Source organism: Gallinula chloropus (assembly GCF_964237585.1).
Source record: "Gallinula chloropus genome assembly, chromosome: 1".
Classification (NCBI taxonomy): domain Eukaryota; kingdom Metazoa; phylum Chordata; class Aves; order Gruiformes; family Rallidae; genus Gallinula; species Gallinula chloropus.
The window spans coordinates 30,995,937-31,056,884 of NC_140085.1; the positions used below are offsets into that span (position 1 = coordinate 30,995,937).

General features: G+C 44.1%; 1 protein-coding gene across 1 annotated transcript; it reads left to right on the forward strand.

The window, feature by feature from the left end:
• Positions 1-12,179: 12,179 nt before the first annotated feature.
• WIF1 (WNT inhibitory factor 1) lies at positions 12,180-56,712 on the forward strand (the record flags this gene model as incomplete). The annotated part of the gene is made up of 10 exons (XM_084273848.1): positions 12,180-12,312; positions 12,433-12,572; positions 37,942-38,050; positions 42,345-42,485; positions 46,668-46,763; positions 48,369-48,464; positions 49,804-49,899; positions 53,587-53,682; positions 54,181-54,276; positions 56,591-56,712. 10 exons carry the CDS (start codon positions 12,180-12,182, stop codon positions 56,710-56,712), a joined length of 1,125 nt encoding a protein of 374 aa, XP_084129974.1.
• Between the last annotated feature and the right edge of the window lie 4,236 nt (positions 56,713-60,948).

Consider the following 60,948-nt stretch of genomic DNA (forward strand, 5'->3'; position numbering starts at 1 on the left):
AGGCACTGTAAGACAAGAAAAAGTATAGGCCTTACTTTGTGGGTTGATAGCCAGGGATACTGATTTAACTCTTCTACAATCTTCAAAAAGTAGATGGAGAAGATAGACAAACCAAAGCTTCACATGAACCTTTTGCAATGTATTCCTTATCTCCTAAGGGTCTGAGTTCAGACGTGTGTGAGATTCTAGAAATAGTAATAATTTACAAATATAAAATAAATTACTTGGAAAACCACGTAGAGGGAAAAAATTCCAGCTAAGATCTATAATAGTGATTATTAATTACTTAAATGAAAGTTTTCAGTATCATGCATGCACATTTGCAGCCTGGTGTACACCTGTGTTGTGTTATAACCGTGTGACATTCTACAAACAGCCAATTAGCCAGCTGGACCTTATATTGACCAAGATGGTACCTTCAAATTAATGTTTAAATCTACATTTTACATATGCAACTGAATGCACATAATTTAGACATGATATTTCAGTTTTATTTATAAAACTTTTTAAACCCTCTGGTATTGAGAATATTGTGCAATCTCAGTAAAACCAATATCCAATAGGTCTTAAACATATTTTTGGTTTTGTTCATGAACAGGCAAGTTTTTGCATGCTTTTTTATCCTAAGCTCAAGGACAACTCCCTCACCATTCTTAGATACATCTGGACCTATTTTGATCGTCTGAAAGACTGGGTGAAGCTGAACTGTTACATGAAAACAGTAGTTGCATCAATTGCTTCCATACATTTTGCATGATGCTGTGACATTTATTTTGCATCACTGCCTTGTAATTTGGTTTTAGCTTTCTTTTATAACATATCTTTGCCTTCCATGGCTTTTTAACTCACTCTCTGGAGCATTTCTTATTTAAATTATCAATTGCTGAAGCCATGCTTTAGGACCTATTACTCCTTACTCCTTCCCCATGGAAACATTTTACTATGCACTGTTCAGCATTTTTTACATCATTTTACATCATTCATATTGACGTTGTGTTGGCTGTACAAGTACCCTCGTTCAGTTAACTGGAAGACTGGGCCCTTTTAAATCTATCTGCAGTTGTCATTAGTATTTTCTGAAGAGCTCATGCCAGAAAAAAGTCTCTAAATACATGTTGTAGATAATGTATGCATTTTAACACTCATTATCCATCCGTTGCTCTCGGAACTCATGTTTTGCTTCCAGCTTTTCCATAATCTCACATTATTTCTTCCCCTTTTGACATCTGGTAATGCTGTAGTGCTGTAACTTATGTCATGATTGGATTGCTGAGGATACATACAAATTCCAGATACTCCAGTACTCCCTTCACTGAATCTCTTCCTTGTATGGGTTTCTGTGCTGGATTTATTTGTCTTAGCATAGCCAGTCTGCTTTGCCTGTTTGGTATTCACTGCAGGGTACTTAGTACTACGTGAACTATATGATTCAAGAACACACTGTGTGCAGAGGAGAACATTAACCTGTTAACAAACATGCTACGAGGTTGCTGTTCTCATTCTGCTTTAGGTGCTGCCCATGCAGTTCGGAACCAGAAAGACCCTTGCTTGTTCTCTCCAGTTTGCCACTTGTATAAAAATATTTCTGGGTCCTGGCTACTGAGCAAACCTCTACCTTCAGGAATTAATATAACAAAGAGAAATGCCAATGTTGAGCTCTCTAAGCAATATAGTGCTCTTGGATGTCACTCAGACACTCACTGTCACTACCAGCCATAGACACGGACCCACAATTCCTCTGAAATGCCTACTGCTTTCAGTAAAAACATCAGCACTGGCCTTCTGCAGAGATTCAGAAGTCTTATTTTCTCAGAATACCCTATTTTAACTAGGTAATTTTCTGACAAGTCATTGAGTAAATATGGAAGACATTTCATGCAATTAAAAATGTTTAATGCCAGGCATGTCATATTCTCCTGCTGATTGGATCCTTTCATAGTTTTTGAATTTGCCAACACCCCGTCCTTTTTCATGTGTTACTCCATTTATTCTCTCAGCTTTCTTCCCTGCATGTTGAGGATTACAACCCTTGGCATTCAGTTCCTTGGTCCATTTACCCACCATTACCAAAAGGACTGAAAAGCCTTTGCTCTCAGCTCAGTTATTTTGATTCTCAGTACTCACTCCCGCGTGAAACCCACCACTTAAACTGCTCTGTGCTGAGGTAGCTGATAGTTTATGAATATTTTATGTCTTTATGTGTGAGAAATTAGTCTTAGCAGGTTTAACAAACATTACCAGCTAGAAAGCAGAAAGGGCAACTTGAATGCCCAAGAACAGAGAAATTAAAACTTTTGTAGTAGAAAATAATTGGCTGAGGAAAGGAATATTCCACAGTTAGAGAATGTAAGAGGCCCTAATTATAAATTCTTTATTCTAATTATATAGTCTTCTCTTGTTTCAGATCACTTCAATGTGTTAATTTTTCCCTCTGTCTAGCTTTATAGCTTAATACACTTATTTCTGAATGATGTTGTGTTACACAGCTTCCCTCATACTGGGGTGTCGTATACCTTTGCTTACTTTCCCTGTAAGTGGAACTGTTGCATGTCCTATCTTCTGCTAACGTGGATCTGGAACGGAGCTCCTACAAAGCACTCCTACCAGCTTTCCCACATGTGTGCTCCCAGCTCTGCAGTTGCATGGTAAAGGAAGCAGCAAAACTAAGGAGTTCAAGAGATTTTGCTCCAAGGAGAAAATTACTTGTATTTCCTTTTCTGAAAAAAAACATGGCCAGTGGGCTATGGTTTTTTAAAATAAAAAGTGACAGGAGAGGAAGAGCTGACAAATAAGCAGCTCCCCACAGCGTCATACTTCTGACACCTCCTAAAATCCACACACATGAAATGCAGGATACAGGTGAGAGAGAACTGAGTGGTACAGTGGCACGGGGAGCCTAGTGCAATGTCTCAGCAGCTGCACTGTCGTTCCAGGAAGATGGTGGCATTAAAGATACGTAACGAGACAGAAAGTCTGGCCCAGTAGGTCAACAGCAGTTTTACCACTGACTTTGTTTAGGCTAGGACGGCATTCCATGTGCCTAGCTTGTACCAAAACTCTAAACTGAGTGTCAGGATCCCTGCCCTGCCTGCCCTTGCTCTTCTGTTTCCTTGCCAGTTCCAGCATGGGGAAGGTTTGAACTGGGAGATGAATGGGGCTGTGCTCCCCTTCCTTTAACACTGCTCAGGGTATTATGTAGCTTCTCAGCACGTCTAGATCCTGCTCTGTGTAGTGTACAGCAGGAAAATGGCTGTGTTGAATGGCTGTGCTTCAAAAATGACAAAATTTTTTGGATTATTTTGTTCTCCCATGTAGTTCAATGCCAGAGCGGAACATATGGCCCAAAGTGATTTTTTCCCACTTTACAATTCACGTATTCTTTACCATATGTGAGGTGTTATTTCATGCTATGGTATCTATAATCCCTCCCCATGTCTATTCTGTACCAGGGGATGGACATCATATGTTTTGTCTTTCTGCTCCTAAGGCACTACTGCTCTGATGGTCATTTCACAGCAATAGTTTTTCCAAGAAGGTTCCTAAAAGATTTTGTTGTGCTTTTTTATTATCTCTGTGAGAAATTGTAATGACATCTTTAGTTTTAACTTTGATTCTGTAAGCACTTAAAGCTTTCTCACCAGGCAAGTCACAGACCACTTGATCTGTTATCAAAGAACCTCACATGATCCCATAGTCACAGAATTTTAATTCTTAATCTGCAGTGTATGAGATATGTATTAAAGGCTTTGTAGGCAGCCACATTCAGCAACAAATCATACAGCTCTCATACATTTCATTCCTTTTCAGTGAGCAATATTTATCAAATCTGCCAGTTATCTCCTCTGATGGATGTAAAGCCTCTGAAGCTGATGTTGCAGGCAAGTAACTTTGATAAAAGGGATTGTTTCCTTTCGTAAAATACAACACAACAATAATTTTATGAAAGATTAATTTCTGTTAGCTGTTACTCATGCTCTCTGCCATTTCTAAGGTAGAAACTTAATTGCATCCACTCTTCTCTCCTTCTTCTCTTTTAAGGTTACTTTGCTTCTAGCTTTCTTTCTAAAACCCCACTAAACCCCAGTACCTCTTCATGAGATCCAAGATTTGTCCCAAAGCAACTGAGACCATTGAGAAAGAGCTAAAAGAGACATAGTTTATGCAGAAGTGGGATAATGAACAGTAGTAGCAGTCTCAGAGGGTACTGAATGTGACACAAACAGGATTACTACAGTTTGCATCTCATGACTGGTGTTCTATCTGAGAAGGCGTAACTTCAGCTGAAGTTCCCCCTGCATTTGGGGGCATCCAGGACAAAGGAATTCTATCATATGTAATAATGCGTGAGGACAGATTGCACTTCTGTCACTGATGGGACATTTAGAGTCTCTTTTTTTTCTGTTCTACTGCTAACTGCTTGCAGTAAGACAGTCGATATGCTTTGAGACCTACACCTATCTGTCAGAATTTGTTGAAATCAACTAATCGGTGCACAGACACTTTGGACATTGTATAGGTGCTGCCTTCCCAGGGAGCCAAGTGAAAAGGTAAAACGGTGTTCTGAGGAAAAACCCGCAGTGCGGCCTTGGGAACAGCACTCGCCGACACTTCTCTGAGAGGAGTGTTGCAAAGGTAACGAACAGCCAGAGATGGGGAAGCAGAATGAACAGGAACACGGAGCAGGTGTGATACAAAGAGAAAGCGAGGATGTCTGCTGCAGAAAAGGGACAAGCAACTCTAGTCCTGATAATATTCAGAGCACCAAGTAGTGGAGAGCACAGGGGTGAGGGGCATTTGGTTTCCTTAGACTGCAAAGCGAGGGAATGCTTATGGAAAATAAAGGAAGGTAATGCAAAGCTACGAGGAGATTTCCCCTTCTTCCCCAGAACCGGCCAGTTAGACCCTGGAATCCACTGCGTCTGGGAACAGCTAAAACCAGCGCCCGAAAGAGCCTGGCAGCCTCCGGCGCTTCCCAGAGGCGGGAGTCTGAGGCGGGCCGGATCCCGGCCGCGGCCCGGCGTCCTGGCGCTCCACCTAGTGCTGCCTGTCTGCAAGGAGAGCCGAGCCCGCGCCCTCTAACCGGAGCCTCCCCTGGGCGGGCTTTGTTCTCGTCAGAGCAAGGCGAGCTGCTGCCCTTTGTATCACCCCAGAAATCCATCCTGGTAGATAGAATGACACAATTAAACGGGATTTTTACTTCCTCTGCAGAAGATCCGACATGGGCCACCAGACCCTGGACCGGCCACCTAAGGTAAGGCTGCCATCATAGAACCAAAGAATACACGGAGTTGGAAGGGACCCACAAGGATCACCAAGTCCAACTCCCGGCTCCACACTGGGCCAGCCAAGTCAGAGCATGTCACTGAGCACATCGTCCAGATGCTTCTTGAGCTCAGTCAGGCTCGGTGCTGTGACCACTTCCCTGGGGAGCCTGTTCCAGTGCCTGGCCACACTCTCAGCAAAGAACCTCTTCCTAAGATCCAACCTAAACCTCCCCTGTTGCAGCTTCATGCCGTTCCCCTGGGTTCTATCCCTGATCACCAAAGAGAGATCAGTGCCTTCCCCTTTGCATGGTCAGGAAGCCACAGACCATGATGAGGTCTCCCTTCAGCCTCCTCTTCTCCAGGCTGAACAAACGAGCAGACTTCACCAACCTTGTTACCCTCCTCTGGACACTTTCCAATATTTTTATGTCCCTCTTGTACTGTGGCACCCAAAACCACACACAGTACTTGAGGTGAGGCCACACCAGCACAGTGTAGAGCGGGACCATCACCTCCCTGGACCAGCTGGCAATGCTGTGCTTGGTGCACTCCAGGATACAGTTGGCCTGCCTGGGCACACTGCTGGCTCATGTTTAAGGAATAACAGGAAACTTGTAGGATTCATTTTATATGTATGTATTTCAATATGAAGTTTTCCTTTAATTATTTCCAAGAATACTGCACAGCTAAATACCTCAATGCAACTTAGATTTTCTTAAGTCCAATTGCAAACCTTATAAACAGGAAAAGTACAATCAATTACATTAACACCAAACATATTACTATTTAGTATGTTTTTCAGTCATTTTAAAGATATACAATTTTCATGAGATACATATTTTACGGATAATCAAGATTTGAGAAAATCAAAGCAAAATGTACTTGAGTGGAAGTGATTTATAAACATGCAATAAAAAATAAAATGTTTAGAATTACTTTTGATAGTTTTGAAAGGAGTGCTCACATTTCTCAGGCAAACACAAAATCCGTTTCAGAAGTGGAACTTGCAACTCAAGGCAAAGTTAGAAGTCATCACCAGAAGAAAGAGCTGGGAACTGATGCCTTCATCTAATAGCAATTATCAATTTTGGAATTAATGGATAAAATCATAAGTGTGCACTGTGTCTTTTCAAATTAATCCATTGAAGTCTAAATTTACTATAATCTATTACAATAATTATAATTCATGAATTATTACAATAATGAAAATGAATGGAGAATGGATTGAGAGCAGCCCTGAGGAGAAGGACTTGGAGGTGTTGATTGATATAAAGCTCAACGTGAGCTGGCAGCTCAGGTGGCCAACTGCATCCTGGGCTGCATCCGGAACAGAGTGATCAGCAGGTCAAGGGAGGTGATTCTGCTCCTCTACTCTGCTCTCATGACACCCCACCTGGAGTACTGCGTCCAGATCTGGGGTGCCCAGTACAGGAAAGACAGAGAGCTGTTGGAGTGAGTCCAGAGGAGGGCCATGAAGATGATCAGGAGGCTGGAGCATCTTCCCTACAAAGACAGGCTGAAACAGTTGGGCTTGTTCAGCCTGGAGAAGGCTCGGGGGAGACCTAATTACAGAGTACCAATACTTAAAAGGGTCCTGCAGGAAAGTGGGAGAGGGACTGTTCACCAGAGAGTATAGGACATGGGGGAATAGCTTCAAGCTGAAAGAGGGTAGGTTTAGATTAGACATTAGGCAGAAATTGTTCCCTGTGAGGGAGGTGAGGCCCTGGCACAGGCTGCCGGGAGAAGCTGTGGCTGCCCCCTCCCTGGCAGTGTTCAAGGCCAGGCTGGATGGGGCTTTGGACAACCTGGTCTAGTGGAGGGTGTCCCTGCTCATGGCAGGGGGTGGAACTAGGTGGTCTTTGAGGTCCCTTCCAACCCAAAGCATTCTATGGTTCTACGATTAAAAATGAAAATTAATTAAAGCAGTGTGTATTTGATACTGCAGTTTAGATTATTAGATCTGCACACAAGTTATTAAAGAAACCCCAACATTTTAAAAATTGCAAATTCAATTACTTAAAAACTTTTAAAACTCCTGGAACAAAAATTGTGCATGTAACGTGTTCATGCATTGTGAAATAATAACACAGCTGCAGAAAGAAAACAGTGCCTACCTGATACTTCAGTTTCTCAAAACTCTGCATCACCTGGCCCTGAGCTTCTCTGATATCCTAGCTTTTTTAAAGGCAGAATTACACATTTCTGCACCTCCTCTGGGATTCCTTGCCTGGATTCTGAGGACAAGACTGAAGATCTGAATAAAGAAATGAAGAACAAGAATTGGTGACTACCTGGGAAAAAGAACAAAGTAGCTTGCCTCTTGCCACATACAAATGTGACAGAAACAAGGACAAGGGGATCTTTCTCACTTCTTTAGCAATGTTATCATTTTTACTTATGTAAACTGCTGTCTCCTTTGCTGTTAAACTTTTCAACTTCAACAACAAATGAGGCAACAGTTCTAAACAGAATTGTTGTGTTCAGCACCAAGCCTGGTTCAAAGCCAGATCAATTCCATGCCACCCAATAGATGAGACAGGAATATTGTAGGAAAAGAAATTAAACAGATAGTGAACTGTATTATAAACAGTATCAAATAGGAGACCTTTTCCACAACTGTGTGACATTGCAACCTTTGGAGTGTTACTGTAATGTAGTTTTTTAACACTAAAATACAGACCATGTTCTTAAATTAATAATTGGAGTGTTTTATTCAAATAATTGAAGGTGAGTCTTTGAATTCCCATTTGAAATTTCAGAAACTTCAACATATTCCAGTTCCAGAAAAACTGTTTTTTCTAATTAAAATAGTTCTGTGATTTTTTTTTCCTGCCTGCTCTTAAAGCCGCTTGTTTTGGCCCAACCAGCAAGAATTTAAGAGCACCTAATTCCCAACTTTGTTTCTGCTGAAACTGGCAGGAATTTTATGATTTACTTGAGTGAATAAACCCAGTGAAGGCTGTGCACTTCTGAAAACCCCACTGCAACTTGGCATCTCCTTCCTTATTTAAAGTGTGGGTGTTAATTGTCTACTTCTGTTCACCACAAAGAAACAAACAAATTTATATTTACTATTTCTGTACACCTGAGGTGAAGCAGCACGTAGAACCCAAATATAGGCCATATTTATGCCTGTTGCTGGTATTTATAATGCCTTTTTCTCCCTCTTTTATATTACTCATAACTGATGATCAAAGGACATCAGGCACTGACTTCCATATCCCTCCACAGATATATCATCATTCAAACCATCCATTCATTAATTCATCCAAGGCTGTCATCAGGGGGATGCTGTCAGTTGCAATGAACATCAGAACAGGCCACAAACCCACCATAGACACATTCCTATGAAAGCCGGTGGGTCTTGCAGCCGCATTCAGGACGCAGTTCTGTTTTCCTCTCTGTTTTCCATTTCATTAAACACAGCACCACAAAATGCTTGCTTTTCCAAGTATATTTCAATTCACTCTCCACAGCACTCTCAATTCACTTCACAAATGGCTGTTAGTCCCTGAAACAGGAAAAAGAAACTTTTAAATAAGGGACCAAGAAGAAATATAACAATCTGTTATCCAGATCTTCATGCTGAATGCAAGCAGGCAGTACAAACAGAAGCTTTGCAACCCGTATCTTCCATGAATGCCCTCATGGTACGCTGCTACAGTAGAGAACACACCCCAGGGTACAACAGGACAACCTCAGCACCAGCGCAGGGCTCACCGGAGCCTTGCTGGGCATTGCTGGAGAAGAAGTGCAAACATACAGAGGGGTGGGCTAGGATGGTGTGTACAGACAAACACACACCTGCTGAAGGGCAGTATGTCAGTTGCCGCTTACCACTCAGGTCTGCAGAAAGCCAGCTGATCACTACTGCAGTTTGTTTTACTCAGTGGTGTTTATATTGTATGACTACAGCTTCAGAACTGATTTTGTTCCAGAGATATTACTTGACAATTAAATTCCCTTCCTTCACTAGGTCTTAGCAAAGGCCCTTTAAATGATAAATAACACTGTGAATAATTGTACTTCCACCTACATTAAGATCCCATTTCAGCTTCTTTGTGAAAGCTTTGCAGCTCAGATATTCTTTTTCCCTGCTACATTTCCCTTTAAGGTTAGAATCATAGAATCACAGAATGTGTTAGGTTGGAAAGGACATTTAGAGGTCACCTAGTCCAACCCCCCTGCAGTAAGCAGGGACATCTTCACTAGATCAGGTCACTCAAAGGCCCATCAAGCCTGACCTTGAATATCTCCAGGGATGGGGCCTCCACCACTTCTCTGGACAACCTGTTCCAGTGATCCACCACCCTCATTTTGAAGAATTTTTTTCCTAATATCCTACCTAAATCTCCCCTTTTTGAGTTTAAAACCATTACCCCTTGTCCTATTGCTACATGCCCTCATGAACAGTCCTTCCCCAGCTTTCCTATAGACCCCTTCAGGTACTGGAAGGCTGCTACGAGGTCCCCCCGGAGCCTCCTCTTCTTCAAGCTGAACAAGCCTGTGTATTTTTCAGCGAAAAAAAAATAATCAAATTTCATTCTTAAAATATTTTCCCCACGTGTGGGTGCAGCCCTCCTACTCTGGGCACAGGGAAGGGAAGGGAAGGGAAGGGAAGGGAAGGGAAGGGAAGGGAAGGGAAGGGAAGGGAAGGGAAGGGAAGGGAAGGGAAGGGAAGGGAAGGGAAGGGAAGGGAAGGGAAGGGAAGGGAAGGGAAGGGAAGGGAAGGGAAGGGAAGGGAAGGGAAGGGAAGGGAAGGGAAGGGAAGGGAAGGGAAGGGAAGGGAAGGGAAGGGAAGGGAAGGGAAGGGAAGGGAAGGGAAGGGAAGGGAAGGGAAGGGAAGGGAAGGGAAGGGAAGGGAAGGGAAGGGAAGGGAAGGAAGGCGGTGTTGCAGCCTCCCCCCGGCAGAGGGCGCCATCGCACCGGCAGTCTCCCGGGGACCCCCGGTTCCGCCCCCGGCCCGGGAGAGCCGCGGGACGAGGCGTGGGCAGCGGCGGGGCGCGCTGAGCAGGCGGGCAGCGAGAACTGCGGAGCAGCCGCGGCCGCTCCTCCGGGCCGCCGGCAGCCACTTGGCGGGAGGCGCGGGGAGCGTCTGCGGTAACACACGCTTAACGCCAAATAAACAATAATAGTTAATAGCCAATAATCACCCGTATCCAATAAGCATCTACAGGCGGGGCGTTTCCCTTCGAGCACCACACGCTGACTCCAGCTTTTGGAGCCTAAGCTGTTCCGGCTGGGCACGGGAGGATTCGGGAGAGCTGTGTCCCAGCCTAGGTGTGCCCGCACATGTGCTCCGCGGGGAGCGGCTCCCTGCCCCCGTGTCCCAGCTCCCCACCCCTAAAAGGCCGGGGAGCCGGCAGGAGGAGTGTTTGAACGTGCTGGGATGTGCGCAGGTGCCTCGCGTGCATACGGCAGATGTGGGGATGTCACTGTAGCGTTGTGCTTCGTAACCGCAGGGTATTTATGAATGTGCAAGAGGGCAGAAGCGAGGGAGAGGTACCTGCTGCAGGGCAGGAACAGCCATACGGGATTAATGATGGGATCCATCGACAGCAGCAGATTTCTCAGAAGGTGGTGCAGGAGCCCTCCCCGCACAGCGTGTCACTGGGAAGGCAGGGGCATTTCATGTGTTGAACCACAAACTTTCTGCATCATAAAAAATGACTCTCACCAATTTGGCGATGCTCTTTGTACAGGCAAATGACAGATAATGACATGGCTCAGTATCTTTTCCAGGTGTGTGAACCGACACAGCAAACTCTGCTCAAATAGATGTGTCTGGAGGAACAAGACCAACTACACGTTGTTTCCCATGACCTGAATTCCATTTCAGGCACTTAAGTGAGAGGTAGCTGTTACAATCCCACAAATGGGATGGAGCGCAGCAGCATCCAAGGAAACATTCAGAGGCAGAAAATACCCTCTGCCTTCTTCCAGAGCATTACAGACAGAAACCTTGGAGTTTTACTCAATCTTCAGCTATCCTGGCTAGTTTCAGCTTTTTTAAGCGCCTTCTTTCTCCTCATGAGACAATCCAGAAAATTTATATCCTTTTTAAAAGGCATGATTCTCTTTAAACAACTTTTTGAATGGAAAGATCTTTCATCTTTTCTGAGTTTCTGTATTGAGTCAGCTCTAGTTTCTGTGTAATGACAACGCTTTGGTGTCTGCCAGCCTCTGCTGTTCTTGGGGCCAACACAAGCCTTTCCTCTCCTCAGCACAGTCACACGCACCTCACGGTTCCCTGGAGCTGGGAAGAGCCACGGCTCTGCTCGGTCTGTGGCCTGACCAAAGCCTTGCCCGGCTTTGCTGGATCCCACTGGGAACCCCCAAACAACTGCACCCACGCGCCCTTTCGGGCACGCTTCCCCGACCCCTGACACGGCATACACCGGGAAACTGCTACTTGTGGACTTGGTTCCTTCCAGCAGACACCAGTTTCCCCGGCGATGCTTTTGCAGCCGCGGCGGTGCCATCCCGACTGCCAGGGGTGGCCACCGGGGGAGGGGTGGGGCAAGGCGGCACCTCGTGCGCGGCACGCGCCACGCACGGCGGCCCCACCGCACGTCTCTTGTGACAGAGGAGGTGCGGGTCACGCACCCCGGCCCGGCGCTCGGCTGCGCCGGTGCACGAGCGGGCGGGGAGCGGCCGCCTGACCGCCCCGTCGTGCAGCCGACCCTCCGCAGCGAGGGAAGGGGGTCGCCTGAAGCCGTTCGCAAGCGCCAAGCCCCTGGCCGCCCGCAGTCCGCCGTGCGTGGCTGCGACGCGCCCGCCGCCCTCCCCGTGCCCGCCCCGCCCCGCGCCCCCCTCCCGCCGCCGGGGCCGCGCCGCGCCTGTGGGCGCGCAGCGGCAGAGGGCAGGCGCGGCCGGAGCGACAGCGGCAGCCGGCGGGCGGGCGGTGCGCGGAGCATGGCCCCGGCGGGGCGGCTGTGCGCCCTGCTGCTCTGCGGCGCCCTCAGCCTCTGCAGCCTGCGGGCCGCGCCGCGGCAGCCCGACACGCTCTACATGTGGATCGACGCCCAGCAAGCGCGGGTCCTCATCGGTAAGCGGGCTGCCGCGGCGGGGGCGGCCGAGCAGCGGGCGGGAGCCCTGCGCGGAGCGCAGCCCGGCCCGGCGGGGCTCGGCGGGGCTGCCGCCCATCGCGCCCCTTTGCCTTTCGCAGGCTTCGAGGAGGACATTCTGATCGTGTCCGAGGGGAAGATGGCCCCGTTCACCCACGACTTCAGGAAAGCCCAGCAGAGGATGCCCGCCATCCCCGTCGGCATCCACGCCATGAACTTCACCTGGCAGGCAACGGGACGGGTAGGTGCACACGGGGCGAGGGCGGGGGGCGGCTCTTCAAAACCCGGGCGGGCGTTTCGGGTTTGGAATGGTTGAGGAGCCCCTCTCCGAGGCGTGCCGCGCGGGGGTCGCACGCCCTCGTGCCCCTCGCCGGACGCGCGCGGGCAGCGCCGCAAGCCCCAGCGCCCCGCGGGGTCCCGGGCAGCGGGGACGCAAAGGGGAGGGGTGTGTGTGTGTGTGGTGTGTGTGTGTGTGGGTGCGGGAAGCGCAGACAGATCCCTGCGAAAGGGTGTTGGATGGACGGTGGGGCCGTGGAGGGCACGGGAGAGCCGGGTGTCTCGGGCGCTGCAGACCGCGGAGGCAGGCGCGGCGTGCGCAGGCAGCCGGCGCTCACCGGGGCGGCACCGGTCGCCTTCCCCCGTAATAAACTTTTTACCTGGCAGTAGCGACGCGGATGCGGTTTTCTTCCACCGTTCTGCAGCTTCCCGACGTAGGCTCCAGGTCACTGCCTGGTCTCCGTGTACTAAGCGTGCCCGCTTCATGGGGAGCCCCGGCGAATGGTAATTCCCCACGGTTTTACCAAGCTGAATTCCAAACCCCTGTAAACCCGCGGCGCGTTGAACACACACACACACACACACACACACACACCCGGCTTCTCTTGTTGAAAAGATAAGAATGCGTGACATATTTTCATGCAGGAACGTGTGCCCAGTTTGACACACTGACAACATATGTTAAGCTTGCCTTGAGCTGAGCCGCGTTAGCGTACGTTAGCGCGGCTACAGGGAGCAACATCCTTGTAACCTAAGAGTGGGGAATTACATGAATTTGTTTTCACGACACTGAATGCTGCCTCTATACCATGAAAAGCTCGGGAAAGATGAAACAATACTTACCTGCACGCGGTAAGTTGTGTAACTCGGCTAATTGCCGCTTCACAAGTTTGGTTGTCGTTTTGGGTGTTTGAAATTGCTCTTCATAACAACAGGACTTGTTTGGCTTTGAGGTGTTGTCTGAGGCCCCTGTAATTTTTGCTATCATTACAAAGCCTTTGAGTTTAGAAAACGCTTTGCCTCCTCTTTTAGAGAGGGAGGGGGTGTGTGGAGAGACAAAACTTAGTCACAAAGTCTAAGTGACTTACTTGCTCAAGGTCTTTGGCATTCCAGTCCAGCTTTACAGAGAAGACAGCTTTGTACACCAAGGCTTGGCATTTAAGGAACTAGAAACGATTACTGTGTCTGGGGACTATTATTTCCTGCTCCGTTTCTCTTCCAGCTTCAATTGCTGTCTGTGATAAAACTACCTGGTTTTGGAAAGGAAGATTGAGATACTAGGCTGAACCCTGCCCCCCTAGTCCTTCTTTCTTCTCCCTCTCTTCTCCCTCCTTTGCTGGCTACAGGTAGCTTATTAGGAGAAGATGGCAAGATGAGTCACAGACTTAGAGAAAGCTTGGGCAAGCAATTGATACAATTTCCCCTCAATACAATTCCCTGGATAAAATCCCTTCTGAGCAGTGTCAAAGCTGTTTAACCCATTATTGCTCCTCCTCTTTGCTGAATTTACTGAATTCCTTGTTAGACAAAACATAACTAGTAAGTGAAACACCTGAGGGATTAAAGTAGCATCATAGCGCTACTGAACAGTGTGTTAGCAGCTCTCAGTTATTAACAAGTGCTAAATGGAGTGCTCAAGCAGAGATACTCTGCATTTGGGGACTCTGCAGTCCCGTCCAGCTACTCCTTACACGTTTGTCTGTGTGCACAGTCAGTTCAAGCATGGACACTCCAGTCTTATGGCTTTAGGCGTTTAAATACTTACGCAGGTCTGCAGATGATGAGCAGGATTTCAAACAGCAGCCTCAGCTAAGGAAGGAGTTTCAAGCCTCAGGTGTTTTAGGAATGGGGGACAAAATGGGCATACTTTGCATCCTAGAGAAAAATGTCCAATTTTTAGTAGCCTAAACCCTCCGGTTGGTTCTCTTAGAGGTGTTTTAGAGTACAGCTGCCTGTTAGCTACAGTTCTTGTCATCCTCTATGAAAACCAGGGCACTTACTGTACCAATGCCACCCAGACCTTCTGGTGGGATGGGACAGGAGAAAACCTGAGTTTTTCTTCGGTAGCCCATAGGGCAACAACATCATTGGCATACATTTTTATACACACCTTAACTGAACAGTGCCCACAGGCGTGTTGCAAGTAGGATAACAGTTAAATGTGGCAAAAGAACACACTTTCCTTTTCCAGAATTTCCAATATTTTATGAGGGGAAGAAATGAGTAAATTTTTGGAGGTTTTTTTTCAGTGTTCTGTTTTGGGTTTAAGTATACAGGTTCTTAGAAGTTTCCACTGACAAGTCCAGGAACATACTAAATACTTGCTACCTTTATTCCAGCAGAAAGCTTTTGTCTGGGAATTTCCTGAGTCAAAGAAGAGGAAGTAGGAAGGGGAAGGAGAAGGAAAGGAAAAAGAGAGGGAGAGGAAGGGAGAAGGAGAGGGAAGGGGGGACAAGACACAAGGGGAGAAAGGAAGAAGGAAAAGATAAAAATACTGGTATTCTGAAAAAAAGAAAGGCATGCAAGATACTGAAGTACTAGACTGCTTTCTGAAGAACAACTGTTAACCAGCATACAGATGTCTCTTGTTTGGTAAAACTCAAATAATTTCTTTTGTGAGTCTTGTGTCTTGTAGACCTGTTACCCGTGTGTCCCACCTGAGGTCTGAAGATGTTTCTGTAGGGCTCCAAGGTTCCGGGTGCTGCCAGTTGTATATACCACAGTCTCTAGCAGTAGGTGGACCCCTTCTGGGTCTGTTGATCTAAGACTTCTGCAGGAGATATTGTCTGAGTTATTACATGGGCCCTAGCACCCATAGCAACAAGAGGGGGAAATGAGAGAGCAGCTGGGTTGGTGCCTGGCAGCCAGCCAGGGTCAATCAGCCACACTTGGGATCTCCAACAGGGTAGGGCTATGTCTCTCCTGACATACATCTCATATCCCTGTTTACACCTCTGGAACATGGGTATAAATATCCTGTGGGCAGATTCCATCTACCTGCTCCTGGGATAAATAAGGATCCAGGTTGTAGGTGAGTAAATAATCCAACCCAGGGACTGGCAAGACTCCTCAGTCCTGTGCTGCAGCTTATGTCCGAGGTCTAGTTCAAAAACGTCTGTTGATAGGAACATTTTAAGGACTAGATGATACCTGTATTCTGTGCAAACTGAGGTGGTAAAACCCTGCTACATTTAGCCCTGATGTTTCTCATGCAGTGGCCTTTGTGCCCTGGATCCATTTTATGTGGGAAAGTTTTTGTATGATACACTAACAAGTAGAGCTGTCAACTTGTAGAGCTAGAAAGTAGAGCTGTAGTTACAGAGATGGCTCCTTGATTTGGAGAGATTTAAAAAGCAAACCCCAGTGGTAATAAATAGCATACAGTAAGCATGATCTGTGTGACCGCTGGAGCTCACTGCTGTGCTTCTCATTCTTTGTATGGTTTTTTGCAGGAGAAAGAATAATGACTTTTGGGGCTCTTGTCCCCAGAGACAGTTGAGAGCCTTAAAGCTCTTCCTAATGAGGAAATAGACCCTATTATGGTAACTGATGTTGTGGCTTGTTCCGCTAAGTCCGCCAGCGGATGGTACCAAGGATTGGAGGGATAACCTCATCTCCATGGCATTCAGGAACTTATGGCAGGTATTTAAGTTCCAAGTCCCCAAACACCAATATGTATGCTGAACTTTCAGTGGGACTTCCGCACCAATGTGCAGAAGAACTTTTTCACAGTGAGGGTGACAGAGCCCTGGGACAGGCTGCCCAGGGGGTTGTGGAGTCTCCTTCTCTGGAGATATTCAAGACCTGTCTGGATGTCTATCTGTGCAATATGAGCTAGGGAGCTGCTTTGGCAGGGGGGTTGGACCTGATGATCTCTTAAGGTCCCTTCCAACCCCTATGATTCTATGAATAAAATTAAGTTCACATGTGAGTATCGGTGGGAGAGAACCTGATCCAAAAAACCCCCCCAAAAAATTGATGGGTACACAGGAAGCAAGTGCTCAGTGCCAGAGCATCAGGCGGGTTGTTTTAATAGGCAGGGGAAGAAGAAAGAAACCAAAAAGCAAGTTGGAATTTCTGTTCTGTCTGCTCTGACCCACAGAGTTTCCCAGATCCACAGGGAAACAATCACCCTGGGCCACAACCTGCCCTGGCTGCTTTCTTCCTTCCACGTACGGGAGAAGTATTTGGAGTCAGATGAATTATTGTAGCAGCTTGCTTCCTCTCCCAACTCACCAGTACCCCACAGCTCCTCTCCTGTTGCATGGTGGAATGCTTGCTCACAATGTGACGCCCAAACACTCCATCCCATGCTGATGCGTGAATGGGATGTGGCCCATGGGACTGTAGGATGTGCATCCATATCTCACGGTGCAGAGATATCCCATGGATGTTACATGCTAAAGATATAGCCAGTCTCGTGCTGCTGGCTGCATGTCTTCTTGTGATACAGCAAGAGTGGTCCTGCCCTGTGACACGAGATGTGCATGCATGCACAGGGGGATTGAGTGCTGGGGAAAGGTCTTTTGGTGTGGGAGTGCTTCTGGTCAGAGGAGCACAAGTGTCAGGAGATAAGGGGCCATCCCCGTATCCTTTTAAAAGAGGCAGTTGGACCTGTCCCTACTGGAAAGGGTGGCTTACTTGTGATCAAAGAGTTATTGATAACCTTGACTACAGCAAAAAATGCACAGCTCTTTGGAGGGGTATTTGCCATCAGTACATTTTCTAGCATCATTTCTGTACTGTAAAGTGGAGCTTAGGAGCAGTATATAATTACGGCTCCTGGAGGCTAGCTGTGATCTTAGCAATGTGACCATCAACCCCAAATAGTTCAGTTGATTTCTCTGGAATTACCTTGTATTGCTGGGACATAGCCAGACCATGAAGATAGGATGGACTATCCAGCTGTGCCAGGAGAAGTTTTGTTTCCTTGCCCAGAGGAAAGCTAACAGACCACCAGTTTTAAGGCTTTATTGATGCGATAGGGTGCTCCATTCAAACATCACTATTTCCCTGATAAACTGAAAGAAAACAAAATACAGTGAATTTCAAACTACGTAATACTTGAAAGGAAACTTTCTTCAAAGAAGCTGCTGAACTTTCTGTAAGTATCTTATTCATACCTAGTGATCACAGTGATGCTTTTCAGCTTGAAAAAAATGTCTCATATGTGCAATTCTTTCCCCTCCCCCCCAGTAAATGTACGACTGTTCTGGAAGTTTGGTCAAGGCAGTCACATAAACTTGCACTCTTGGGATTTACAGTGGTACCTTCACTGCAGTTTCATGTCACCAAACAGAGGAAATACTTTGTTTTCTGACCCCCATACCGCAGTTTCCACATGGAATGTGAAGATGTTTACATACCGTGAGCATGATTTTTAGTCAGGGGATTCTCATACTGAGAGCGCAGCTCCAAACCTTTAATATTTAGATTCTGCTCAGCTGCGGTATTTTGCGTCTCAGTGTTGTAGACATGCCACCAGGGATCAAAGTAATGCTGTAGAGATCCCACTTTCTTAGTAAAGCAGGCATGTGCCAGCCATCTGTTGTATCTGCTGATAGAAAACAGCAGTAACGTTTCTCAAAGTTTTGCCAAGAAGAAAAGGGGGGGGATTTATTGCTCAGCAGAGATGAGTTACAAGGCACCTTGTAGTGTAAGCTACATCTGCTTTCCATAGTCATTTACATGGTATATGTGTAAACGACACAATTATTCTTTTTACACAGCAGTGTAAAGCTGCGTTAAATAAACCCTTCTTCAGGATTTTCATTGTTTATCCTGTCTATAAATATTCAAATACATTTTTAAGGAAAAAAAAAACCTTGAGTAATAAAATATTTTCACTACTTTTACAGTAGTAGCTGCGTTGTACAACATAACAGTTGACAAGCACTGGAGCTAACAGGACACCCCAAGCTTCAGACTGTATTTTGTGAAAACGTACAGATTTATCTCCCAGTCTTTTTCTGAAATATAAAATCCAGACTGTGCTGGTGTCCTCCTCTTTGTGGAAGTGAAAATGTAAACATCACTTTTTTTTTTTGTTTGTTTTTTTTTTTTACAGTTTCCCAAGTATGTTCTTAGTGGTCTAAAGTTAATGCCATTACAAGCAATGCCATGGATTAAAGAGTAAGAACTAACCGTAATGAGAACTAACTGGGGTAAATTTTAATGTATTTAACTTTTTCTGTTGGTATCACACTTTCCAAAGAAGGGGGTTTGGGTAGCTACGAGTATGAATGGCTTGCTTCGGGCCAAGTGAGTTATGTACACATAAAACAAATGTAAGAAACCACACTCTTCCTGGGGCACACACGTATGTAAGGAATATGGTGTGACCACAGCTTTCAGAACAGTGATCTGTGGAAGGTGTTTGCTTCGTGTTGAACATAATGTTGAGTACTGTGTACCTCCGCTCAGAGCAGTGAGTTCCTGATTAGGATTTTTAAAACTTTCAAGAAAACGTATCTCAAAGCTATTTTTGTTTTGCCTTCCTGTGTCTTTCCACATGGCTTACTTTGTTTGCACCCTTGCTTTTTGTTTTTGTTCTTTTATTGTCCTTCTTGTGTACACATTCCACCTTTTGAAAGATGCTACTTTCCTTCTCATGGTCTCTTCTATTCCCCTGTTCAACCATGCTCGATTTTTTTGTTCTGCTGTTTGGGGTTTTTTTTTGTTTGCTTGTTTGTTTAACTGTTTATTTGTGGCCAGACTCTTCACTACATCAGACTGTAGCCCGTGTGTAGTGAAAGGTGCAGTCACCCAAAAGGCACAGCAGAGAATGGACAGTTGCATGGCAACTCTTGGTCTTTCTTTCTGCACCAACATGCGGAAGAACTTTTTCACAGTGAGGGTGACAGAGCCCTGGGACAGGCTGCCCAGGGGGGTGGTGGAGTCTCCTGCTCTGGAGATATTCAAGACCCGTCTGGACACCTTCCTGTGCAACCTGTCCTGGGGAGCTGCTCTGGCAGGGGGGTTGGACCTGATGATCTCTCAGGGTCCCTTCCAACCCCTGCGATTCTGTGATTCTGTGTGATTCTGTGATTTCCCTGACACATGGTGTTCTTTGCAATGAATTACAGGTATGATATGTAGATGCCTGTTGCTGCAGGTGTGTGTTTCAGTAAAAGATAGCTTTTTTGCTACTTTCTGTTGGGTAAATAGCACTTTTGAAAAGTATAAATGGAAGAAACGCAAAATCAAACACACTTGGGTAGGTTGCTGAATGCACAATTAACTTTACATTTTTTCCCTTATGTTTTGTGGAGACTGACACTCTGAAATCTTAGTTGTATCAAACTGTGCTTGTAATCAAATATATGTAATAATGAGATGAAAGGCTGGCTGAGATTTGTGTCCTGAAAGCACCTGGGCTATCTATCTGTGACACTTTGAGCTGGGCTAATTGCGTAAAGCAACAAAAGTCTGGTTCAATAAGTAGTCATGCATTGAGATCAGCTGTAGTCTCCCCTATGGTGGTACCCCGGAAGATGTCAGTGGTCCTTCCAGTCTCTACTGAGACCTGTCAGCCTGTGGGAGAACCTGGAGAAGAAAGAGCTAAACAGGGGAAAGCAGACATGTCCTCAGACTGTGAGGCATCCCTTCATGCCCCTTCCATGGACTCACTCTAGTATTCCCATGTCTCTCTTGAACTGGGCAGCCCAGGACTATACCCAGCACTTCAGATGTGTCTCAACAGGGCTGAGCAGAGGAGAAGGATCAGCTCCCTGGACCCACTGGCAGTGGTCTGCCTGATCCAGCCCAGGAGGCTGTTGGTCTTTGCCACAAGGGCACTTTGCTGCCTCATGGTCAAGTTGGCATCCACCAGGACCCCCAGGTACTTTTCTGCCAAGATGTTTTTCAGCTGCTTGCCCCTCAGTGTATACTGGTGCCTGGGGTTGTTCCTCCCTAGGTGTAGGACTTTGCACTTCCCCTTGTTGAACTTCAAGAGGTTCCTGTCAGCCTGTTCCTCCAACCTGTTGGATGGTGGCATGACCTTCTGGTGCATCAGCCAGTCCTCCTAGTCTTCTATCATCTGCAAGCTTGAACATGGGATACACTATCTCAACATCCAGGTCGTTAAGGAAGACATTACACAGTATGAGACCTGGTATCAACCCCTGAGGTACACCACTAATGAGTGACCTCCAGCTGGACTTTGTGCTGCTCCTGACAGCCCTCAGATCCTGGCCTCACTTATGCAAATTCCACTTCCTCACTTCTTCTGAGGGGATGTTGTGAGAGACAGTGCTGAAAGCCTTATGGAAGTCAAGGTGAACAAAATCCACCATACTGCCCTCATTCCCCAAGCCAGCCATTAGCACAAAATGGGCCAAGCAGCAACATAAAACTGAGACTGGCTTGTACAGTCACGGTGAAGCAGCAAACCACAGTCTGCCTTGGAGAAAGTCATATAAATAAAGCAAAGACAGTGATACTGTTGTACAAATGCTCTGAGAAGAATTTATCCATCTAAGATACCTGAAATCCACCATAGTACGTGGATTCATGGTCCATTCATAGAAGACCACTTAGCTACACAAAAATGCTGAGGAGGAGAAGAGGCACATGTGGAATAGTCTTAGTAAAGATTTACAAAAACCTGGAGTGGATCTTTTGCAGCCAAACAAGAAGAAAACCCCTGGATTTATTGAAACTAGCATGAAAGTTTGCTTTGTTTTACAACCAACTGGTGGAACCCATCTTGTTTGACTGTACAAAGAAATGTGGGCAATTACTTTCCATCTGCTACAGCGCTTGCTGCCATCACTGCCCAATACTTCAATAAATAACTTAGAGACCAAACACTGCTTTCAGAGCTGCTCTCACAAATCCTCTGAAGTTGTCCCTTAGCCTGGATAAACAGCAAGCTAAACCCAACTGATCCTAAAGGAAATAAATATGGCTGACATCAAACCTGGCAATCTCCCAGCCTCAGGTTTTGGCTCTTCACCAGGGAAAACAAACTCTCCAAACAGCAGCCCACTAATGAGAAGACCTGTCACCAGCTCTGAGCACTGAAGCACAGAAAACAGTAGCAAGAGCAGCAGAGCCAGCCTTCACAACGATGGCTGGCCAGAAGTGGAGAGGGCAGGCTCTTGGTCCATCCTGACCATCAGAGAATGAGTTCAGAGGTTTCACTGCAGTGATTATGAACCCATTTTTTTCTGAGAACACGAGGAAGACATGAAGACATCACAACTTGTTGATGAGCAGAAGATGGGCTCTCCCCCGCAATGTTTTCTACTTGCTCTCAGCTTGCAAATGGGTGAATATTGACACAGTCAATGGGAATCTGAGACTAAAAACCACATAGGCAAATAACCAAGTCAACTGAACACCTTCAGTGAAGAGTACAAGTACCAACTTCACCCTGCTCCTTTTAAACAGCAGTTAACACTGCTTCATTTTTCCCAGTTTGAGCCTTAGCCAGTTCTCTTCCTTACAGAGGTTCTTGGAAATAAATTGAACTGTTGAAACAGAGTCCATTTGAGTGGCTGGCTTTAAACTAATTTATATTTTCCTTGTGAAGCCACAGACACATCAAATAGCTGCAAGCAGCTACATGCCTGCAGTGTACCATGTAGGGACCTTCAGGGAGAACAGGCAGGTTGCACAGCGGAGGACACTGGGATCTGCCAGAGAGGAAGGAGAGGCAAAATATACCTGGGTGTGTAATCACAAGCAACAGCTGAAAGGCATAGCCTTATTAAGAGCCAGGAAGTAATTTGCTAACAGAGCATGTTGACCATTGCCTTGCTTGATTTTGTTGTTGTTGTTGTTTCTGGGGCTTTGTATCTCCTTCCTTCCTTCCTGATTTGCACAGCAACTTTTATTCAGGTTGTGAAGGCATGATCAGATTTCTGTATCAGCAAAGGATCGTAGCCAAAAGCTTATGACCCAACACATTGCTCACCTCCAGTCAGAGCTGTGACATGTTGATACTAGATACAGAGTGGGGAAGCTTATGCTGTCCCTCACAGACAGAAACCAGAGGCCTCCATCACATCAGGAACCACTTGGGCTTTACATTTTTACTTGACATAACAGTAGCTCTCCTTTGATGGGTGAAAGTCTGAGCCATATCCTGCCTGCCAGTGGAGTTTGCATTTGAGTTGTATCTGTGTGAATATCCTGTTTAGTTAATGAACCCTTTTTAATTGCCCTGCCAAACATTTGCAGTCAAGTAAACTTCATAATTTATACAGCTGGCACCATGATGCCACTGTTACTATAATTTGTTTAGACAGCAATTAATGGAAATCTAACAGTAGACATACAAGATTCTTAAGTATTCAGCTTATATATAAGACCTTTATTGGTTCAGAAGTTAAGTTTTCTCATCCTCTAAAATACAATCAAGCAGTATAATCTCATTCAATTGGATTAATGATGGAATATTTAAAAGGATTAGGAATCTGAAAGTTTGCTGGCAGGAGGAGTGGTTACCTGGAGGAATAGAGCTCGCAGGCTCTGCAAGTTCTCTTGAAAGCTGTTTCTCTACCTCTCCCTAACCCCAGAAACTCCAAAAGAAGCTTCTGTCTCTAGGTCTGTATATGTTTCTTGCCCCTGTCTGCAAAGATTGAGTTAACAGCAGTAAGGTGTTTCCCCTCTCCTTGGTTTAGAGCAGGTGATGGAGTGTACCCAGGAGTGTACCCTTCTTCTTTTGGTTGACTGTTGACTGAATATGAGTCAGCAGTGTGCCCAGGTGGCTAAGAAGGCTAACAGCATCTTGGCTTGTATCAAAAACAGTGTGGCCAGCAGGACCAGGGATTGTGCCCCTGTACTTGACATTGGTGAGGCCTCTCCTTGAACATCGACATCCTGGAGCATGTCCAGAGAAGGGCAACCAGGCTGGTGAAGGGACTGGAGAGCAAACTTTACAAGGAGCAGCTGAGGGAGCTGGGGTTGTTTAGCCTGCAGAAGAGGAGGCTGAGGGGGGACCTTATCACTGCCTACAAATACCTGGAAGGAGGTTGTAGAGAGATGGGTGTTGGTCTCTTCACCTGAGCGACAGGTGATAGGATGAGGGGGAGTGGCCTCAAGCTGCACCAGGGCAGGTTCAGATTAGACATTAGGAATAAGTTCTTCACCAAAAGGGTTATTGAGCATTGGAACAGGCTGCCCAGGGAAGTGGTAGAGTCACCAACCCTGGCTGTATTTAAAAGACGGATAGATCAGGTGCTCAGGGATATGGTTTAGTAGAGGACAGGTATGGTTGGACTCGATCTTAAAGGTATTTTCCAACCTAGTGATTTTGTGATTCAGGATTTCTTCCCTTTCTCAGGCCAGAGGTCTCATGGAGAGTGGGAAGCAGAAGCCAGTTTTGTAAGAGATAGAAGTGGTATTGTGAGATTCTTCCCACTCCAATTCCTCTATAACCACTTCCCACTGAAACAGAAGAGGATCCCCACTGTGCCAGTCTCCTGCACAGGCTGTGTCTGATTATTCCACCTGGAAGAGGGGAAGGTGGAGGAAGCACGCAGTACACAGGGGCTCCCTGAACGTGGTGACACATGGTAAGGAGGGCTGGAGCTTTCCTTATAGCCTAAGCAGAATCTGTTGAACTGATAGGCAGTTATGAGAGTTTGCCACACTGCTTCACACATTATTGTTATGCCTTGACAACAAATCTGTTTTGTTACCCCAGTGACATCCACAGGACAATTTACTTCAAATGCAGCAGCATCTGCTCTGTCAGTAATCAAGCAGCAGAGGTGTTTAGGTGAAGCTTTTTATCTCTGATGACAGATTTCCAGGTAAGCCAGATTTACTAATGGTATACTTCAATTAGTTCCCGTACTGAAGTCTAAATTATATTTCTGGGAAGCACAAGATGATCTACCGAGCACTTTCAATGCATAGAAAATAGAAATTTGAAGACATTTCATCAAAAAAGCAAAAATCCTTGGGTTAAAATTCATGCAACCTGCATGTTGAAAACAACCATTAACTAAACATACCTGTCAGTACATCGTGGGAAATAGATCTTCTAACTGAGGTGCGTCATTCACCCGCTGTCCTTCAGGACTATCTTAATAGCCTACAGATGAATCATAACTTTTCTGAAAAGACATTTCTGCAGTTTTTAAAATCTGCATTTGAGCACCTAAGTGGAGATATTTGCATATGACCAACATGGTTTGGGTTTGAAGCGTTTTTTCCATACACATTTCCCACAAAAAACCCGAAGCAGATTACTGGTGAGTCTTGTGGTCAGCAAGTTGTGGCATTCCAGTTTCTGCTGCCCCTCATTCATATGCATCTCAGTTAATTAAATATGGTTGAAAGGTTACAGCAACAAAACTATTCCATTAAGGTAGCTGGCCTTCATGTGCAGGCATATTTTCCCTAGACCTCTGCATGTCTTGTACTGCTCAGCTCACAACGGTGTGGTTTACTGTGTATCTGCACATTTATGTGTGCAGTTGACTGAATGGGACAGATTTCCAAAGGCTGCTCGGTGTTTGTAAGAGCCATTCACTCTTGGGAGACTCACAGGAGCTCAGCACTGGTTCTTTGGTTGGGTAAAGTTCACCGTTACAGAAGAAGCTGCACGATGTTGTGTCTCATAGGTGAGAATTAGTATGGGCTTATGTTCTTATTGAGGATTTAATGTCCTGTAAAAACAGAGACAGATGAAGTCTGTACATACAGCATTATTCACTGGTATTTCCTGATTTTTGATGGATTAACTGAATACCATGAGACTTCTTGCAACATTTTATTAACACAAGTGGGATTTGTATAGCATTTCTCCTGTCCCCTTACAAAAATTAGCATATTGAAAGATAGATTAAGAAAAAAGCCCACTTTGTTCCTCAGAGATTTAAAACCTTGAGGATAGTTTGCATGTTGCATAAATCATTGTCTAGACACCGTGTGTCTCTGAGTGGAGCAGAGACAGGATCTGCACACTGGGGAAGGTGTGGGAGAGTCCCTCTTCCAAGCAGAGCTGAAGAAAGCACGTTGTGTGGCCTCTTCCTCAGCTGTAGCACTCCAGAACTGTGCTTGCATGGTCCTTCTCTGGTACATCTTAGGAGATCCACAGGAGGGAGCCCATATGCTGTGTGCACCATCAGAGCAGCAAAGGCAGTTGGAGGAGTGTCAGGCTGACTTGATTGAGGAGTGCATGTCTTCCTGTCTGCTTTGCCTGAGCACCTCATGTGCAAAACCAGCAGAGTGTGGGCTTCAGCCTTTGAACCACAACAGCGTCGTCCCTCGGTGAGACAGGTCATACCCTGACCAGTGGATTTCTTCACTGGCAAATTATATGTATGGTTGGTACAGTCACAAAAGCCTCCTGGTTCAACATCCTTGTTCAGTCTTTTCTGTAAGGCTGTGTACAACGCTTTCCTAAGGTGCAGCAAGACAACCACTTGAAAGCAGATGCACAGCCCTCCGAAGTGGCATGCCAGAGTTGCAAAGGTGGCACTTGGCATCTGTGTCGCTTTCCTGAGAGGTATGTCACATTTCATTTAAATAGTGAGCTCCCTGGTCATGTTTCAGAAGCATGTTTGTAATCTGATGTTGCTCCAAAGAAACCTGTTAACACAAACTGCCTCAAGCTTAGAAATGTGACAAACCCAAGTCAACTTGAATTATTCCTGGTGTATAACCTTAATGAACAACAGCAAGATATTTCTGAGAGTGGGACCACAGAATCACAGAATGTTAGGAGTTAGAAGGGACCTCGAAAGATCATCTAATCTAACCCTCCTGCCAGAGCAGGATCACCTAGACTCAATCACACAGGAACACATTCAGGTGGGTTTTGAATGTCTCCAGAGAAGGAGACCCCACAGCCTCTCTGGGCACTCTGTTCCAGGGCTCCGTCACCCTTGCAGTGAAAAAGTTCCTCCTTCTATTCACATGGAACTTCCTATGCTCCAGATTGCACCATTTGCCCCATGTCCTGTCACTGTCCATCACTGAGAAGAGCCTGGCTCCATCCTCCTGACTCTCGCCCTTTACGTATTTATAAACATTAATAAGGTCACTCCGCAGTCTCCTCCAAGCTAAACAGTGCCAGCTCCCTCAGCCTCTCCTCATAAGGAAGGTGTTCCACTCCCTTAATCGTCTTGGTGTCCCTGCACTGGACTCTTTCAAGGAGTTCTATGTCCTTCTTGAACTGAGGGGTGTAGAACTGGACACTATTCCAGGTGCAGTGTCATCAGGGCACAGTAGAGGGGGAGAAGGACCTCTCTTGACCTACTAACCACACCCCATCTAATACACCCCAGGATGCCATTGGCCTTCTTAGCCAGGAGGACACATTGCTGACTGAGATCGTGTGTTTGGGTTTTTAATTTTTCTTTGAGACGAAAAGCCTTGCTGCCAATGCTGCAGCTGCCCTGTCCGGGTGCAGGTTCTGTTGGGTTCAGCAGTGCACTGTAGGAACTATCTTCTCAATGATGGTTCTCAGCTTAGTGGCTCCCCCACTACAGGATAATGAAATTTGACATCTGCCAACGGCACGGTAACGATTGGCCTTGCTTCCAGTGTCATTCCACAACAGCTTCAGCGAGGCTAGCAGCTGGCAACATCCCATCTTCTTTCCCATCCCCGGTCACAAATTTCCATTCCCTTTCTTGTGCCAGTGCTGATGTGGCTGCTCAGGGAGCTGCTCTGGCTGAACACTAGCCCTGCAGAAACAAGTGATTATTTTCTAACTTGGCCTGCTGTCTTGGTTAGCTCATCATATGCCCACGTCTGAAGGTGGTAGGACTGTGACAGTGCAGTCTTAGGCTGCCTTCAGCTGCCCCGGTGCAGTCCCAGTACTGTGAGCTACAGAAAATGTGGCAAATCAAATCAAATCAAATCAAAGCAGAGAAACAACTCCCAAACCCCAAGTCTCTTCTAAATGGCAGAAAAAATGGACTTTGCTGACTGATATCACAGTGAGTCTCACTGCAGATGACAGGGGAGGGATTGGCCCCCAGGCTGCATTTCTGCACCCTGTAAGTGATGCAAAGAGCAGACTTGACACACTGGAACAGAACAACATCCCACACTGCAAACCCAGTGTGGGACATCATTCTGCTCCAGTGTTTCTTCCTGGAAGTACTGTGGGCCACACTCAGCCCAGAGCTACTCACTTCATTTAGTCAATAAAAGCTGGTTTGGGGGATTTGGAGAACCTCCAGCAGCCTTTGACTCCAGGAGACGTTAGGGATTGTCAGCACATCTGGGATGTATTGAGTGACAGAAAGGACAATTTGGCCTCGGTCTGCGAGAGCAGACCAGATTTACCATAGCTGTGCGTCAAGGAATAAATTACATCTCTGATCTTAGAAAAGTCTTTAATCCCAAATGAGGCAGTTATCTCGAACCAGAGTATAGACTTCTGCTGTCATCAGACTCCTGCTGGTTTTTCATCAGATGTAAATTTGGGCTTGGAGAGGTCCACGTATTCATTCATGTCTGAAGCTGAACTGTCCCACTGGCATTTTGTCTAATTAAAATAAGGTCAGGGTCTCTGCAAAACATTCTTCTGGGGAACTTCCAGTTACTGGTCCTCTCTGTTAGGATTTATACAGACAGATGATAAGGTTAAAAAAAAAAAAAAAGCAACCACCACAAAGAAACCCCAAAAGAAACTTCATACCTTTCTAAATAGAACTCATTTCTGGAAGTGTGTGCAAAGGGTTTGACTGGAAGCTCATCTTGACTGTCGAAACTCTTCCTAGTTTCTTTCATCTTCCTTGAATGTAAGACTGCCCTGCTCATGCCAGCACTGCCTGTATCAGAACACTAGTTTTGTCTTTCACCAAGTTCATCTACACAAGACTTTGAAGCTAGAAAGTGCCAGGACCGTTTCTTATTCCCACTGAGGAAAGGGGCCATAGCAGAAGAAGACAAGGGAAAGCCAGCATGGTTCTTTGCCATGCTCATCATCTGAATCCCCTGAATAGAAAGATTGTGACAAGAGGAAGGGGAAGGCAAAAAGGGCAGGCCGTGAAGAGTAGGAAGGTACACTAGCAGTGGCTAGGAGCAGAAGGAAGGCATTTTTGATGAGAGGATTTCTCCAGATCATCGCAGCTGAAGCTCAGTGTAATGACACCGGTGTAGGGAGCAGAGTATCCCAGCCCGTGCTCTGCAGCACAGCCTGTTTGCTGCGTGAAATTCAGGACTTACCCCCTCTCTGGCTCCTGACTTTGCTAGCAGCCAGCGCAGAGGCAGCCAGGAGCATGAAGCCAGGTGAAGCTGCCCATGCTGCAAATAAACTCCATCTGCACTCAGGGAGAGGCAGTTCAAGGCAGCAGGTAAATCAGACTCCAGCTGAGCTGGGCTTTCTTCTGCAAGTGCTAGTCTCTCTCCTGTGGGAGTGCAGGAAGCCTAGGATGAGCTGACTTTAAAGAATATACTCTATTTAAAAGCAGGGAAGTACACTGGACCGGTCTGGACCTTCAGTCAAAAGACTGGACCCTGTAAAACCGGTGCTGTAACCCAGGGATGAAGGTGTGCAGACCCTGCCAGTGTGAACAGCCTGAATGACAGGAGAGCTTCTTGTAGAAACTGTTCAATTTCTCATCAGAACCTGGGGACAAGGTAATACCTCCCTGCTTTATCTTTAAAGTCATCTTGCTTTGAAAAATTCTGAATTTCAGAGTGTAATTATGGAGTACATAACTGCATGGAGGCCTGTGTGGTGTATGGAAATACTACAGTAATATGTGCCCACATACCAGGGTCTTGTCTCGGTAGACAAGTCAGTGTGATTTCAGGCATAACAACACACAGACAAGTTCCTTTGCAGATCCAGTGATGAATCATTCTATTTAAATTATGCATTTGGTTGTTCTTTCACAGTATCTAGAATTTGCTTTGGTTGATGGCAGCCTTGTAAAACAAGGACAGAACTCCTCTGGATACTCACTAAAAAAGGTGTTTGAGAAATCCACGCAGCCGATGTCAAAAGAGGCCAGTGTTAAGGAAGTCTTTCCAACACTAGTTAGGAAAGAGGTGAATTGTTTTCAAAACCCTTTCACCATAACTTTTAAACACTTGTTTGCCTGGAATACAAGGCTAAAGGCCATTATCTGCTGGGCAGTAAATACAGAAACTCTCACTCAGAGGCACTGCAAATGTTTTGTTGTGTGGGTATATGAAAGTGGAAGCATCCCCCTCTGGGACCCTAGAAAGACTCCAGTCTGACAGAAGCTGCTGTGAGATTTCATAACTTTTGAGAAAGTTCGTTGCTTACATTTTGGGGAGGCATATTTGTTATATAGGAGCGCCAGTTAAAGCCAAAAGTGAAACACATGGACTCAATAAAGGCCCAATTACGTGACCTTTTCTGTTTGCCACGCTTTTAACTTGTGTAAGTTATTGATTACACTTTCATGAGATCATAATCAGAAGGTTGTTCTTTGGTAATGGTGTGCTAGAGGAGCTTTATCCTCAACTTCAAAGCTGTCCTGTGAGGCTTAAGAACAAAGGGTTGGAAGTTTGAAGCAGGGCCAAAATGAATCTGTGTGCATTATCCATGTTTACCACCATGCAAGAGGTAGATTAGCTTATTCTTCAGCTGCGAACTTTCTCTCGTCACGTCAGATGAGCCACCATCTCTAAGGTTTACATTTGTGCTTTTAAAAGTATTCTGTTTAATTAAATGTAATGCCTGCTCGGATCTCCATCCTAACTAGTCTAAATGCTCGTTAGTGTAATCATTTCCCTAATTGTATGTTTTATTGAAATTATTTGACTTTTTCTGAAAATACTTTTCAGGCTAATTACTTAATTATAAATAAATCTATCTAGAGCCTGAAACTGCAGACAGTCTGTAATCTATGTAAAGGTAGACTCTCAGGACCAGCCAGCCAAAGTTTTCACTTATTTTTCAAGCTGTGAGGAGAAGAAAATGACCTCTCCATTTATTGTCAATGTAGATAGAGCCCCACAGATGTATTACAGGTGCTGGTAGTAGACCTGCACAGCATTGTTTTGTTAGGAACTAAACTGATGAGACAGTTTTTTAAGTTGTTCGTGTTTTTTTTTTTCTCTAAGAAACAGTAATAACTTCCTCCTTTTTTATTAGCATTAAAAACCCGGCATTTTGAACTTCCCTGATCATGAAATTTCCACCAGAGAGAGCACTGATTTTTGCTGAGTGGCAAAAGAATGAATTAGCCATTGCTGTGCCAGAACAAGGAATAACATACCAGTTCTCAGTATACAGAACATTGTGTTTCATTAAATATTTAAAGATAATGAAGGTTTGTGGATCTTTGACTTTTTAAATCTAAACTCTTCATGCTATTTCCCTTTTTGGTCTTTCCTTTACTCCCTTCCCCAAAGCAGAGTTAGCTAATTTTTATCTGTAAGAAGTGAGAGAAATTCTTTAAGGGAAACCTATGCACCATGTATGCATCCCAGCCTGGTTCGTGTTGTGAAATATCATTCCCTGGTGAGATTTTCAAGATGTAATTAACTGTGCATATTTATCAAAGCCCTAATGATTTTGTGTGCTTTTAGCTTAATTTTCCCAGAAGTAACTTTAGTGAAGCAGTAATAAAATCATTACAGATAGTCAGCTTAACAACATCTAAACACCGAGGGTTTTGCTCTCTTGCTTTCTCCTTTTCTTCCAAATAAAGCAAGGTAGAGAAGGAGTGAGAAGCTCCAAGGCTTTCCTCAATGAGCTGTAAATTTGTTGTGGCTGCTCTTTAAGAAACCCTGCAGACCACATGCCTTGGTATCAGTGTACTTGTACTTGCCTGGATTCTGCTGTGGATCTGTTTGCCTTTACGCTGCTTTCCAAGGCTTCAGCCTTGTGGCATGGCCTCACAGTCCCTGTTGCAGATCCCTTCTGCATCAAGGGGTTGACTCTGATCTAAACCAAGACTGTATTTTCATTACAGGCTAACGATGGACAGGGAAATAGGCATTTATCTGCCCCTCTGTTTCAGGTATCCTGCTTTTCCTCTGCACGAGGGTGAGTTCCAAAGTTCATGCTCTGCTGGTGTACTTGGATTTTTCTTTTCCACTAATGTCTCTCTTGAATCCCACTCTTTCTGCAAAGCCCTTCAGCTTCTAGTCTCAGGTTGTTTACAAATGACCTTTTCAAATGCTAGAGCACTCCCAGATCTCAAGGTCTGGTGAGAGAAAATACCAACTCAAAATGACCCAGTACCCACTCTCTTTCTAGTGTCTCCCGAAGAGCAGACAGGTGCCAGAAACTCAATTGCTAAATGTAATCTAAATCTATTACTTTGTGGCCTCACCAAGCTTCTTGAACAGTAACTTCTGCATATTACTTATCTTTACAGAAATTCTTTTCTCATTACTTGGAGAACAGGCTAACGTCTTCTGTACAAGACTTCTGTCCATCTCTCCTGTGCAAAGGATTCTTGGAAGCCTGCAGTGTCACCTTTCTAAGTCTGGGGCTAGCAATCAAGGAATTTCTCTTTTCCAGCTTTCTAAACCATTCTGTTGCAGGATCTCACCTGCCATCTATTCTGTAGGTGATCCTGCTCTGGCAGAGGGGTTGGACTAGATGATCTCACAGCATCACAGAATGTTAGGAGTTGGAAGGGACCTCGAAAGATCATCTTGTCCAACCCCCCTGCCAGAGCAGGATGTCTCCAGAGAAGGAGACTCCACAACCTCTCCGGGCAGCCTGTCCCAGGGCTCTGTCACCCTCACAGTGAAAAAGTTCCTCCTTATATTCACATGGAACTTCCTATGCTCCAACTTGCACCCGTTGCTCAGAGGGTCCTTCCAAGCCCTACCCTTCAGTGATACTGCCATCCGCAGTTGTGTGCCACGGAAGACATTAAGCACCAGTTAGTCATCTTCCACTGACAAAATCAGGGAGGTTTTGCACCATTCTTCTCCTAAACCCGTTAAAGCCACAAGTGGTTATTGTTGAAAGTTGCATGCAGGGATTTACTCTGTTAAGAAAGTTGTCTTCCTTGTGGATGGATTTTCTTCAGTCTGCCACAGGTTCCATAACGTGAAGGTAAGCATAAAACAGGCTCTGCAGAGCTGCGTGCATTTCCCCACAGCCATGTGTGATTAACACTGCCACATAATGTATTTTTCTTTCAGACTGGCCATTTCACTGAAATCTAATTTGGGTTCTCCTTTTTTAGAAACACCAAAATATCTCTATTTTTCCTCTGGTGAGCATCTCTTCTTTTATTTCTCCCGCTGCTTTGGTTCATTCCCGTACCTGTAGCAGGCAGTGCTGGAAAATGGGTGGGTTGTCCTGTCATCTATGTGAATTGGTTTCCTCAGAGTGTGTTTCTGTATCACTTCATATTGTTAAGCATGCCTCCCACTTTGGGACTACCTTGTGAAGCTAATGCCAAGTCCATTTGTAATGCTGAGGTGCAAAAACCGGTTTACCTGCTCTGTGACAGGAACAATGACCAGGTAAATCAAAGCTGCCTTCCCTAGCAGAAAAATACAACCTTGTAGGCAGACAGTTTATTATCTGCTTATCTAAGAAGGCATCATGATGTTGTTCATTACAGCAGTGTCTAGACTGCACTGCAGTACAAAATGTGCTGCTGATACACGTACTCATACTCTGGCCAGACTCCTTCACTAGCCTGTTATGTGCAGTACAGCTACAGCCTCCTCTCTTTATGGAAATTCATCTCATTTTGCTTCATGCTTCATCTGGGAACATAGACGGACTAATTTCTCTGACCTAAAGCAGTGAATATCCTGGAGAGGCAGTGGTCCATGCTGTAAACACCTAACAAACACATCCACTGCCTCACTTCGTGATTTTATTTATGGTATGTGCAGCTGTGAGCATCTGCTGTGGATAATGCACACTAGAATCCTCGTGTGTGTGCGTAGCCAGAAATAATCCACAAGTATGGAATATAAAGGAACTTTTTGCTGAAGAAAATTTCTTTCCTTAAACGTAGAAAATTGGTGTTAGGGTACATTTATCACTTAATTGATAACAATAGAATGTTCAGCACTGATCTCTCTAAAATAATGGGAGCAAAAAATAGTTAATTCCTCACATCTACTTGCACAGCTAACACACATTCTCCTAGTTAGAGAGGCTGCAGATTTCATTAGGTTATTGAGTTGTGACATACAACAGTTTAAGCTACTCTGCATCACTTCAGGTACTACCATTACTTCTAATCCTACAACTTTCATGTAAAATGAAGAAAACATAAAACACATTCTGTGAATGCTTTGATTAAAAACAAAAGAAAAAAAATAGGGTAGGCACAACATGGCATCTCAGTGATAAGAACATTCTAACACAGTAGATTTTGTACTGAGCAGTGGAGTTACGTAGGAATTTTAAGTATATATCATTTAAAACCAAACTGCCGACAGATGTTTGCTACAATACTTGTTAGAGGGCTTCGTTATTTTTATAACCTTTTAAATTCCTCTGATTCATAGAAAACAGCCATTTAAAGTCCATAAAACTTAATCCCCACCATGGAATTATTTGCCCAAAATGAAATTTACTCCCTTTGCTGAGGGCTTTGCCCACATGGGGAACTGTTAAAGGGCAGCTGCAGGGGCTACCTGCTGCCTGGAGGCACCGTGTCCCTTGACTGTTCACACAAGGTCTGCAGGGGCCCTTGCTTCAGTTTCTGAGGGTCTTAAACAAAGTCTGTACACAAAAGTAATGCTTATTTTCTTCCTCGGGGGCTTCCTGAAGTCAAGCCAAAACCAAAAGGTCTTTCGTGCATGCAGAGTGTGCATTTGTCAAAGATCAAGAATTTATCTCAAACGCCATTACCTCCATCACCTCTGTTAACACCCTTTCTCTGAGATTTACCTTCAGCACCAAATTATGCCCCTCACATACCAAACCATTCACATGCTGGATTTAAAAAAAGAAAAGCCATGAGAATATTTTTATAATATTTTTATAATCAAAAGGGATTATAGATTATGTTTGTTCCCCTCTTTATCTCTCTACAATGTCCAAGGAAATTTTGTTCTCACCAGCAGGTCACTCACAATAACCACTTACAGCGCAAATTATGGTAGTCACTAAACAATACTTTAATTGCACAGACCTATTTCTTCAATTAAGCATCACAGCTAAATTTCATGCTAGGCTGGAGCATGGTAAATATTTGCTGAGACCGTGTTGTTTGCTTTTCAGTCATGATGATTAATGCAAGTTAATTGGCAATCAACTCAAATTACAGTAGGACAATACTGGAGAGTAGATATAGGGATTGTGTCAAGACAGATTTTTTCCAAATAGATAGGATTTATGGCAGCCAAATCTTGTTCCAGATTTACAGGTTTGAGGAGTTAAACGCGATTTTTATATATAATTTTTGAATCAAAGTTTAACCAACTCAGCCCAGCATACGCGGTTTACAAATGTGGCTTCATAACGCTGAAGTCATACTAGCTGGATCCTCTCGAGGTGACGGGTCTTCTTAGACCTTCTTAGACCTAGCCTTTCAAGAAATTCAGTTATTGTCAACTCAACCTTTGTTCAAAAATGTTGGGAGTATCTCCCCTGCCAGTGCAATGCATGGCTTTCCTCCTGAGTGGCCTGTTGCTCGTGCAATGTCTCTTCCCATCTTTTTAATGTCTGAGCAAAACGCACTCCTGCCTCAGGCACTAATCACTGCTGCGCCTCTACTCCCGTAAGAGGAATTCCTTCCTTGAAAGGCGGTGAGTACTGTCGCTCTTGCAGCAATCTATCCCCTTTCCCACAGTGAACTTTCTTTTTGCCTTTGTCCTTAGGCATCCTTTCGACTAGAAAATGGGACTCCAGTTACTTTCCTACAAATCAGGGCTCTGGCTCACAAGCTGACCTGCTACAACAGCGTGGCTGGAATGGAAATATGGGAGTGGAGCTATTTGGTCTAGTTAGCAGTTGTTGTTTACTAGAATAGTAAGAACATAATGTTTTAATATCCCTACCCATTATGACCTGGTTTAGATATAACCAAACATCAAAGCTAACCAATGAGAAACAGACAGTACGGCATTGACTCACCCACTGTACTATTCTATAGATGTGTGGAGACATATAATTATTTTTCTGAACCAAAGTTTTATTTGAAAACAAAAATGTTCACAATCTGACTTTATGGCTTGTTTTCATATTTTGGCATGGTATATTGTATTGGAAAAAAAGTCTTTAATTAAAAGCAGCCTTTCTAACGTTACCCCAGACTTCAATTTTCGTCTCCTGTTTTACTGCTTCTCTCCACGTCCCCTCTCCCTCCCACATACATATACTCCATGTGTTTAACGCAGCCTTCCCTGTTGTGTTGCAAGTTCCCCTCCAAGGTCTCTATGCCTACATAACATCCTCTGAAGTCTGTCTATGAGGACTGTAGCCCCTGCATGCTGTTTGAGGTGTCCTTGCTGTGGGTGTGCTGCCAGGGCTGATCAGGAATTTCCTAACAACTTTTGTACCCAGCTCATGAGTGCTTTGCTGGTGTCACCAGGAGCTAAAGAGAGATGGTTTCTCACACACTGCCAGGACTTCTGCAAAAGTTTGCGGAGGACAGCATCACAGAAGTGCTGAGGCTGATCTGAGACCAGGCAGTCTGATCTTCAGATGATCCAGTTCACCTCTCTGCTCAAGCAGGGTCAACCTAGAGTCACTTACCTAGGACTGTGTTGAGTTGTGTTTGAGTATCTTCACAAACAGAAGCTCAGCAGCCTCTCTGGGCAACCTGTGCTCAGTCACTCAGTAAAAAGGTATTTTCTCAGATTCAGATCAAGTTTTCCATATCGTGCCCATTGCCTCTTGACTTGTGTCTTGACTTGTGCCACTGAGCAGAGCCTGGCTTCATCTTCTTTATATCCCCCTATCAGCTATCTATGAACATTTATCCCACTGCCCCTCAGCCTTCTTGGCTGAATGGTTTGAGCTCTCTCACTTCTCCCTGTATGTTGGACACTCAAGTCCTTGAACACCTTCATGGCCCTTCATTGGTCTCATTCTGGTAAGTCCACATCTTCCTCGTACTAGAGACTCAGGATATTACAGGAGAAAAAGGACAGTCTGACTGCCACCTTGTATACATAAACTAACTACCATTTATCAGCCCAATGTTCTCATAAAAATCTCTCTTTAATCTCTCTTTATTTCACTCTTTCAGTTAAAAACAGATGTAACAATACTCTCTGCTATCAGTGAGTTGCTGGATGAAGACACAGTTTTGCCAGTGCCCGTGCTAAGGTCTCAAGTATTTTCCTGAGAGCAGCAGGTCTGATAACCTGTGGTGCCTCATATGCTTCAGGGTAAATGAGAGGGCAGACTTTAGGGAAAAGGTTCATTTCCACTTGCTCTTCTCACCTGCAGCCCTGCCATTGACAGTAGTGGACATCTCCAGTGGCTTACATACAGGTCAGATGTACATGGTGTGTACAGCGATGCTGCAGATACATGATTGCATCAAATATGAAGAAATACTGAAGAAATGATGCAGCAGAGAGGGCAGGGTCCCGTGGAAAAAAAGTACCAAAAGCCACAATTTGTGCCACAGCACAGGTGCATATCAGTAGTGGGGTGAAGGTAGTGGAAAATAGTTTCTAAATCATGCCAACACCTTTTGGGGATTGCCAAAACAAATCATTTACGTTGGGATTAATAATGAGTGACAGGAAGCCAACTGTGTAGGAAAGCTCTCAGCTCCATCCCTGGAATATTTTCATGAACTGAGGTTGACCAAGGCAGAGTCAGTGCTGTAAACAGGATATGTGTCCTAGCATGGCACTCCAGTAATAGGGCATTCACTGCCCAGCACTGTTTGCCCAGGGTGATGTGCCCTGGTGAGCAGATCAACCAGGAGCAAGTTTGAATATACTCACGCCACAGTTGGTATCATGCCTGTGAGCATGTCATTTAAGACATACTCATGGTGCAGGCAGGTCATACAGGCTCACCGGTCAGTTCCAGGAGGATTCTCCCCAGACAAAAAAACAGCTTTAAGAATTAGCTTACTGTTCTTACATTTTTGGGGGTCTGCCAGATAAAATGTGTAAAAAAAGTCTTCCCCGTCTAACATTTGTTTGCTGTATGTGTGCTGTTCTCCTTGCTGTTACACTGCGTCCTGATTACTACAAGGGCACTTGCAATCTCTGAAATAAGAGGAAATTACCTGAAAATTATGCTTAGGTGAAGAATCATAGAATCACAGAATCACAAGTTTGGAAGAGACCTTTGAAGATCATCGAGTCCAACCATTCCCATCCTATGCTAAACCAAAGAAGCACTCAGGGAAATAATAGAAACAAATCTAGTGAGTGGCATAATGATGAATGTAGTGTTTTCCTGCTGTAGGTTATGTGCTGAATAGTTTGCTTCTGTGAATGCAATTAAAATACCTCTCAATTTTTCGTTTACTTTCTCATAGGCCGAGTACTTCTACGAGTTCCTGTCTTTGCGCTCTTTGGATAAAGGCATAATGGCTGACCCAACCATAAATATCCCTCTGCTTGGAACAGTTCCTCATAAAGCATCAGGTTTGTGCCAGGGATATTGTAAATTGTCTTCCTGTAAAAAAAATATTCCACATCCAGTAAAGTCTAAGCATTTCATTACGAATTGCATCTCTGAAGTTTATTGCTAAAGAAAGGCTTGCCCCAGTGCTTGCCACCAGCCAGTTTGTGAGTGCCTTACCTGCCCACAACAGGATATTTTGTCAGAGCCAATGAAGCTGTTACGTGCAGATAAATCGGCAGAAAAATGTGCAAAATTATTTCATTAAATTAATGTGCATGAATATTATTACTTAAGTCGTGCAACTTTTGGGAAATAAATCTTCCATCAATGTAAGAAATGGTTGCTGAATTATTCTGTTTCTCAGAGGTTGCAGTTTGGGGAAGTTACACTTTTAGGTGGGGTCAGCTGTTGTCATCAGGCATTCAGCTCAAAGGCACAAGTTCTACTCCATGATATTATCCTTTGCCACTTTTCCCTTAGCTGTGCATTCTTAGTCCTTCACTGGAGCTTATAACTCCACAGCAGAAGCTGAGCCCAAGCCAACATGAGTGCTCCAGCAGCATCATGGTGCACAGTGAGCTGGGTGGAGTCAAAACCCTTGCCATAAGAGGTTACCAAATCCACTTTGCTCTGCCTACGTGTTCTGTTCCACAGCTAAGACGTGGTAGTCTTGGTCAGAAAGGAAGAAATGTGCATCTGGGTGACAGCAGTGACCTAGTGATCATGGTTTCATGATCAGCCTTAACCAACCTGAGAACATGTGGGATAAAACGGCAAAGAAATGAGAAATGAAACAGGAGGATGGGGCTGCAAGCAGAGCCTTGATATACAGATTTACATCTTTGACTGGTCTTTCTTCTCTTTTTCAGTGTATAAATTCTGAAAGTTTGTGTTTGATCTCTTCCATGTTCAGCTCCTAGTAGAATAGCATTGAAGTCATGCTGCAGCACAGTTTTTTGCTGAGTCTAACATTCATGTCTGGTCTCACCATTCAGCATGGACTGAATGAGTGGTTCTGAAATGGATTTGGGTGAAGAGTGTCATAATACATGTACCATAATTGCTGCAATGTACTTGGTTGCACACCTGATAAATTGGCAAGACATTCAAAAGTAACTGAGAAGTGACAAGGGCAGACTTCTTGTTAAGCATTATTTCCATCTCCATATAAAGCAGGTGAGATATGTGGGAAGCTCTGCCCTCAGCATCCTCTAGTAGAAGCTAGTTTCTCCTTTAATTTTTAACTATCTAGAAAGGCTAGACCAAACTGATCCCTTTCTGACTCTGTTTAGGAAAACATAAATCTACAAGAGTGGGGTGGCTGGAGATGAGATCTCATAGTCCCAGCAGAAGGTCTGTTAACCATCATGATGGGAGGTCTGATTAAAGCCAAAAAGGACTTGCCCTGTTTCCAGCACTGGTACCTCTGTTCCAGGACTAATTATGGGCATGTCTGTGGTGCTTCTTTACGTGGATCACATGCAGCGCACCACTGTGCTTAGTATGTGTAAGCTGTATTTAAGTCCTGTTTGGCATTAGAGTGAGTCCAGTGTTTAACAGCAACTGATAATCAGTGCACGTACAGTATTTGACGTATTTGCACACTATTCCACAATGAGCCACTAGCATGGTGGTGAGATTTTATTACACTGCCTGCTAGATGCCCCAAATTAAGTAGCCTTAAATAAATACATGCTAGAAAAGTGGTGAATGTTTCCTACTTTGTAACTTTATATGCTTGCAGAACAAACCTAGCCTCATTTGCTGGATTACCAAGTCAGAGGAAATTCAGTCACAAGCTTGTATTCAGTAACAAACAAACAGTAGCAATTTATTGCTTGAAAAGGTGCTTTAGCACAAAAGATTACACTAAAGGCAATTAAGGAGGAATAAAGGAGGAAAAATAGCTGTACTGAACATGAGGAATAACAGATATTTTACTCAGAGGCAGTTGAACTCAGCGGTCATATCAGAATCAGTGGATTTTTAAAATTTCTTTGAGGGTATTTGCCTGTCATCCATAAAGCATAAGAAAGATTTTAGTGCTTTAGGACCTGCCTAGCCTCTGTATTGTCTTATGGCCAATGGTGGCCATAAGAAAACCTGTGGAAGAGCAAAAAGAGGGCAAGCATACGTGATACTTCTGTTTACCTACTCATCTGTGACTAGCTTCAGCCTGCAGGATTTCCTAAGTGCTTTTGTAACCTCACATGGGTTACAGATCTCTCTTCACAGTGCTTGTCCAGGCTGCTCTTGAGTCCCTATAATATTCTGCTACCTCAAATCACTTTGGCAAGGAGTTTGTTGACTCTCATTACATGAAAATGCCCCTCATATTGTTTCAACTCTGGCTGTGACAGCTTCATCTGATGGACACTGATCCTGTACTGGTAGAGACAGTGATCAATTCATTCTGTTGGTCCTACCCATGATTCTGTAGATGTCCATTATGCCCCTCCCTAATTGTTCTCTTTGTTGGGTGTAAGAGTCACAGCCTACTCGATTGCTCTTCCTTAGATGCAGCCTTGTTGTCCTTCTGAACTTCCTCAAGTCCAGTATATTCTTAATGAGAAGAGGTATCAAATTCTTCCCAAATTTAGATTTAAATCACATAGGTTCTTTAGACTCACTTGAAAATCCCATCCTTAAATCCTGGGATTGATACTTGATTCCACACTCACAACACAGGTGTTGTTACACCTAGACACATGGTGAGATGCTAAGAAGGCTGGAGAGGATGCCTTTCAGTCAGAGCCTAAAGAGCTCAGCCAGGGTCCAGGTGCTTATTGCTCACAGGGGGGGTTCTTTTACTGCATTTCTCTGTGCCAGGAGTTTGGACATATGGGAAGTCCAAAATACGGACACTTCCAGGGTAGGTAGTGCTGGAATAAAGAGTTTCTGACCTGTCCCTCAGACTTCAGCCCTGGTGTTTGCCCTAGGCACTTAAACCCATGGCCAAATCTCAAGGGAGTTTGCTGCCAGTTCAGTGGTGTCTAGGTGTGACTTTAGGGCCACCATTGAAGTTCTACCATATCTTCCTCCCTGTTGCAGTTTGCTCAGCTAAGTCATGCATATCCCAGTACAAGCGCTGATTCCCTGCACTGCGCTGTAAGAAGGTTCACTGCGTTTACACTCTACTTAATCCACTCTAGGGGTTCCTTTCTTACCGCATGGTTACATGCCTTTTGTAAGAGTCTTTTGTAAGACTGGTGTAAAAGTGCTTCAACAATCAAGTTGCTTTATAACGAATACTGCAACAGACCTTTCAGTCTGTAGGACTTAGCAGTAGCAGAATGTGTTTCAGCAGTAAATTATTCTATATTATACTAAGGCAACAAAGATTATAAATGACCCAATTATGACTTGCAAAAATTTTTTTACAACAAGCAATTTAAAACAAACCAAATGTGTGTTAGCTCAGTATTTGGTTCTGAAATCTTAGGACAGATTTGGAAGAAACGAGTAAACAATTTCTGTTAGCTGGATCTAACTTAGAAAGCAGCTAGGAAGAGCCAATTTTGAAGAAAAGAGATAAAATCATTTAATCTGATTATTTAAGATCACTTGTGACAATCACAGCACAGCATTCCATAGCTCTGAGGTAGTGGGCATGCTTCCTCATTAAAATACTCCAGATTTACTGGCCTTCACTACTCTTTGTAGTTCAAAAGTGTTTGAATGTTTTTCCTGGAAAGGCAGTCTCGAAACACTGCTACACTTAACACGTCCTGTCAGCATGATGTGTCGTCTTTTTAAGTATTTGCAGCTATTTTATTTATCAAGTGTACTATCTTGCCACTCCTTCATGGAATAAGTTTTGATTAAATCAGTACCTTATTTAAGTATTCATTGCAATAGCCAAACCAGCAAAACATATCTAAGGTAACATCCCCCCCCCCAAAAAAAAAAACATGTAAGATTGCAGGAATCATGAGAACTTGAAAAAGACACTCAGGAGTGATCAACTCAGCTTAGAAAGTTAAATATAGGCTTCCAGCTTGTTTTGCTGTATCCTCACATACCTCTGTATGAGTAATCACCCCATCTGCAAGCAAAAGAACGTCTGCATTAAGATCCTGCCTGTGCTGTAGACCGTTGGGGTTATATCTTGTCTCCTGTGCTGCTGTACTTCCAGTCCTGGAGCTGCCTGTGGTGACCCATGTATCTCTGTGCTACAGGTTTTCATCAACAGCATTATTCTGAAGGTTAAATGTAAATATTACCTGCGGGGGTTTTTTAGTATTTCAATGTATGCTTTTATATGTATATACATCTCTAAGCATATAAATATTATTGTTATTATTCTCCTGTAAGTTGTTCAGGTTGGATTTCCTTGCCTTGGAAAACAAGATGGAGTTGCTGCATTTGAAGTGAATGTGATCATCATGAATTCAGAAGGCAATATTATTCTCCAGACCCCTCAGAACGCCATCTTCTTTAAAACCTGTCAGCAAGGTAATGCTAAAGAGAGGACATGCCCAAATACTGTGAGACCTGCTCACCTAACTGTGTGATGTTTCATTCAGGGTAGTGACTAGAGAGGATGGAAATAAAGTGGTCCCACAACGTGTCTCAGTGGTGGTGGGTGCCAGGCTGTCCAGGCTCTGTCTGTAGATTTGCTGTAATGTACCACACGTTTACTAACCTTTCTCTTACTCGCAGCTACATCTCCCTTAGCAAACTGGTTTGGAGGCTTTCCCCCTTCCTGATCACAGGTCCTCGCATCGAGGACGCTAATAGAAATGTATCACTTGAGAAGCACGTGTTGTCAAATTATTTGAAGTGCTTGGAGGAGAGCCAGTCCTGTGGCAACAAGCAGAGGAGAATGTTTCCAGAAAAGGCACATAATTCAGAGAACTGAACTTCTGTAGTGGGGACACTGAATTCTGTTTAGTGCCTTAGTTCAACTGTTCCTTAAATTTGTCCAAACCAAATGCAAAAATCCTAAACCAGATCATTTAAAAAAAAAAAAAAAATTACCTTCTTTAGAGCTCAGATGACAATGTCTTGGGTTTGGATAGGGGTGAGGTGGTGGAAGGTGGTCCTCAATACTTGCAGTAATCGAGCAGTAAACACACCTAGAATGCACTGGTAGAAGGAGGTCAACATGCAGTTATTTCAGTGTTTACTTGTAAATGGGGGAAGCTGTTTAATCAACCAACCTACAAACCATAAATGCTATGTAATAAGACTTTCTGGACTGATTTGATACACTGCAAACAACACTGCACAGGAAGTTCCACACCAACATGCGGAAGAGCTTTTTCACAGTGAGGGTGACAGAGCCCTGGGACAGGCTGCCCAGGGAGGTGGTGGAGTCTCCTTCTCTGGAGATATTCAAGACCCGTCTGGACACCTGTCTGTGCAATATGAGCTAGGGAGCTGCTTTGGCAGGGGGGTTGGACCTGATGATTTCTCAAGGTCCCTTCCAACTCCTACGATTCTATGATTCTATGATAATTATCACTTTGAACTGAGGCTGTGGAAATTGAAAAATCAGTATCTCAGATGAGGCAGTTATTCCATGTCATTTGCAATTGTATCAAATTAACCCAGGTCTGATGTACAAAGGGTGAGATTTTTATTCTTCTATTAAATCTTCATTCCCTGTCCCACACTTTCTTGTCTGTGCTCTTTTATCTGAGCTAATTGGCTGTAGCATGGCTTTAAAGAGCAACAGGAGTGAGCAGAAGATGTTTATTCTTTGAAACCTCACTACACCTAAATAGCAAAGCTGCTTGTCTCCTTTGAAGCCTTCTTGCTGCCAATTAGGCAAGAGAGAACAGAGGAAGGGGAGAAGTGGACAGAGAAGCAGGTAACAAAATGGAAGCTTAATGGAAGTAAAGTCAATCAGATCTCCTGTACAAAGTTGCCTGTCTGATGTAAATACAACACAAAATATTTTATTTTCATTTTATTTTTAGTTCAATTCAAAGATACTGAAATTAAACTTTGGCAGTAGTGTTGGGATAATGCAGTAGGGACTGCAGAGTTTCAGGTCTTTATTGTGAAAAAATGTGGCTTAGACAGAGAGGGCTCCAAACTCAGCTTAGTAGTAGCATCAATCCATGTTATTGTTTCTGTGCTATTAGTTGTTGTGGTTACCATTTTGATATGAGATGCAACATTGCATTGTGTGGCCTCTCATGAAAGAGAAAGTTTTTTGTCCCGGTCTGTTGTTGCTGGAGCCAGTGGAGAGACACAAGGGTGGTTTTCCAGACTCTAGAGGTGGGCAGAGGAGGAGTTTTCTCACATCGTCTCTTCCAGCACATACTGGGATAACTCCCATTCCTGCCTTCTGTCCGCTAAAGTAGACACCACAGTGGTTTGGGACAGGTGCTGAGAAGGATGAGAGTGTCCTTACCAGCTGGTGTTAGAGTAGGGGTGGGTTTTCTCTGTCTGAAAGACATTCCTCCTGGTTCCTCCTGCCAGAGCCCCGGTCACTGTTTCCAGTCATTCTCGGCCATCTGGAAGGGCCCCTACCAAAGGAAGTGAGGGGACCAAGGGAGCAATTTTGTGGGAGAGGAGAGGATTTGTTGTGGCTAAGACGTGGCCACACAAAAACCTACATTTTCCTATTTTTCAGTTGGAAATGGTATGTATTTAACCACGCTTTCTGTAATGAATAGCAGCTCTGCATTTGGGTACAAAGGAAGAAGTGTTTCCAGAAAGTATCCTAGAGTACAGTGCTGGAGCACAGTAAGACCAAAAAGCCTTTAGTGCCATTACTATTGCTGGAAATGACTTTGCTTTCAAAGCAACGCTTTTTGCTTCATGTATCCATGGCCTCTGAGAGAAGGGCATTTTAAAATTACATCATTCCTCCCCTCTCTCTCCTGTTTGTTTGGCAGCTGTACACAATATCCAGCTACCTGACCTCAGAGTTTCATTTCTTTTGTTCAGTCTTGGAGTTACCCTTTGTATCTCACTGAATAGGGAGCTATTACATGAGTGCAGCAGAGCACTGCTTGTAGTTATAGCAGCAATCATTTCCCATGGCTCTAATCATCTATCAGATGAATTTTCAAAGCCAAACATTTATTTGTGTATGAGTCTAACTAACAGATGTGTCACCTGACTCAAATATTAGAAGAAGGGAGAATCATTCAAATTCTTCAAGTCTGGGATTATGTTTTCTGCTGTATTAATACGAGTTATAGTTTAAAGAATCTCTGTGCGCTGTAAAAATGTCTTAGGCAACCTGAACTTATAGACATCCTGCTACCCCTTGCCACTTTAAACAAGTGCACCTTAAAGACTCTCACTGTTTCAGTTTGAACTTGGGTATTATTCAGCTGGGAGTCGGTGTGAATCCATTGTACACCTTTACAGCCTAAGGATGGTAGGTGCTGGCACTTCCTGAAGACTCAGTGGAAGAGACATGAAGATGCTGTTGGCAGGTGCTGTCAGTCCTGTATGGTTACAGCACTGTAACTCTAAAGGGGAAAAAAAAAAAAGATGTGACACCAACATAAGAGCCAACCACTGTCTGATAGATAGCCTTAGAGGTTGGGTTGAGACAGAGTTTTTGAAGCTTACCACTTGGAGTGTCATGGAGCATAGCATCAAGATGAGTAGTTTACACCTACTCTGCTAAAGCTGCCTTGTAGTTCTGGTACCACTGATCATAAGTGATGTTCCCTTTTTCTAATGGGAGTAGGCAGCCTCTCCTTCCTGCTTCCTCTCATGAGAGATCTAGGGAGGTATTTTGGAGCAATTGTTTTTCCACCCAGCAGTCATGTTTTCATGGGGTTCCATAGGGTTTGATTTGTTTTTCTTCTTGTTCAGATTAGATGTTAGGAGCTGGTTGAGTCACCATCCCTGGATGTGTTTAAAAAAAGGGTAGATCAGGTACTTAGGGATATAGTTTAGCATAGGACAGGAACAGTTGGACTTGATGATCTTAAAGGTCTTTTCCAACCTTGTGATTCTGTGATTCTGTGATTGTATGATGGACTCTGTTGTTTTGAGGATGGTGATGGTACCCAGAGGTATTTCTCATCCTTACATAATGTGGCCAGTGTTGACAAATGCTTTAACCAGTGTTTGATCAATAGTTGAGATGTGAATGAATTGGATGATGATATAGGATGACTGTGCAGGAGTGCTTTCATCTTCTTTTCTGACCTTCTTTCATCTATCCTTGAAGCTGACTCTTTCATTTGGACAGAGATTTCATCACTACCTCAGTAGTAACAGATGTAGTAATTCATTCAATGCAGGTTGCAGTGCAGTCTCGTTGAGGCTGCAGAAGTTGAAACTGGTCCTGTGTGCTAAGGGCAGGTCTGACCAGCAATGCAAGTCCTGCATCAGCTGCCTGCTTGTTTCCACGTAGAGAAGGTTTTGGATTGTGCAGAGTATACACATTGAACAGCAGAGCAATGGAAATGCAGAATCTTGTCAACAAGCACATCATGCATTTGTCTGGATGTGTGATGAAACCTCTATTTGTAGACTAACAAAAAAGAAACTAATTTCTCTTGAAGGGTGCTTAGCTGAACCTCCATTTCTGTCAGCATTTGCCTGTCTGTCAGCAAATATTTTTACTGCTGCATCAAATGGATATATTGATCCTACCAAAAGCTGGCTGGCAGCTGAAGTAATATCCTATTAATACTGTCATTCTGTTTCATGAAGCGGAATGTCCCGGAGGATGCCGAAACGGAGGGTTTTGCAACGAAAGACATGTCTGCGAATGTCCGGATGGATTTTATGGGCCCCATTGTGAAAAAGGTAATTAAAAAAAAAATCTTCTCAGCTGTCTTCTTTTCTATATTTTCAACAAATCTGTAGCTATTGCGCTGTAGAATTCCTAAAAGAATGGCCTGTTCGGAAGGTATTGTATGTTTCGAGTCCACACTTGTGAGAGAATTGCTGTCATCATCCATGGCCTAATGGAAACATTCATTGCTTACAGAAAGATGTCTTCTCTATGAGAGATTGCTTTTAACAAAATCTGATACAACAGCTAAGTGATCCTTAATCTCAAGGAATCCATCTGGCAAAAAGATTAAATAAAATTCTTCTGCTAATGAGGACTAGCTGGCAAACAAAGCACAGGACTTCTGTTGTTCAGCATTTGTTTATTTGGAGATAAGATCTAATTTGTAGGCAGGCTGACAACAAAGATGAGAAGATGAAGGAAAGAGTCTTCTTTTTCTTTCCATTAGTAACTAATACCCCAAACAACATTTCCAGGAATGAGTAACCAAGGAATTGAGTGACTTGTCAAGGAAACTAGCTCTTCTTCCTGTCTCTTCTTTCACCTCCACCACTGGCAGACCATCCCCAGGATGACTTGGGATGGAGCAAACCATCCTTGTGGGCATCCTATTCCAATGGCATCCTTCACTGAGCTCCTAGATGCTCCAGCTACATCCAAAATGTTAATTACAAAGGATGAGCTCTCTGGCCCAGAGGCCAACTGGGACAGTGCAGTTTGCATTTGTATGTTTAATAAACTCTCTTACCCTCCAGAAGAACACCCTCCAGACTCCCTGCTGGGACAAGTCTATGGCTGCTGCTCAGTCCAGGGCCGTGACCACGAGGTGTTGCTGGTTGGCAGGGACCAAGCCAAGCCAGGAATGGCACCAAGTTTCATGTGTCCCCACTTGGCCCCGTGCCTGGGTGCTGTCTCTCTCATTTGTGTGCACCCAGCCTCACTTCGTGTGCCTATTGTGGGCAGCCATGAAATGAAGGGAGAGTTCAGTGTAAAGCCTGGCTGGGGACCTCACTGACTTGCTGACACCTCTGAGTGCCGTCCCTAAAGAGACAGTCCTGTCTGCTGCAGTTCATGAGTCCAGGTAGGGGGCGTGTGTGTCTTCAGATAGCCCAAGGACACACGTAGGTAGGCACTTGGCTCCCCCCAGTTTGAAATCAAACTGTACAAGAGGCAATTTCTGCTTCCATATGGAACCACCCTTGAACATAATTTGTTCTTCACCATTTTTGGTAATGCTGTGTACAAGTTGCCAGATACAAACCAGAGCTGTACTTGATTTAACCCACTTAGAAAGACACTTTACAAAGGCGACTTGTTACATTCACCAGTAGGAAAAGTAGCTTAAGGAGATAGTGTAGTGAAACTGAACTGAAAGAGTTGTCGTGATGGGGAACAGGCTGCTCAGGGAGGCGGTTGAGTCACTATCCCTGGATGTGTTTAAAAGACGGGTAGATGAGGTACTCAGAGATATGGTTTAGCAGAAGACAGGTACGGTTGGACTCAATGATCTTAAAGGTCTTTTCCAACCTAGTCATTCTGTGATTCTGTGTATTCAAATAGTCAGTTGCTATTTCAATACCACCAGCATGTTCTTTTTCTGTCTTCCTGCTCCTCAGCACTGTGTGCCCCTCGCTGCATGAACGGTGGGCTCTGCATTACACCCGGACTCTGCATCTGCCCCCCAGGGTTCTACGGCATCAACTGCGACAAAGGTAACGGATGGCTAAACCCCCCTCCAGGCCCCGTATCCTTTATTCCTCTGTGTCAGTTTCCCTCTAGGGGTGGATTTTGGGAAGTCGGGCAAGTGACGAATTAAGTAAGTTTTAAAAGATGCAGTTTAGTGATTCTTCAAACAGATGTTTTAGCACAACCTGGGAGCTGCTGGCAATGCTTTTGCAGCTGGATGTGCAGGGATCCAGACACACCAGCTCAGAAGGGTAATTTAGATAATCTCTTCAGTTGATCCATTGAAAGTTGTGGGAGCTGCCACAAAATTCACTTGTATTTCTGGCCTGGGAGAAAAATGATCACTGTTTGAACTCTAGTCTCTTGGAGCAAAATTAGTTATATTAATTAGTTAGTCCATTAATTTGTTCTGTCTAAATGATTTATTCATTCTTGTTGCTTCATTGTGGCTCAGAAAGGATAAAAGGGAACAATCAGTTGGTCAGAACAGTCATTTGGAATGGACCAAGCTACCACGTAGAAAAAACCCATGTTGTTTCCTACAGAAATATAACTGCTGTGCTCATGGCAGAGAAGATTACAGAACCTCACATTGCATTTATTGTTGCAGAACTATATGAAGCAATGACCAAAGGCAAAATGTCCTTGTGGGCTTTCCAGCAAAATAATGGGAACCTTCCTAGACCTTTAGTCATGCTTGCACAAACTGGCACGGTCAAAGTCCTTCTGACTTGTACCTAGCCATGGATAAGACCTTTACTGTGTGTAGAAAATGTTTCCAAAGTATATTGCAATGAAGTTCTCCTGATGTCTTGAAGAATATTGAACTGTAAGATTAATGTGAATCCCAGGTATTTGGAGAAAAGCAACATCTAGTACGATGTAAGTAATCTGGCAGGTGAGAGACACAGCATTTGCTTCTATGTCACTCCACAGCAAAAACTTATTAAAGTTTCCTTCTAGTTAGACCTCCGACCTCCCAAGGCATTAATTACAAACTGTAGTGCAGCCTCTTGAGGAAATAATTCCAGTCCTTGGTTGTGCTCCTTTTATGAGACACCGGCCATTTCAACAGCAACAGTGTTGATCAATCGATCCTTCAAGGAGTGTTACGTGTGGGGCTTGATAGAGATGTAACACAATCAGGGATCTCTGTGCTGTTTTGTTCACTGGCCTCTTTCTATTTTGACTTGTGTCGCCCCTTCCCCCCCCTAAAGCATTACTCAGGAAAAAATCATATAAAAAGATGTTGATGCAACTTTCTAAACATACTCAGTGTTTATGATGAGAAAAAGCAGTAGAAAACATTGCAGCCAAGCCAGGCTGAGTTCATACTAGTGACATGCCTGTGTTTTTTCGTTTCAGCAAACTGTACAACCACCTGTTTCAATGGAGGAACGTGTTTCTATCTGGGAAAATGCATTTGTCCCTCGGGCTATGAAGGAGACCAGTGTGAAATCAGTGAGTAGCATCTCCGTGCACTTGCTTCCACTAAACATCAACTTATTCCAGTGTCAGCGTCTGAATAGTGAAGCGCTACCTGCCTCTGCTGGGTTCACTGTGAGGGTCTGACGTGGCAGGTTGGGACCCCCAGAGACCCCGATGCTGCATCACTCCAAATGCATTTTTTACAGATAAGTTTGATGCATTGCTAGACCACCTCACCCCCCCACCTTGTTTTGTCATCACTAGTAACTGGGCTTGGTGACAACCCTCAAGCCCTAAGTGTGTGCACAGTGCTCTGTGGCAGACAGATGTGCTGCTGTGCCCAGCCCGTGTGGAGCAGCTATTTCCAAACGTCACAGCAAGTCGTACTTGGACACAGCAGATTAGGCTTGAGCCTGTGGCTTTGACAGGGCTGCTGTAAGCTGGGAATGGCAGGGTTTGGGGCACCAGGAGGACTGAACTGTAAGAGCTGAGAGCTTACATCCAACATATTGAGTTGCATTCACATGGCAACTTGAAAATCCATGTCGCAAACATCAAAGCAAGGCAAACTTTTCAGAAGTTTAGCATCAAAGCAATTCGAAATGTTTTAGCTCAGGGGTGATCTAAGTGTGCTGTGCAAAGCTGGAGGTGGAGGTACGGCCAGGCTGGAACAGACCTGGGAGGTCAGCTGTCAAGTATTTGATCTCACTAAAAGAAGAGTTTTCTCACAGCTCTGTTAAATTGGATTAATTCTATAGTTCCCCACACTTGAATAGAGTAGGAGCATTTCAGTTTTGAGAACATACAGCCAGGTTGTTCTTTCTGGCTTTAAAGCTTCCAACAGGATGTTGTGTGAGGAGCTTCCCGTGCTGCAAATAATCTCACTGGTGTTCCCCAGTGCCTTCACAGGAGCACAGAGAACAGCTTTTGGCCTGGGATACGTAAGAGGTGATTGCTTAATATGCATCAGTAGAGACAGGGTCTTCTCACAGTTATGGAATTTCTGTCATCAAATACTTTGGAAACACGTGGAAATAAACAATCATGTGCTGTCAGCCAGAACAGGACAATAAATGGATTAGCGTGCTCAGGAGGAACACAGATACTGTAAGACTTAGGTTTTGCTCAGTGTTAATATGCAGATAAGCAGTAGGCATATGTAAATGTTTCCCCATATTGCTATACATTACAAGGCTTTTTTTTTTTTACCTAATCAAAACTGAGGCCAAACAGAAGCACTAAAGCTTTATTTCTGTTAAATTAATAAAGAATACCCTTTGATATAAATTCAGATCAGATGTCAGCAAGAACAGTAGTGTGGGTTTCCACTGAATTTACCTTGGCTTACATCGAGTTCAAATTTGACACTGACAGAATCTCATTTCTTTCTTTAGTCCCCAAGGATTCAACTGTTAATACTTCTTAGCTGATGAATAAGGTTTGGTTCAAAGTTTGAGAAGCCTGTATTTTATCTCAACGGTGGCTTTTTTTGAGGAAAAGTCTTAGAACTGGTATTACTGCACTTATAATTAAGTGTGCTGTACTTAACTTGTTTGTCTCAGGAACTCATTATTTGTCTACTGCTACTTGGGATAGGTACGACTAACTGGCTTCTTGCAAAGCCTTGCCTGTGCAACTCAAATTAAATTAATTAAAATGCAGGCATTAAACTAGCTTCTGTACAAAAGAAAAAAGTCAGGATCGGAGTAGACTAAGAGCTAAAATGGGATCGTGTTGATGAGAGTAAGGAGAGCTTTGCCCTCTCCTTAAAATAACATTGCTTGAAGATTGTCTAATGGTTGAATCACTCTCTGAGACTCCTGGGAAATGTACAGAAGCCAGTCTACAATAGTAAGGCACATTCACAGTCTTCCAGATTTTTTCTAGCTATAGCTATGCACTGTCTCTAATTAGTGTTTCAGTTTGAGTCCAGAGGATTTCATTTTGTTTTGGATTCCTCCCTCATTTGTCACCAACTTTCTTGTTTTTCCATTTTTCCATCAATAACACAAAGTTATTCTGTGAAAATTTCTTAGTACAAACTTAACTGAGCTGTGCTGGCCGAGTGCAACTCAGTGAAAGTTGGTATCACACCCCTTGACCCATATTATCCAGATTTATTTCAAGAACAAGGAAAATTCCTGGATTTCCTTAGCATTGCCATCTTTGGGTCATTGATTACTTGGGATCCAAAGGCTTGCAAATTAGAATACCTAAAGGTCCTCTCTCCAGAGGCTCCTGAGGGGAAATAGTGCTTTAGCAGAAAGTATTCCTAGCAGTTTCCTAATCAGCTGGTTATGACGCTTGTTTCAGGGTGATTAAAATAATTATGTACATTAAGAATGAATGTTTTTTTCTGTATTGACAATACACACATGCATCACAGAAGTCTGTCAGGGTTGAGAGCTGAGCAAGTGCTACCTGGGGTATAGACCTCCTGAGGGGCGAAACTGTGATCATGAGATGAATCCTGAGGTTTGCAGTGCAGCAAGCCAGTGATGGCCCTGAAATTGTTATGTGCAGGTTACAGTTAATGGTGTGTATTGTAAAAATAGGAACGGAAGGGAAGGGGGACAGTTTGCTTCCCAGGTTCCAGTGTTTACTCACAGATTCAGGTAAATATTTGGGCTAAATATAGGAAGGGCATGTTTTATTTTGTTTTGTGGTGGGTTTGTGGTTTTTTTCCCCTGAAGAATCTAGAAAATGTTATGGGATTAGAAAAGATGGAAAAAATGTTTTAGACAACAGTGAGAAAAGCTGCACTGGTATATATGGCCACTGAGGAGGGAAGAGGCCTCGTTTCTGATGGCCCAAGAGTGCCCAGGGATGTTGCAGGGAGTATCCCTTGGTCAAGGCGTGACTCAGCTCATGGGTGCTGTGCTTGCACTTCCTAGAGACAAGTGAAGATTTAATTCATTAAATAATGCAGACAAATTCTAAGAAGGGATTGACAGTCTGATGATGGAAGACTTGATGAGGAAGGCCCTTGGTGTGAGTCAGGCCCAGCAGTAATTTGAGTGTGGATCTCCTCCACCAAGATGGACCTCCTCCGTCCCAGGCGAGTCAGAGCCAAACCAACCTTCCTACAGCAGCACAAGTAGCCTTGAGAAATGTCTGCCAGTTCTAATTGCTGCTACAAAGATGCTCTATCCTTTGTAAACAGGAAAGAAGGGCATGGTTTTTTAATGCACCTTATTTTCCGGGCTGTGGTGTGGAACAGTCCTCATTGCACCACCCACAGCATCATGGTGCTCCACAGCCACAAGCTGACAGGCCCAGCCAATCTGTTTTTTGTCTGCAAGTAGCTGCTGTACCTGTCAGTTCCTGAGGATCCCTTTGCTTAAAATCTCTCTCAGACACCTGGGTATGGAGCCCACTCTGCAAACGTAAAGCCCGAACACTGCTGTGTTCCATAGGAAGAGTGAGGAGGGCAGGAGACAATACTGACCGGTGACACAGAGGACTGTGGAGTCCAAGTGGCACAAAACTGGGCAAAAGTTGCATGGGCACAAGGGGTTTAGCCATGCCATATTACTGTCATTTTTTCAAAGCAGAGGAATACAGATAAATTGGAAGCACAGACTTAAAGCATAGTGTTCCTGATGAACCATAGTGCACACTCTTACACCAGCATCCAGTGAGGGTTTTGGGCTTCTCAGAAGCCCATCTCCAGTAGGTGCAGGTGACTAAGACCATTGTTCTTGTGTTTTCCATTTCTAGGTAAATGCCATCAGCCCTGTCGAAATGGAGGGAAATGTACTGGTAAGAATAAATGCAAGTGCTCCAAAGGCTACCAGGGAGACCTGTGTTCAAAGCGTAAGTACCAAAGCCACTCCATCCATCCTTGTTGTACGAGCATCTAGATGGTTGTACAGTATCTTTTTCCATAATATCAGCACTAATTGTTGTCAAAGTATTTCAGCTTTATTTGCGTTCTGGACATGCAGAATACACAGGACTTGAGGGAATTATGAAACCAGAAACGTTGGGGTTGTTTTTACTAAAGCCTCCCACTGGTCTCTTCTGTACTCTGAGTTTCTATAAACCAACAATGTGTCAGCTCAGTAGTAGCAGTTTAGTAATAGGGATATGCTTTATAAAGCATGCTGATGCATGATGATGCCTTGCCATGTTAAAACCCAAGAGAAGCACTTAGTGAGAAGGATGCTGGGGCTGAAGTTACAGATTTATTGTGAGAGCTCCAGCACATGGCAGCACCAACCCACCGTGAGGAAGAGCAGGGAAAGCAAATATGGGACTCTGCCTCAGGATGAAATGTCAAGAGGTCAGACGTGTGCACTCACTCTCTTACAGCTGTCTGCGAACCCGGCTGTGGCCTGTACGGCACCTGTGCTGAGCCCAACAAATGCCAGTGCAAAGAAGGTTGGCATGGCAGACACTGCAATAAAAGTAAGTGAGAAAGCAACCCCAAGGGTCTGTGTCAAAGGTCTTACCCATGCAATGCCACACAGAAATGATTACCACAAGAGCCTTTCCAGCATCATTAATCATACCGCACATGAGTTTATCTCATCTTTAATCCAAACAATAAATGGAACACTTGTAATATTCCATACTTGTAACGACTTTTTGAAACCTCAGGATCATTTAAAAGTGTTTATCAAGATCACCCTTGTATTAGAAATTCCAGAATTTGATGTTAACTGGATTTCTGAATGACCTCGTGTGCCTTCCACCCATGGGTGGAAGGGATCTAAAGTCCTTCAGTACTCCTCAGTAATGTCAGCTGGCTTTAAAATGTTGGGTAGGACTTTTTAGAAGTAAAACTCTGTCAGGTTTTAAAGCTGATTAAAACTCAGAAAAAAATGAAACATCCTTTTGGAAACTTTGTTGAAAACTTGGGAGCTGTACAACATCTACACTTACCAGTTTCTGAGTTTTCTCCTTCTCATCCCCACCCATCCTCCACAGACCACAACAGATACTGTCCCAAAGCCAAGTTATACTCATTAAACTGAATTTCTGTTGTACTTATTGACCCATTTGACACCCTGTGAGGCAACTGATCATTTCACTGGATTTAAAATCACACTGCAAAATTATTTGAAAGGCAATTGGATATATTCGGTGAGAACTTCTGATCTAATTATGTATTTCATGTGTAATGCTGCTGTAACAGCAGATCTTCAAGAGACATTCTGCACATTCTCTGATGAGGTATTAATGTTTATTTTAACACTGCTTCCTAAGGATTTACATTGAATGTTTCTGAGTGTCAGTAATAGTACAAAGTTGAAAAAATTGCACCTATAAAACCCACCAGTTATCCACAAAAAATACAAACCTTACATTGCAGCATCAACTGAACGATCATTTTTATTAAATACTGTTGATGTCTGTGATTTGTATTGCATTAAAATGTATTAGAATAAATACAGTTGTTTGATTAAAAATTAGTCTTATCTAACTAAAATAGGTTATGCTGTAAAAATTAGGGGTGGAGGGTTGTTCCTCTTTTCTGCTGGTAGCTAGTGAACCCATATTTAAGTATTTATGTAATTCCCTGGAGGAGAAATACCATTAATATAAGTTACGGTTAGAAAAAATGGGAATTGTTATGAACTTCAATTCATAAGTTCAATATGTGGGGTTTTTTTCTGTAATACTCTCCTTCTAAAGAACTGAAACAGCAAGTGGAAAAATAAAATCTGAACCATGGATGAACACTCTAAAAGAAATAATTATCTGTACAACAAATTCAAAGCTTGTAACTGCCATGTTATGAGGAGTCAATAGCTTTATTGTCAGATTCCAGGTTTTCCATCCTTAATTGCTTGAAGTTTGGGTACAGTCCTGCTGTGTTTTACACTGCAGAAGTCTCTTTGTATTCAGCAAAGAAACCGAGCATAAGCCGTTTGGGTAAAATTCGCCCCTGTTTTAAGTGCCCTTGTAGAGCTTAAACTGCACATACAAGTCTGCTTGCACTGCACTTCACTCTTTGTGACTAAAACCAACATCTCCTGATCCTGAGAGGAGATTTACAGTTAATTTGAGAGACTTGTTTTACGCTCCATCAGATGAATGGCTCCTTGGTAAAGCTTCTTTCTTAAAAAGAAGTGGTAAAAAAAATTGAACATGGGACTCAGGTTTTCAAAGTCATTTCCAGGAGCTTTAAGTAATGACATGGGTAAATGAAACTATAAATAATTACAGCATAACAACTTAGAATTCCATTTTTATTGTTCATTTTCATTTTCCACAACAAAGCAGCTCTGCTAAGCCTGTTTCAGACTGCTTTTTTTCCCCCCTTAGGTGTTTATTGCCGCTGCTGTTCCTTCTTTTTGCATTCGGCAATAAAACAAAGCCAAGCTCAGGTAGCTGGCGCAGATTCTCCCTGGGAAGGGGATGCTTACACCCTTCTTTAGAGCCTGTCACCCACCAGCATGGGCTGTGCACGTGTCAACCCGTGGCTGAGACACATCCTGGGCTCCCTGATGGTTCTCTGTGCTCCCTGGTGAGACAAGAGCATCTTTCTGCCATTAAGCCCATCTGGCAGCACCTCATCCATCCGGGGGCGGGCCATGGAGAGGGGACGAGCACTTGCATAAGGCACAGCAAAATCCTTTGTTCCAACTAGGGTGTGTGTGTGTATGTGTGTGGGGGAGGCGGGGATGGGACGACACTGTTTCCACTTGAAATATTAGCAGTGGATTGCAAGCCTGCTTCTGTGGTTTCTATTCTCTTGAACTGGATAATTTTCCAGGGTATGGAGCCAGTGGTCTGAGCGCCCTGAGGCCAGCAGGCAGCAAGCACAGGCAGCACACGCCTTCGCCAAAAAACACCGAGGAGAGGCATGTTCCACCCGAATCCAATTATATCTGGTGAACTCCAACATCTGAAATGGTTCGTGTTACACAAAGTTCATAGCCTTCATTAACCTCTCTGGATTGAATGTTAAAACGCTGTTCATTACAGTTAAGATTACCGGCTGGAATTTTATTAGCTTCATTATAAACCACTGAGCCGATATTTACTATTACTTTTAAGTTTTATACATACTTCTATAGCATGATTATATAGGCTGCTTCTTTCAGTGCTTTGGATGGTGTTTTGTACTATACTTCAGTTATGTTTAAACTTCCTTTTTTGATTATATAGCTGCAAATATCTTCCAAAAAAATTAAGTAACAATCTTCAAGCAGAAAACCTCATAGATGCTAACCCGTATCATTTCGATGATGACAGATTTAATTTGCCCAAGACAAAAGAAAGGTGCCTTTTACATTTTTGCTATTGAGTATTTAGACTTTTCCATAAGAAAAATAAATGAAATAAATAAATTACCTAATTTAAAAACTGGATAACTCGATTCAATGTTATTTTTGGCCTTACGGTTTTGCAAAGTGCTGTGTATTAAAAATACACTGTGGTGATGCCATTTAAGCAACATAATGTATTGTAAACAAAGTAGAATTCTAACGTATGAACTTTCTGCATCGGCTTGAGGCAATATAATATATTGTAAACAAAACGGCTCTTATGTAATAAACGTTTTATACTGATGGTTATGTATAAAATAAAGATGCTGCTTTAGTTTTTCGAGTACTGTTCTGTGTGGCCTGCTCCAGTCTCATCAGTGCTGGGTTGGGATGATGGCTTCTCTAGAGCATCCCCATTAAACAGCAGCTGAGTTGTTTCCCTGTCTCTGCTTTTAGCCCCACAGCTCTTAAAAATATTTCATAAGGGCAGCTTCTTCTTGTGCTATTGCAAGGGGGGTGGTGATGGCACCAAAAAGCAGGTGTTTCTTCCTGTATTTGCCCTCCAATGCATTGTCCTTCCCTCCCCATGCTGCCAGCCAACCATTCCAGAGTGGTGTGCCCTGTTCCTGGCACCCCTGGTACCTGGGATCTTCTCCTCAGAGCCTCTGTCCAGCCCTGGCAATGGTTCCAGTTGAAGGGTGATGCTCCCATGTCCTGGTGTGTTCAGATGGTACAAGGTTTGAGTTCTGCCTTTTGCGACAGTCAAGGGCCACACAGTTTGTAATATGCTGTGGCTGTGAAGCAATGAAAATGGTTTCTGCCTGCCCTGAAGAGCAGTATCCACTTCATCAAATGATTACTGACCCTTGCTATGCTGCAGTTCTGGGAACCTTACTATCTGGGAGATAAAATAAAAAAAGAACTACGTAACACATCATTTGGGGCATAAACTCATTAAGACTGAGTGAGAGGTTTTAAGTTACAAAGGAAAAGGCCTAGTTTATGAACCTGACCTTGCTGGTCTTATTTAGTCAATGGACCCATAGGCCAAGTAAGAAGACTTGCTTAGGCCAGAGAGAGGGAGGACAACTCTATACAGCTCTGGTTTTACATTGTTCTTCCTGTGGTGGGACTGTAGATGCTGCCCAACAAGCCTGATCTGACAGGAGACCAAACCCCCACTGCCATGCATGGCTGCAGCCCTCTAGGACCGGTGCTGGGGAAGGAACCAGACCAATCCCCTGTTACACCCAGGGCGATAACGAGAAACAGGCTGAATAAGGTGGTTTGGCCACTTGCCTGATATCTTTCTCTGCAAAGGCTGTAAAACAGCTCAGGTTTGCTGAAGAAGGAGCTTTTTTTAGTGTGGCTGTGTGTAACAGCAATGGTTGGTGGGCCTCAAAGTGGTGGGGCCCCCCAGCCCTCAGGCTCACACATCCCATGGAACCCCCAGCACTTCATCGACCTCATGGGGAAGTAGGAGGAGGCTGGGACATGGGGGTCTTAGGTGGCAACGCAGGGCAGGATATGACCTGCAGCCAGCTTGCCCCTGTGCATGCCGCATTGCTGTGCCACAGAAGATTTCAAAAAACAAACCTCAGCCCCCATACCAGCCCCCACACCCTTACCTATGTCCTGGCCACTCCCCCACACCAAGGCTGTTGTTGATTGTGGTGAGATCATCTTTCCTTTTAAAAGGATGATCAGCTGTATCTAAAGGCAAGAAATGAAAATGCCAGCTGCTGGCGTGAGCTGGGCTGTTCCCTTCACAGGGGCCAGCAAAGGGGGTGATGGGGCAGGAACAGAGCTCAGCCTCTGCCCTGACACTGTTCCCCCTTCTGCAAGTCAAAAGGAAACTGCAAACAGGGAGCCCAAGGCATGGGAGAAGACGTCTGTGATGAAAACCCGGGCGAGGTGTTGAGGATGGAAACATTTTTTAGGTTTTCCTTAGAAGCGATGAAAGAAGAAGATTAATATTAGGCTGAGGTTGAATCTGTAAGTGCTCTGCATCTCCAGGGATGCCCCAGGAGCTGTTTGTAAACATGGATGTCATTTTTGCTAGCTTTTTGCTATTTCTGTAACAAAGATTGGCTGAAGCCACTGGTCACACGCCACAGGGAAAAGCACAGAAATTTCTTGCTTAAAATTCCTCAGATATTTTGGCTGAACTTTTTCTGCTCCTGTCAAATTCTTAGAAAGTGCTTCCCGAAAAATAACGACTGTGTTCTTTTATATGGAATAATTTATTTTGCTACTGGTTCCAAAGACACTAAATTCGTCTGCTTGGTTTTCTGAGTTTCAGCGCTGACTTTGGGAAAGATCATTAATCATGAGCAGTATATGAACAGAAAGATTACAAAAGGAAAAAAAATACTCCCCTAAGTTCACACTGTGACACAACTCTTAAATAGCATCAACTCTCTTCACCAAATTTTCCATTGCTGCCATTCATGAGAGTGGGAGCTCAAAGTTTCCCGTGCAGGGGCAGTCCCCCATGTCAGCAAAGTTTTACATCAAAGTCCATGATATCTGAAATGCTAAAGAAAGACACTAAAGCTTCAGAAAAAAACCAGTAGAAAGTTGGAAGTACTTTTGCCATGTAAAAAATAAACTACAGAATTTATCACCCCCTCTCACTGGACAGGACATATGTCATACACCATAGATGAAAACCAGTTAAAGGAAAATAATAAGAAAAGTCGAAATATCAATCTGTTGCAATAGGTCAGACAGAAACTGCCTTTTTAATAACGTTTGGAAAGTTTGCAGTTAGCTGCGGAAAGAGATGCCAAATGTTGCAGTTGTGAGCAGCAGCTACGAGATAATCCAAACTGGTAAAAGAATATCAAATGTTAAATCACTATAACTCTAGCCCCAAAATCCCAACTTAAGCAATTGACAAAATTATAGCTTTATAAAGTGCTTCTAATGGGGCTTGATAATTTGGAGATCTAATATCGACATCCTGCTAAGTCCAGGTGTGCACAACAGTTCAAAGGACAAGCACATACGGCACAGAAGGAAAGCAGAGACAGAAGCCCCGAGGGCAAACCGCTGCCTTTGTATCGCTGCCATTAGCAAACCCATGCACGTGTTGGGTTTTTTCAGATAATCCAGTTTAGGTCAATATCCCCTTAACCCTGACTATGCCGCTTGATTTAAATGTAACCCTTCTGATGCCCCTCCGCTCGACTCTTTGGGTCTCTCTTTGTTAGCAGCATGATTTCCCTACCACCTGCAAAGGGAACGGGGTGGCTGTGCTGCTGGGGTCGTGGGGGGCTGGCACCCCCATGCACACCGGGTGATGCTCACAGCGTGTCTCTCACCGTGCAACAGCGCTGGTTGCCAGGACCTGGCACACTTTCCCCCTGTGATGTGAATGTACGGCCCAGTTGTTCTTTTTCCAGCTTCAGCTGTTTTTCAAGGGATATTAAGGTAAAAAAATGATAAAGGAAAAATTCAAAGCTGTTCCAGATGAGTTGGTGCTTGTGAGACTAAAAGGTAGGCTCAAAGCCTTGGCCAGAGCTAGTGCTATTAGTTGAAACACTGCAGCTTTGTTCTGCCGGGCAGATTTGTTACCTTTCCATCCCTCTCACTTCTTTACATCACCTGCTCTATTGAGTTTGCCCACTATGGAAAAAATTCCTTCTTGCAGATACTAAGTGGAGATCTGGCAGCAGCAGAGACTGAGCTGCCTGCAACAGCCTGAAGTTACACCAGGATTTCTCCGGCGCCAGCCCTGCCCAGGGCAACTGCGTGGGCGAGGGGGGCTGTCAAGGTATCGCTCAGAGCCCCGGCTTCACAGCAGCTCTGGGTCTTGCAGTAATTTCAACTCAAGTTTAGAGAAGCTGCATCAGCCAAA